Below are 72,089 nucleotides of genomic sequence, written 5' to 3' on the forward strand. Positions count from 1 at the left end.
TTGGACTGTGAGGAAAGCTGAGTGCCAAAGAATTGATGCTTTTGAACTGTGGTGTTGGAGAAGACTCTTGAGAGTCCTTTGGACTGCAAGGAGATCCAACCAGTCCATTCTGAAGGAGATCAGCCCTGGGATTTCTTTGGAAGGAATGATGCTAAAGCTGAAACTCCAGTACTTTGGCCACCTCATGCGAAGAGTTGACTCACTGGAAAAGACTCTGATGCTGGGAAGGATTGGGGGCAGGAGAGAAGGGAACGACAGAGGGTGAGATGGCTGGATGGCATCACTAACTCGATGAACATGAATCTGAATGAACTCTGGGAGTTGGTGATGGATAGTGAGGCCTGGCATGGTGCGATTCATGGGGTCGCAAAGAGTCAGACATGACTGAGTGACTGAACTGAACTGAACTGAATATCCTAAGACCTGGCCTTTGTTAAGTCCTTCAACAGGTTTTGTGTCTGCTTACAGCAAACACACCAAAGTTCTCACTTTAATTTTGTAGAATCTTGATGTCTGGTTAGCCTAAATGTATTGAGTCAATGTAAAACCACAATTCACAGGAAACATATTTCACATCAAGTACCCAGACAGCTTATTAACTTCCTGGATTAAGTGGTGTTATCATTTGACTGAGGGAACAACTGTCACTCTATCCCTTATTGACATGTGGTCACAGGAACAATTTCTGCCTAACAAGTACCTAGGCCTTTTCTTCTTTCCTAGCTACTAAACTCAAAGGTCAGTTTTCATTCCAATCCCAAAGAAAGACAGTGCCAAAGAATGTTCAAACTACCACAAAATTGTACTCATCTCACATACTAGCAAAGTAATGGTCAAAATTCTTCAAGCAAGTCTTTGACTGTGCATGAACCATGAACTTCCAAATGATCAAGCTGGTTTTAGAAAAGGCAGAGGAACCAGAGATCAAATTGAGAACATCCAGTGGATTATCAAAAAAGCAAGAGAATTCCAGAAAAATGCCTATTTCTGCTTTATTGACTATGCCAAAGATTTTGACTGTGTGGATCACCACAAACTGTGTAAAATTCTGAAAGAGATGGGAATACCAGACCATTTGACCTACCTCTTGAGAAATCTGTATGCAGTTCAGGAAGCAACAGTTAAAACTGGACATGGAACAACAGACTGGTTTCAAATAGGGAAAGGAGTACATCAAGGCTGTGTGTTGTTATCCTGTTTATTTAACTTATATGCAGAATACACAGTGAGAAATACTGGGCTGGAAGAAGCACAAGCTGGAATCAAGATTTCCAGGAGTGGATATGCAGTTGACACCACCCTTATGGCAGAACTAAAGAGCCTCTTGATGAAAGTGAAAGAGGAGAGTGAAAACATGTTGGCTTAAGTGTTGGCTTAAAGCTCAAAATTCAGAAAACTAAGATCATGGCATTCAGTCCCATCACTTCATGGCAAATAGATGGGGAAGCAGTGGCTGACGTTGCATTTTGGGGCTCCAAAATCACTGCAGATGGTGACTACAGCCATGAAATTCAAAGACTCTTACTCCTTGGCAGGAAAGTTATGAGCAACCTAGATACCATATTAAAAAGCAGAGACATTACTTTGCAAACAAAGGTCTGTCTAGTCAAGGCTATGGTTTTTCCAATAGTCCTGTATGGATGTGAAAGCTGGACTATAAAGAAAGCTGAGCACTGAAGAATTGATGCTTTTGAACTATGGTGTTGGAGAAGACTCTTGAGAGTTCCTTAGACTGCAAGGAGATCCAACCAGTCCATCCTAAAGGAGATCAGTCCTGAATATTCATTGAAAGGACTGATGCTGAAGCTGAAACCCCAATACTTTGGCCACCTGATGCAAAGAACTGACTCATTTGAAAAGACCCTGATGCCAGGAAAGATTGAAGACAAGAGGAGAATGGGACGATAGAGGATGAAATGGTTGGATGGCAACACTGACTCAATGGACATGAGTTTGAGTAAACTCCAGGAGTTGGTGATGTGACAGGGAGGTCTGGCATTCTGCAGTCTATGGGTTTACAAAGAGTCGTGCATGACTGGGTGACTGAACTTAACTGATCAGATCTTTTCTACCTCTTCTAAAGGCCTCTATGACAATGTCAATTCACCTCTGATTGCTCTGGTTTTCTCATCTGTGTCACCTGAAGATTTCCTGTTGTTATTTTTCCCCTATAATATACCTAGTGCTTCTTGCTGTCTTAAGTGCATTTTTTATCTGAGTCCACCATTTTCCATTCACTATATATTTTCCTAACACAATTTTTATTATAATGATTGCAAGTGTTTGGGGGCAATGGCTTAGATCAAAGTGAAAGTAAATTTTGCAGTGATAGGTTCAGTTCAGTTCAGTCGCTTCTTCGTGTCCGACTCTTTGTGACCCCAAGGACTGCAGCATGCGAATCCTCCCTGTCCATCACCAACCCCCAGAGTTTACCCAAACCCATGTCTACTGAGTTGGTGATGCCATCCAACCATCTCATCCTCTGTTGTCGCCTTTTCCTCCTGACCTCAATCTTTCCCAGCATCAGGTTCTTTGCAAATGAGTCAGCTCTTTGTATCAGGTGGCCAAAGAATTGGAGTTTAGCTTCAACATCAGTCCTTCCAGTGAACACCCAGGACTGATCTCCTTTAGGATGGACTGGTTGGATCTCCTTGCAGTCCAAGGGACTCTCAAGAGTCTTCTCCAACACCACAGTTCAAAAGCATCAATTCTTCAGTGCTCAGCCTTCACAGTCCAACTCTCACATCCATACATGACTACTGGAAAAACGATAGCCTTAACTAGATGGACCTTTGTTGGCAAAGTAATGTCTCTGCTTTTTAATAAGCTGTCTAAGTTGGTCATAACTTTCCTCCCAAGGAGTAGGCATCTATTAATTTCAAGGCTTCAGTCACCATCTGCAGTGATTTTGGAGCCCCCAAAAATAAAGCCAGCCACTGTTTCCATTGTTTCCCCATATACTTGCCATGAAGTGATGGGACCAGATGCCATGATCTTCATTTTTTGAATGTTGAGCTTTAAGCCAAATTTTCACTCTCCTCTTTCACTTTCACCAAGAGGCTCTTTAATTCTTCTTCACTTCCTGCCATAAGGGTGGTGTCATCTGCATATCTGAGGTTATTGCCATTTCTCCCGGCAATCTTGATTCTAGCTTGTGCTTCTTCCATCACAGCGTTTCTCATGATGTACTCTGCATGTAAGTTAAATAAGCAGAGTGACAGCATACAGCTTTGGTGTACTCCTTTTCTTATTTGGAACCAGTCTGTAAGTCCATGTCCAGGTCTAACTGTTGCTTCCTGATCTGCATACAGGTTTCTCAAGAGGCACATCAGGTGGTCTGGTATTCCCATCTTTTTCAGAATTTTACACAGTTTATTGTGATCCATGCAGTCAAAGGCGTTGGCATAGTCAATAAAGCAGAAATAGATGTTTTTCTGGAACTCTCTTGCTTTTTTGATGATCAAGCTGATGTTGCCAATTTGATCTCTGGTTCCTCTGCCTTTTCTAAAACCAGCTGAAGGTCTGGAAGTTCATGGTTCAAGTACTGATAAAGCCTGGCTTTGAGAATTTTGAGTATTACTTTACTAGTGTGTGAGATTAGTGCAACTGTGCAGTAGTTTGAGCATTCTTTGGCATTGCTTTTCTTTGGGATTGGATTGAAAACTAACCTTTTACAGTCTGTGGCTACTGCTGAGTTTTCCAAATTTGCTGACATATTGAGTGGAGCACTTTTACAGCATCATCTTTTAGGATTTGCTGAAGGAGATCAACCCCAGGATTTCTTTGGAAGGAATGATGCTAAAGCTGAAACTCCAGTACTTTGGCCACCTCATGCGAAGAGTTGACTCATTGGAAAAGACTCTAATGCTGGGAGGGATTGAGGGCAGGAGGAAAAGGGGACGACAGAGGATGAGATGGCTGGATGGCAGCACTGACTCGATGGAAGTGAGTCTGAGTGAACTCCGGGAGTTGGTGATGGACAGGGAGGCCTGGTGTGCTGCTATTCATGGGGTCGCAAAGAGTCGGATATGACTGAGTGACTGAACTGAACTGAACTGAACTGAACTGGAATTCTGTCACCTCCACTAGGTTTGTTTGTGGTGATGCTTTCTAAGGCCCACTTGACTTCATATTCCAGGATGTCTGGCTCTAGGTGAGTGATCATACCATCATGATTATCTGGATCATGAAGATCTTTTTTATACAGTTCTTCTGTGTATTCTAGCCACCTCTTCTTAATATACTCTGCTTCTGTTAGGTCCATACCATTTCTATCCTTTATTGAGCCCATCTTTGCATGAAATGTTTCCTTGGTATCTCTAATTTTCTTGAAGAGATCTCTAGTTTTTCTTATTCTATTGTGTTCCTCTATTTCTTTGCTTTGATCGCTGAGGAAGGTTTTCTTATCTCTCCTTGCTATTCCCTGGAATTCTGTTCCAGATGCTTACATCTTTCCTTTTCTCCTTTGCTCTTTGCTTCTCTTCTTTTCATAGCTATTTGTAAGCCATGCAATATCACGGTAATCCAAGTCTATGCTCCAGCCAGTAATGCTGAAGAAGCTTAAGTTGAATGCTTCTATGAAAACATACAAGACCTTTTAGAACTAACACTCCCAAAAGATGTCCTTTTCATTATAGGGGACTGAAATTCAAAAGTAAGAAATCAAGAAACGCCTGGAGTAACAGGCAAATTTGGCCTTGGGGTACAGAAATATGTAGCGCAAAGGTTAATAGAGTTTTGCCAAGTGAACGTACTGGTCATAACAAACACTCTCTTCCAACAACACAAGAGAAGACTCTACACATGGACCTCACCAGATGGCCAACACCTAAATCAGATTAATTATATTCTTTGTAGCCAAAGATGGAGAAGCTCTATACAGTCAGCAAAAACAAGACTGGGCACTGACTGTGGCTCAAATCATGAACTCCTTATTGCCAAATTCAGACTTCAATGGAAGAAAGTGGGGAAAACCACTAGACCAATCAGGTATGGCCTAAATCATATCCCTTGATTACACAGTGGAAGTGAGAAATAGATTTAAGGGACTAGATATGATAGACAGAGTGCTTGATGAACTATGGATGGAGGTTCATGACACTGTACAGGAGACAGGGATCAAGACCATCCCCAAGAAAAAGAAATGCAAATAGGCAGAACATAAGTATTATTCCTCAATATTAATTAAAGGTTAAATAATTTCTTAAAGTTACATCTTTTCATGCAATTCTCATTCAAGGCAATAAGTTTGTTATTTTCTGTGTCCTTTGATACTTAATAGAGAAAAAATAAAGGCATACGTTCCCAGGTTTTAGCCAAATTTCTTAACAGCCAATTTAATCATACTTTATCTGTTCTTTTATTTCCTGGACTTGAAATAATGCACTGCTTTGCTGGCAGCATGACAAATGACAGGATCAACTGGAACATGTATCCATTATTAAATTAACTCTAGTCAGTAATCAGCTTCTAAAAGCACTCTTGGGAGAATAAAAGTTGTAAAAGTTGACATGTAGTCCAAAAACCCCAAATAAATGTAAAAGACCTTCAAAAAAAGCTACTATTTTGGTCAATAACAGTTTAATAGGGTTGTTAGGAAGGGTGCTGTCCTCAAGTTTCTAGGCTGTTAGTAGACATCAAAGGCATTTTTGAAAGCCTTTTAATCTTTTTTCTGTACCTGCTATTTCAAAGAATCATATGGTTCATTCTCATGTCCTTGCACTATTTTTTTCCTAGCAGGGAATGTCCTTCAAAGATAATATGAGCCCCACCTCCATGAGATGGAGTAATAAGATGTATGTTTTTCTTTTTGTAGCACAGAGGAAAAGTTCAGATGAATTCAAGCATACATTGGTGGAAAGCTCTTCATATAATATCCAGAGCAGGAAATTACAAATAAGTGTAGTGAGGTTGCAGAAAGTCTACATGGGCATTTAGTAAGGTAATCTCAATTAAAGGAAAACACTTAGTAAAGGGCTTAGACACTTTCCATAGAGATTTTCAAGAGAGCAACAGTTTTGTATCAAGATTTGTGAATATGGTTTAAGATTTAAAATAATTATGTATAACAGAGTACAGTATATCTCCTATTGATAATGGAGAAAGGCTCAACAGGCAAATTTGAAATTGAGTTTTGGTTATCTTATATTAAGCATGTTGTTGTTCAGCTGCTGAGTTGTGTCCAACTCTGCAACCACATGGACTGTAGCACAGCAAGCTTCCTGTTCTTCACTGTCTCCTGGAGTTTGTTCAACTCTTGTCCTTGGAGTCAGTGATTCCATCCAACCATCTCGTCCTCTGTTTCCCCCTTCTAATTGCCCTTAATCTTTGCCAACATCAGTTTTTTTCCCAGTGAATCAGTTGTTTGCATCAGGTGGCAAAAGTATTGGAACTTCAGTTCTTTTAATGAATATTCAGTTCAGTTTAGTCACTCAGTTGTGTCCAACTCTTTGCCACCCCATGAATTCCAGCACACCAGGCATCCCTGTCCATCACCAACTCCTGGAGTTCACTCAAACTCATGTCCATTGAGTCAGTGATGCAATCCAGCCATCTCATCCTCTATCATCCCCTTCTCCTCCTGCCCCCAATCCTTCCCAGCATCAGAGTCTTTTCCAATGAGTCAACTCTTCGCATGAGGTGGCCAGAGTACTGGAGTTTCATCTTTAATATCATTCCTTCCAAAGAAATCCCAGGACTGATCTCCTTCAGAATGGACTGGTTGGATCTCTTTGCAGTCCAAGGGATTCTCAAGAGTCTTCTCCAACACCACAGTTCAAAAGCATCATTTCTTTGGTGCTCAGCTTTCTTCACAGTCCAACTCTCACATCCATACATGACCACTGGAAAAACTATAGCCTTGACTAGACGGACCTTTGTTGGCAAAGTAATGTCTCTGCTTCTCAATACGCTTTCTAGGTTGGTCATAACTTTCCTTCCAAGGAGTAAGCGTCTTTTAATTTCATGGTTGCAATCACCATCTGCAGTGATTTTGGAGCCCATAAAAATCAAGTCTGATACTGTTTCCACTGTTTCCCCACCTATGTTCCATGAAGTGATGGGACCAGATGCAATGTTAGTTTTCTGAATGTTGAGCTTTAAGCCAACTTTTTCACTCTCCACTTTCACTTTCCTCAAGAGGCTTTTTAGTTCCTCTTCACTTTCTGCCATAAGGGTGGTGTCATCTGCATATCTGAGGTTATTGATATTTCTCCTGGCAATCTTGATTCCACCTTGAACTTCTTCCAGCCCAGCGTTTCTCATGATGATTCCGTATATAAGTTAAATAAGCAGGGTGACAATATACAACCTTGACGTACTCCTAGATAGGTTTATACTTAAATTAAGTTAAAAATACTAACTCTATTACCCAGGAATTATTATTAGTTCCTCAAAACATGAAGAAGGAAAGAATGGTCTCCTATAGCTATAATATACAGTAATACAGTGGTAATAAAAATACATTAATATGCTGCACCTGCAGGCAAAATCTTGCCCATATTGATGGAGCTAACATGTTTGTGGACTGTGAAAGAGACAATTCCTTATGCATTCTTTCAGTGGCCAAATCTCAAGTTGGTTTTGCTAATAGTCTTGCTGTAAACTGAATATTTATGTCCCCTTAAAATTAACACATTACAGCTTACATACCAATATGATGGTGTTCAGAGGTAGAGCTTTTGGGGTGTTATTAAGTCATGAATGTGTGTTTGAGACTTGTGTCCTTATAAAATAGACCTCAAGAGTTTTATTCTCCCTCCCAGAATGTGAGGACATTCACAATTAAAAGATTTAAACAACTAAGATGTGTGTAAATGCTGGGATCTGGCAGAAATGCTATTGAGAACACAGGTACTCAACAAGAAATAGAGTTCAACATGAAATAGGAGGGAAGCAGTGATAAGTATAAATAAAACCTTTTCTTATTTATGCCACATTGCATTGTGATTCCTCATTAAACATAAACTTATGCTAGAAGGTGATATAGAAATCAGTATGTGATATAGAAATCATCAACATGTGATCCTAAATAGGTGTGGAATTCAAGGAAATAGAGTTTGTTTTATTTTATTACTTTAACTGGATATCACTACAAGCAAAATATGCTTCACTCTGCTATAAATGTGTCATTTAATGTATTAATATTCTTTCCTGCTTCAACAGTTAAAGTCATATTTCATGATCCTTTCTCTATTTCCTTTCCAAAATACTTGATATTACTGCAATACAATAAAGCAAGCAAACAAACAAACAAACTCAAGTGATGTATGGAATCAGTCTCAGCATTTTATTTTCATTACTTTTTTTTTTTTTCCCCCACCTGGGATATAAATAAAGACTTTAATGGATTTTTTTTTTTTTTTGGCTTTTGAATCAAAGGAAGGACTCAACTAGAAGGACTTTAGATTTTACTATAAAAAATCCAAAAGCCATTTAAAAGTCAGAGTTGGTCACTTGTTTATTTAGTCACTAAATAGATTTTTATTCATAAAGCAAATACACTCTACTAGAACCTGTGGTACTTTTAGTGAAGGAGAAGATGATGTCTAACAAATTACCACAAATTAGCAGCTTAAAACTGCACAAATTTATAATTTTCCTAGCCTAGGCTTCTACCAGCTGAGGTCAAGGTTTTGATCAGGGCTGTGTTTTTATCTGGAGCTCAGAGTCCTCTTCCAAATTCACTTCTTGTCTCCAGTATCAGCTCCTTGGAATTGTAAAACTGTGTTTTCCACCTTCTTGCTGGCTCTTGCTGAAGTCAGTCTTAGCTTTGAGACGCTGTCCTCGAGTCCTAACCACAAGACCCTCTCCTTCAGCACTATATGTATTAGTCACTCAGTCATGTCCAGCTCTTTGTGACCCCATGAACTGTAGCCCACCAGGCTTCTCCGGTCCATGGGATTTCCTACAAGAATATACTGGAGTAGGTTGCATTTTCCTTCTCCAGAGGATCTTCCTGACCCAGGGATCCAACCCTGGTGTCCTGCATTTCAGGCAGATTCTTTACTGTCTGAGCCACCAGGGAACCTCCTCTTGCAGTAGGACAGCTCACTTTGTCAAGGCCAACAAGAGAAACTCTTTCTTTTCAAATTTATCTCTACAGTCTGCTAAGAGAGTCTTATGTAATTCAACCTAATAGAGTGATTGCCCCATGTTCATAGGCCCCACTCACACCAGGAGGGAATTATACAAAATGTATATACCATGAGCCAGGAATCTTACAAGTCATCTCAGAAGTTCTATGAGGACACCAACTCTCAAAGGTCTTTTCCAGCAAGGAGAGAAGATGTATTTCCAAATAGCTACGATATGGAATTCAGCCCCTCTATTGATCTATCCTTCCTACATTTCAAATAGAACATCTGAATATTAGGATTAAATATTTAAAATCTATTACTATACAGTAAATGTATTATAGTAGAGTGGGAGTTGACATATCTAATTAGCATAGCACTTTTTCAAGCTGAAAATAAAAGAAATCCGGTGTACATTTTATATAGTTTGCAAATATGATGTATATAATTTGGAAAACTGTTTTTCTTATCTGACCTCTGTGAGTGTGCTGAGTTGCTTCAATGTGTCCAACTTATTGTGACACCGTGGACTGTAGCCTGCCAGGCTCCTCTGTCCATAGGATTCTCCAGGCAAGAATTCTGGAGTGGGTTGCCATGCCCTCCTCTAGGGGATCTTACGGACCCAGGGATCTAACCTTTGTCTCTTACATCTCCTGCATTGGCCAGCAGGTTCTTTAAAACTAGTGACACTTGGGGCGCTCATTTGACCCATTATGAACATTTTCTATTGTATTATTTTTTTCTGATAAGAATTTTATGAGAAATTTATTGCATTCATTGCTATACTTTTAATGACTCATAGGAATGCTTTAGGTTTGTATGTCATCACATTGATTTTTCCTATTAAACAAACAGTAAGCTTTTTCCACTCAAATGTTACCATTTTTGAACAATATGATTGATATTTTGTGTTTACGTATGCTACATATGAAATACAGTCTTATAATTTAAGTATTCACTAAGATATATTTTATTTTGTGGCTATTTATATGCATTGATAAATTGCTTCACAAAGTACAGTACCAATTAGAGCCCTAGTTTTTGTTTAAGAGAACTAATAGATTGTTATTCATTGCTTGAGAAAACTACACTGAAACCTATCTGATTTTGTAAACATTAAAAATGTTTGAATGCTAAATCCTGTAGAAGCATTGAAAGACATCTAGGAATTCATCAGTATAAATGTCTGAATTTTATAGATGAAGAAACTGAATTCTCTAGAGGTTTCTTTGAGGCTGTTCTGGGTCACATAGCTAATAATTGTCAGAAATGGATGAAAAACAGCTCTCATATCCAGCGCAATCCTTTTGGATTGTAGATGTGCTTCTTAAAACTTGGTGGCTTTCAGATCATTTCCTTGGGGACTGTGAAAGAACAAATTAAGAGGCCCACTTTTGTGGATTCTGAATCAATCTATTTTTATTCTGTAAAAGCACTCATTTGATTCTGACACAGGCTATTTGGGAGGCTATCATACTCAGCAAACTACTAACAAATCTGTTATATATATATAAATAAATTTTTTTTGATGACCCAGAGAGATGTTATGGGGAGGGAGGTGGGAGGGGGGTTCAAGTTTGGGAACACATGTACACCCGTGGTGGATTCATGTCAATGTAAGACAAAACCAATACAGTATTGTAAAGTAAAATAAAGTAAAAATAAAAATTTAAAAAAAAAAAGATAGAAGAGAAAAAATATGAAGATTTGGAGCCTGCCCTTGGTTTAAGCTGAGAGTTAACTTCAATGTTTCTGTTTTCCCTAATGAATCTGAGACAGACTCAATATACTTATTCATTGTTCTTGTCTTTAAAGGCAATACAATTTCTAGTTTTATGAGAAATTTATGAGAAATTTTATGAGAAATTTAAAGGTCACATGTCAGTTATAAAAAACTTCGGCACCATAAAAAGATATAAAGTGAAAAAAAAATCTTCCCTATCATTCCAAGGACACTTCCCAAAGATATCTTCAGGGAATGGTATATCCATTTTTTTTCTTCTAGGCAATTTTTTAAGTGTTTAAGCAGAAATCTATGAGTGAAATTTTTTTATGTGAATGTCAATGTATATTGATATTATATGAACTGTTTTGCAATTTCCTTTTTCCACTTAATATATCAGACCAGTATCACAGGTCTATATATATATTTTAAATGGTTGCATAGCTTCTTTGGCAACCCACTCCAGCGTTCTTGCCTGGAGAATCCCAGGGACGGGGGAGCCAGGTTGGCTGCTGTCTATGGGGTTGCACGGAGTTGGACACGACTGAAGCAACTTAGCAGCAGCAGCAGCAGCAGCAACATCTTATTACACAGCTACATCAACACTTTCTTAATCAATGCCCTACAACAACAGACTCAAGTATTTGTCCTACTTTTGTGCTATTACAAACAATGCTTTAGTGAACGTCACTTTGAACATGTACTGTTTTGCCTTTCTATGGCTATTTTTTTTTAAGGTAGACTGCCTATAGATCAAAATATATTTTCATTTAAAATTTCCATTAAAAAGCCATTTACTTTCAGTAGAATTTAAGACTGTATTTTTTTTCACCTTTACTAGTGCAGAATACTGTCAATCTCTTTAATATTTATCATTATAGTAGATAAAATGTAACAACATAGTAATAGATAATATATATGCAGTGCTTACTGTGGCTAAACATCTCATGAATGCTTAAGAAATTTAACTTAATTGATCCTGGAAACAATCTATGAATTGCTACTATCTTCATTCTTCACATGAGGAAATTGAGGCACAGAAAGGTTAAATGATGGGTCTGAGGCCACAAGACCAGCCAGGTTTTAGAGTTGAGATTTGTACATAGATTGTCTGATTGTGTAACACTAGAGTCCTTGTTTTTAAAAGGAGCACTCAATTACTTCAGCGTTTATAAATTTTAGGGTAATGTTTAATATTCTGTAAGTTTTAAAGGTTCAATAAGTATAAACTTATTCATCGAATTTTGTATTTAAAATTCTAGGTCATGCCCTTGCCCAGCAAACTCCTGTTATTGATGAGTTATTTGTAAAAAAGGAAATTAGAAAATATATTTCCATTGTATTATATCTTTTTTTCAGGTTATTTAAGCTAATTTTCTGCAATACACTCATTTTAATCTTATTTAATCAGTCTTTCTATTTAGGCATCTGGTTATGGCTTAGCATTATAAATATACTCATTTATATATTAAGTTAATATTTTCAGAATAATTTCTAATTTGATTATAAGTAGACATTAAAAGACATGTATATGTATTTTGATTTCTATCAAATTTATTTTGGTAATTCTTTTTAAATGTGTTACAAAAGGTTATTATGCCAAATATTAGTATTGTTATGGCCAAAAAGAGAATTTGATGTAAAGTGAGTAATATTTCAATAGCAATTTCAGTATAAATTTTATCTACTTTAATTTAACCATGTAAAGTATATTATTGGGAATAAAAATGTTAGAAGAAAATGTACAAACATTGTTATAACTTAGAGTGATAGAATCATGGACAGCTTTTACTTTTTTCTTTTCTCCCACAAACCATCTCTACTACTTTAAAATTCTCTTCATTTTTGTCAATTAATTTTGCACTGTAATATAGGGCCAGAAAAAAAAAAAGAGATTGTTTTCCTTAGCTTGTAGTAAATGCCATAGAAATATATGTACTTATTCTCTATTGCATGAATCTAAAATAACTAGTTTTTTATTAAAATGTCTGGGATATGGGGAATAGTGTCACCTCACTTTCTTGTTGCTTTTCTGTGCTCCCTTAAATTAAAAGTCTGGCCATGCATATGTTTTAAAGATGAAACATAATTTCCTGAGAAGGAAAACATAACTCATTAATGAATGAGAATTTAAGGTGATGTAAGAGCTGTATGTCAGACTGAGAATGCAGCAGATCTGGCTTCCAAGGTGAGTCCCAAGCAGATGGTGTGTAAAAACAGTGTGTCAGCCTTGACGTGAGCTGGTCCGTACCACGCATACAAGCGAAGGAGAGAACTTAGCAATGAAAAGGCACAGTGTGACTTTCCAGCATCACTGAATACCATGTTCAGGAAGACCATATTTATTGTGAAGTAGGAAGTGGCCTTCCCATTCTCAAAGCTGCAACTTTGTTCATAGTGAGGAGTATTGTTCTTAGAGATCATTCTTAAAGAATGTAAAGATCTTCAAATATTTGGTATGGCAGCATCGTTTAAAAATATTTTACACATTTACAAAAAGGCTTTCCTTTTTGCCTCCCTTTATTTTATAACTCCATTTTTGTAGGTTTAAGCAAGTTCTTCCTCATCTATAAAGCTCTGTGTGTGTTTATAGGTATATGTTCTACTCTACATTTTTTAGTGTTTTTTCTTATGTGGCCTTATTCATTTTTCCCTGTGGACCATTGACTCTTATTATTAAGTAGGATACCTATACCTATGTTATGATGAGAATAAAGATTAAAAAAAAATTTAGGGAAACAAAGCAAACCAAATATTAGCACAATCGCTGCCATTGTATTTTTCTATTTGAGTTTTTCACATTTGACTGGATAGTTAGAAGTTCTTTTATAATGAATATAAATTTCTTCGATCACTGGAAAGAACCATAAGACTTTGGATTCACCTGTTTTACAAGAAAAATGCTTGGACTATAGAAACCAAATCTCCTGGCTTTAAACTAATCCATGTCAACATGATAACAAATATTCTAGGACAGCAAAATAGCAACTGCTTATTTGGCCAAGACGGCGAAAAACATTGCAGATTTCAAATCCCTCACATATGTCTTCCTTCATTAAAATGTAGCTGCTTGGAGTCTTAAGTCCCCTGGTACTCTGTGCCTTAGTCATTTAAGTCAACTTGACATCTGCTCAGAATTAGTCACTGTGCCCACTTTGTCTAATGGGATTCACTCATGTGGAAAGTAAGCAGCACTCTTAGAATGAGAGCCTAATATTTTCCTGCCCAACCTACAGGGCAGAAATGCCTCTCAATCTCAGAATATACCATCTCCAAAGGCTTATGGAAATGTGCAAACCTACAAGTTAGATGAGTCAAATTGCAATTTTTCCACGAGTATGTCATATCTTGAAATATACTCCATAACAAACGTTTTTAAGAATTTTTTCTTCTCTTACCCAGTACAGAACAGTGTTAATCACTCAGTTGAGTCTGACTCTTTGCAACCCCAGGGACTGTAGCCCATCAGCCTCCTCCATCTATGGAATTCTCCAGGCAAGAATACTGGAGTGGGTAATCATTTCCTCTCTTACCCAAATTCACTGAAAATAGTGAGAAGTGGGAAAAAAAATCAGAAATAAGCAGAAACCATATAACAGACAAATGTTTCATAGCCAGATTAACTAAAGCAATCTTTTAGACTAGTTGAATAAACCACAGAGCATTTGACAGTCTGAGGCCTTTACCCTGATGGAATTATTCATTCCGATAGGTAGTAATATAGACTTTGGCTTAAATGTTTCCTTGCCAACAATGATTATCTCAGCTATTAGTCAATATTATTGTTTGCTTTTCTTTGAAGTTTGGACGTTATCATTTCTTATGGATTCTTCATTGAAAAGGCATAGAATGCAAACTTAGATGAAACCAAAAGACTATAGGATGGAGCAAAAGTTCTGAGAAATGAAGGAATCAATGGTAAATGACTGAGTATGCAAGATGCCTACTATGTGATAGGCAGCTTGTATATGATCCAACCCTAATATCCGGGAGATTGGAACACTTAATAATTAAAATCTTCTCAGTCTAAGATGCTACACATATCTATTTATAGTTGTAGTATGGCTAGTGAGACCAGAAGTTGCCCAAAAGGATCTCTTGGGTTCTGCAGATATTTCTCTCTGTCCTTATTGTGTAAAACCAGCTCTGCTATCCTCTGATACGGGTCAGTCATAAGCGACAATATGGCATTTTCTCTTCTCACCTCCTGGTTCTTGAACACAAGATGTTGAACATTTCCTGAGGGCAACCCTACCAATTTAGTGAGACTCTTGCTGTGTCCCCTAGCAAGAGTGTCCTCCCTTTGGAGGCCAGGACTTCTAAATCTTCAGAGATTAGAGTCACAGGCCTGAGAAAGACTAAATGTACCAGTAGGTCATTGGGAAGGATGGTCAGCATAGCCACTCCTGCTCCAACTCCTTGGTTCCTGACCCTACCTATTCTTACTGAAAAGAGAAAATCATCACACAATGCTCTTTAATTTGAAGTCACTCTGTCCTAAACTTTGGTGTCTCTTGCTTTCAAGATGATTCTTCCAGGCTGGCACTTCATTATTCTAAGAAACTGGGGTACATGAGCTGATCTTCTGTTCGCATGGTCATAGGATTTGTGCTACCCCTCCTTCTCTAGTCAAAGCCTGTGCTGTGTGGGATTCCATGTCTAGAGATCAGTCACTCTACGAGTCCCTGCATTATCGTGATGGCTGATGCTCTGCAGGCAGCAAAGGCGATTCCATACCAGGAAAAAAGTGTCTATATTTGTGAAGATAAATCACCAGTACCTTTAGGAGGGAAAAGATTGGCTGTATTCAATTGGATAGCAAGTTGCTGATTGGTTTTCTTGAAGAACAGCACCTTATCAGGGGTCCAGAGTTGGGTTCATTGCTGAAAATTTGCACACTCAGGAGCAGCAATATCTATTTTTGATAAACAGGGTTCCATCTGTTAAGTCTATGCATAACTTTTCTTTCTATTTCACTACTTTCACTCTGTTCATGTGATTATCTTGTCACTTATGGAGAGTCCTGTAATGGAATTTGGCTATTGTCATTGGCTGACCCATTTCTTCTTTGGTATGTCAATGTTTTTCTGTGAAGAATCCTGGGTTTTAATAACATATGATAGAAGCATCTTTACACTATGTGCTCATTCTCTTATGTCCATTCACAAACCTCTTCCACACATCTCCTTGTTTCTAATGCAACTTCCCTATTTTTTTTTCCAATTCATTGGCTACATGACTTTTTATTTCATGTAGGTTTTGAACAGCACTTTTCCTGGTTGCCTATCTCCTTCACCCTAAGGACATTGTGCTTTATCCATCATTTCCACCACTTCCCATTTCAAGGTCCCTTAGATGGTGATGGTAGTTGAGGCCATCTGAATTCTGTTGTTGGAATTCCTTTATTATTTTTGGGCTCCATCATTGCCATGGTCATTAATGAGCTTAGATCTATGTCTAGGATTATAGCTTCAGGAACTAGAGACACAGTTGCTTACTGGAATTTAATATTGAAAAATAATCACTTCAACTTTCTTTTTCTTTCATACACTAAATCATAGTTTTCCAGTAGTAAAAGAAAAGTGCATATCCTGTCATGTTTTCTACAAGTAAAATTATAAAGTCTTATGACTTGAAGAGTCCTCAGGAGACCTATTTTCTCTATTTTACTGCCAGGGGTTCTGTGGTTCGGAATCTTTTCCATGTAATGGCACACAAAGAAAGTGAAAATACTCTAAAGAGACTGAATATACTAGATGGAGAAGGCTGTTCACAACTTGATGTTACAGAATCACAGTTCTGATTACACAGGTCCTGCTCAGCTGCGCTGACAGGGAATCAGTAAGTGGATACATATAATCCACATGTCATGGCACTGCTGATTGAGAAACTATACCCAGCAAGACCATATCAGTCATTTCACAAATATCAGGTAACACATTTTAAGACTATCCCAACATTTTTTTTCCAGCTTTTAAACTCAAAAAGTTTTCCCTTAATTTTTTAAGTTTATTTATCTTAATCAAAGGATAATTGATTTACAACATTGTGTTGGTTTCTGCCATACATCAACATGAATCAATCCTAGGTATACCTATGTCTCCTCCCTCTTGAACATCCCTCCCACCTCCCATCCCATCCCACCCCACATCCCATCCCACCCATCTAGGTTGTCACAGAGGCCAGATTTGAGTTCCCTGAATCACACAGCAAATTCCCACCGGCTATCTATTTTACACATGGTAGTGTATATATGTATTTCCATGCTACTTTCTCCATTGTCCCCTCCCTCCCTCCCCCACCTGCCCATGTCCATAAGTCTGTTCTCTACATCTGTGTCTCCACTGCTGCCTTGAAAATAGGTTCATAAGTACCATCTTTCTAGTTTCCATATATATGAGTTAAAATACAATATTTGTTTTTCTCTTTCTGACTTACTTCACCCTGTATAACAGACTCTAAGTTCATGTACCTCATTAACGCTGACCCAAATGTGTTTCTTTTTACGGCTGAGTAATATTCCATTGGAAGGATTGATGCTGAAGCTGAAACTCCAATACTTTGGCCACCTCATATGAAGAGTTGACTTATTGGAAAAGACTGTGATGCTGGGAGGGTTTAGGGGCAGGAGGAGAAAGGGACGACAGAGGATGAAATGGCTGGATGGCATCACCGACATGATGGATGTGAGTTTGGATAAATTCGACGGACGTGAGTCTGAGTGAACTCCGGGAGTTGGTGATGGACAGGGAGGCTTGGCGTGCTGTGATTCATGGGATCGCAAAGAGTCAGACACGGCTGAGCGACTGAACTGAACTGAACTGAATTGAATATTCCAATGTATACATGTACCACAGTTTCTTAATCCATTCATCAGTTCATAGACAACTAGGTTTCTTCTATGTCCTAGCTATTGTAAAAAGTGCAGCAATGAACATTGGGGTACACATGTCTTTTTCAATTTTGGTTTCCTCAGGGTATATGCCCAGCCGTAGGATTGTATCCTGATATTATTAATTCAATAAGCATCTATGTAGTAGGCGTTTTCATACTCTGGACAGTGACAATGATGCTACAGTGAACCTATCTATGTCCAGTTGTCTGAATCTCCCTGATGACCTCATCTTTCTCGAGCTCCTGGGAAGGTTAGCAGTTTGCAGCTCATAGATGAGTCTATCTTCAGGGAATTGCCCTCAGCACGAGGGGGATACCTTACTCATAGTTAAGTCAGTCCTTCCCTAGGAGCAACTCAAATACAGTGTTCAATAAGGGAAGCAGCTAAGAAGCTATCGACTTGAGCCAGCTCTGAAGAGTCATCCTGGCTCCAGGGCTCTCTGCAGGATCAGCAGAGGGCTCTGTTACAACTTCAGCCTGGTTCAACATCTCCCTCTTCTTAGACTCACTCACCTCCCCAACAAAGCTTTAAGTGAGGAGGATCTCTGTTTCAGTGTCTGTTTCCATCTTAGGCTCATTTCCCAGGAAACAAAAATAAATAAGGCTTAGAGTGACCCCCAGGAAGCTTAGAATACAGAGGAGGAGTAGCGGGCAGAAATGCCAATATTATCAACATGAAGGATGCCATAGTGAATGTGTAAATAAGATATATTGAAGCTCAAGATTTGAGTGAGCAACACTACCTAATATATTGCAGGAAAGGTGACACTGAAGGCCTCTGGGAAGCAGAACAGTTTTATCCTCTGTGTCACTATTCTCATGGCCAGGTTATGAGATGTGTGCATGCTAACTGACTTCAGCTGGGTCTGACTCTTTGAGACCCTATGGATTGTAACTCAGATGACCATTATATGTACTACTGTGAGCAAGAATCCATTAGAAGAAATGGTGTAGGCCTCATAGTCAATGAAAGAGTCTGAAATGCAGTTCTTGGGTGCAGTCTCAAAAATGACAGAATGATCTCTGTTTGTTTCCAAGGTAAACCATTCAATATCACAGTAATCCAAGTCTGTGCCCCAACTAGGAATGCTGAAGAAGCTGAAGTTGAGCTGTTCTATGAAGTCCTACAAGACCTTCTAGAACTAACAACCAAAAAAAAAAAGGTGTCCTTTTCATCAAAGGGGACTGGAATGACAAAGTAGGAAGTCAAGAGATACCTGGGGTAACAGGCAAGTTTGGCCTTAGAGTACAAAATGAAACAGGTCAAAGGCTAACAGAGTTTTTCCAAGAGAATGCACTGGTCAGAGCAAATACCCTCTTCCAACAACACAAGATACAACTCTACACATTGAAAATCACCAGATGGTGAAGACTGAAATCAGATTGATTATATTATTTTCAGTCAAGGAAGGAAAAGCTCTATACAGTCAGCAAAAACACATCCAGGATCTAACTGTGGCTCAGATCATGAACTCCTTATTGCAAAATTCAGACTTAAATTGAAGAAAGTATGGAAAACCATTAAACCATTCAGGTATGACCTAAATCAAATCCCTTACAATTATACAGTGGAAGGGACAAATAGATTCAAGGGATTAGATCTGATAGAGAGTTCCTGAAGAACTTGGGACAGAGGTTCATGACATTTTACAGAAAGCAGTCATCAAGACCATCCCCAAGAAAAAGAAGTGCAAAAAGGCAGAATGGTTGTTTGATAAGGCCTTACAAATAGCTGAGAAAAGAAGAGAAGCTAAAGATGAAGAGAAAAGGAAAGATATACCCATCTGAATGTAGAGTTACAAAGAACAGCAAGGAGAGATAATAAAGCCTTCCTCAATGGTTTTGAAGTAACTTTGGGCAGCCTGTATATTGGAGCTCTCCTGTGTTGCTGGAGAATTTGCATGGTATGTCTTGCTCTGGAACTTGTTGGCCCTTGGTGGTGCTTGGTTTTAGTGTAGGTATGGAGGTGTTTGATGAGCTCCTGTCAATTAATGTTCCCTGGAGTCAAGAGTTCTCTGGTGTTCTCAGGGTTTGGACTTAAGCCTCCTGCTTCTGGTTTTCAGTCGTATTTTTACAGTAGTCTCAAGACTTCTCCTTCTATACAGCACCATTGATAAAACATCTAGGTTAAAGATGAAAAGTTTTTCCACAGTTCAATGCATGATACTGGATGCTTGGGACTGGTGCACTGAGATGACCCAGAGGGATGGTACGGGGAGGGAGGAGGGAGTGGGGTTCAGGTTGGGGAACACGTGTATACCTGTGGCGGATTCATGTTGATGTATGGCAAAACCAATACAATATTGTAAAGTAATTAGCCTCCAATTAAAATAAATTTATATTAAAAAAAGAGAAAGCTTCCCTCAGTGATCAATGCAAAGAAATAGAGGAAAACAATAGAATGGGAAAGACTAGAGATGTCTTCAAGAAGATTAGAGATAACAAGGGAAATTTTCATGAAAAGATGGGCACAATGAAGGACAGAAATGCTATGGGCCTAACAGAAACAGAAAATATTAAGAAGAGGTGGCAACAATACACAGAAGAACTATACAAAAAAGATCACCATAACCCAGATAACCATGATGGTGTGATCACTCACCTAGTGCCAGACATCCTGGAATGCAAAGTCAAGTGGGCCTTAGGAAGCATCACTATGATCAAAGCTAGTGGAGGTGATCAGATTCCAGTTGAGCCATTTCAAATCTTAAAAGATGATGCTGTTATAGTGCTACACTCAGAATGCCAGCAAATTTGGAAAACTCAGCAGTGGCCACAGGACTGGAAAAGGTCAGGTTTCATCCTAACCCCAAAGAAAGTCAATGCCAAAGAATGTTCAAACTACTACACAACTGCACTCATCTCACATACTAGCATGGAGAAGGCAATGGCACCCTACTCCAGTATTCTTGCCTGGAAAATCCCATGGACAGAGGAGCCTGGAAGGCTGCAGTCCATGGGGTCGCACAGAGTTGGACACGACTGAAATGACTTAGCAGCAGCAGCACACACTAGCAAAATAATGCTCAAAATTCTCCAAACCAGGCTTCAACAGTACATGAAGGTGGGTTTAGAGAAGGCAGAGGAGCCAGAGATCAAATTGTCAACATCCACTGGGTCATCAAAAAAGCAAAAGAGTTCCAGAAAAACATTTCCTTCTGCTTTATTGACTATGCCAATGCCTTTTACTATGTAGATCACAACAAACTGTGGAAATTCTTCAAGAGATGGGAATACCAGACCACCTGACCTGCTTCTTGAGAAATCTGTATGCAGGTCAAGAAGCAACAATTAGAACTGGACATGGAACAGACTGGTTTCAAATAGGGAAAAGATTACATCAAAGCTGTATATTATTACCCTGCTTACTTAACTTATATGCAGAGTACATCATGCAAAATGCCGGGATGGATGGAGCACCAACTGGAATCAAGATTTCCAGGAGAAATATCAATAACCACAGAAACATAGATGACATCACCCTTATGGCAGAAAGTGAAGAATAACTAAAGAGTCTCTTGATGAAAGTTAAAGAGGAGAGAGAAAACGTTGGCTTAAAACAGCATTCAGAAAACTAAGGTCATGGAATCTGGTCCCATCACTTCATGGCAAATAGATAAGTAAGCAGTGGAAACAATGTCAGACTTTCTTTCCTTGGGCTCCATAATCATTGCAGATTGTGACATTAGCCCTGAAATTAGAAGATGCTTACTCCTTGGAATAAAAGCTATGACCAACCTAGACAACATATTAAAAAGCAGAGACATTACAACACAGGTCCCTCTAGTCAAAGCTATGGTTTTTCCATTAGTCAGGTATGGATGTGAGAGTTGGACCATAAAGAAAGCTGAGCACCAAAGAATTGCTTTTGAACTGTGATGTGGAGAAGTCTCCTGAGAGACCCTTGGACTGCAAGGAGATCCAACCAGTCTATCCTAAAGGAAATCAGTCCTGAATATCCTTTGGAAGGACTGATGCTGAAGCTGAGACTCCAATGCTTTGGTTACCTGATGTGACAAACTGACTCAATGGGAAAATACTCTGATGCTCGGAAAGATCAAAGGAAGTAGGGTAAGGGCACGATGGAAGATGAGATTGTTGAATAGCTTCACCCACTCTATGGACATGAGTTTGAGCAAATCCCAGGAGTGGTGAAGGACAGGTAAGCCTGGCGTGCTGCAGTCTATTGGGTCGCAAAGAATCGGACATGGCTGAGAGACTGAACTAACTGAACTAGTGGATTGTAGCCTGCCAGGCTCCTTTGTCCACTAGATTCACCAGTCAAGAATACTGGAATAGACTTCCATTCCCTCCTCCAGGGGATTCTCCCAACCCAGGGATCAAATTAGTGTCTCTTATATCTCCTGCATAGGCTGGCAGGTTCTTTACTACTAGCACCATCTAGAACACCCAGGGTGTGACAATGCAAGCTAAAAAAATATTCAATGAATTGATGATGTAGGGATAGTCTAAAATTTATCATTTTATTATTTATCATTTAAGTCACATTATCAGTTTAAGGGAAAGTCTGATGATATGAGATGTTGGTGGTTAGTCTTAAATAATAAAGAAAGTGAAAGTGTTAGTTGCTTAGCTGTGTCAGACTCTTTACCACCCTGTTGACTGTAACCCACCAGGCTACTCAGTCCATGGGATTCTTCAGGCAAGAATACTGGAGTCGGTTGCCATTTCCTTCTCCAGGGATCTTCTTGACCCAGATATTGAACCTGATTGCAGGAAGATTGTTTACCATCTGAGCCACCAGGGAACTCCTAAATAATAAACAGGACTTCAGTAGACAGAAAGTGGTAAAAGCCCATTTCAGGCATTGAGTGCAACATATTTAAAACCCCATTTCGATGTATTTTCAGACAGATACTGTATTTTGGTATTACTCCATTGAGGAGATGAAACTGATGTGGGAGGTAAGGGCTAGACTGGCAATATTGGCCTATCATGTCAAGTTACACATCAAGAGATTTTTTTTAAATTATTTCCATCACAAAGTTTTAAAATATACATTAAATGAGTTGTAGTTTATGTAATTGTTTTCTGTAGTAACACAGAGTTCTCAGAAAAAATTGGCTTAAGTGAGTTTGAAATGCTTCCTTCTCAGTATCAGTTCAAGGTCAGTGGTACAGACTGGCAAGATGTCTGGCCTTTAGAGACACAGGTTCCTTCAGATTCTTGCTCTGCTTTCCCCTAATTTATATACTGGAAGCTAGGACACTGCCATGTCTGTGATATAATGTAGGAAAGAGGGAATAGAGGAAGAACAAAAATTTTAAAATGCTTCAAGGTTAAACCTGAAGTGGGCAGTCATTTTAAGAGGGTAACAGGCAAGAAGGCCAGGGGTCTCCAAACGGAGGAAATAGCTTGCAAATGTCAGACATTTTTATCTCTCTTAAGTGGCAGAAGGAAACAAACTATGGATATTTTTTCCTTATCTATACAAATTTAAAAGGAGGTTTCTCTTAAAATTCTGTGTTGCCATAGGGACACCTGGTTTCACCTGAAGTTAACCAATGCCTTTTTCTTATGGAAATGTTTATCTTAAGCTATGCTAATGTACTATGCATTTACCCCAAAACTCTGTCTTCAAGTTGGTTCCACCTTTTGGCTCAGAACCTACTTGATAAACCAGTATGTTATACTCAGATATTGTTCCTTCAATCTATGTAAATGAAACTATTTGTATGGTGATCTGCCCTTCTTCAAGATTCAAGTTAATCATTTTATGGCCCAAGATGAATCATTTGGTGCCAAGATTATCCCAAAATGCATCTTATGGGTGAGGGCCTGGTGCCATTCTGAGTTTTAAGACATTCCTTTCCTTCATTAACAGACTGCTGGTGACTATATAATATCCAGCTGAAGACTAGCAAGGGGGTATGCTTTATGCCCCCTTCTGATGCCTATGTCAGAAGTTTCTCTATCTCCTTTATACTTTAATAAAACTTTATTACACAAAAGCTCTGAGCGATCAAGCCTCGTCTCGGGCCCCGGATTGAATTCTTCTCCTCCAGGGGCCAAGAATCCCGGCGTCGTGATTCAACAACAACCTTTCAATTTCTGCTCACATGCGTTGTGACATTGAACCCAGGAACATGACATGTGTATTTGTAAGAGCTTATGGATGACTATGGCCCTAACCTACTAAGGTAGAGATAGAGGTGTTAAATTTTTAAAAAATAATGGAGAAAGAGGACAAAGTAGGTTCCATCATGGCTGCCAATGTTTTAAAACTTGTGGATTTCACATCTTAAGTGAGATTTCTAGCTTCTATTGAAAAGCATGTGTTAGTTTCTCAGTCATGTCTGACTGCGATCCCATGGACGATAGTCCCCCAAGATCCTCTGTTTGTGGAATTTTCCAGGCAAGAATACTGGAGTGGATTGCCATTCCCTTCTCCAGGGGATCTTCCTGACCCAGGGTTTGAACCTGTGTCCCCTGGATTGCAGGCAGATTCTTTATTGTCTGAGCCACCAGAGAAGTCCTATTGAAAAATAGGCCACATTTTTGTCCAGCATAAGCCGACTAGTTCTGGTAGATGTCATCAACCTCAGGGTATATAGTTCTTGGTTTAGCATGGGCATAAGCAAAGAACAAAGTAGATAAGTAAAGAAAATCTTTATACAGTTAAAAGACAATGCATAAAATTTTCTTATAAACCATATTATAACTGAAATTGCAATAAATGAATAAATAATTTTTAATAAAATTTTGTGAATTAAAAAAGACTAGCTTATCAAGCAGCGTTTTAAAATGTACTTATATATTAATTAAAGACACATAAAGTAAAAAAGGAATAGAAAATACATTTTTAAATCATGGAGCATTTATAGTAGTATTTTTAATCTCCCACCCCTCAATTATATATCTTTAGCAAGAATAAGCATTTGGAAATATAAGTTAAATTAGAAATACCATTGCTCAGAATGTGAAGATACAGTTTAAATTTTACTAGACATGTTGTTAAAACATTTAAACCATCTGTGTCATTTACTCTAGCAAATAATGATAGCACAGATTAAAAAAACTGTGCATGACTTTTACATCTACTCTACATAACATAGGAGAGAGCTGCAGGTACGGCTTGGCATTCTCCTTCACACAACTATGGTCTATAATCTGGCACCATGTTCACTTTAGTTTTGTATAAAGATATGGGCAAGAATCCCAACATAACTGACAGTTACAGAAATGCTGTCTTCAAGAGGAAGCCTTACAGTACTTAAGAACGTAATGCACAGGCCACTCAAGCATCAGTTGTTTTGTAAAGTATGAAACCGTGTGGGTTGATGCAGAAACTGTCCTGAATTTGATTAAGCTCACTCAGCATTGAACCAGTACCTTGTAACATCCTTGAGCAAACTTTTCACGTCCCCCAAGGAACAATTTGATTTAAAGTTGTCCACCTCACACAGGAATCTGAGGTCTATGCATCAACAGGTTTTAATAGCTCACTCTCAGCCCACCAAGCCCAAATTCAGTTGACCAAATTTGAATCATTTTTACAATAAACATCATTTCTTAGTGACAGTACTTATGTCCTACGTTTAGCTTAAACCATTAGGTTTCCAAGGAAACAATGCTAAGAGAAGTAATTCTGAGGTCATTCTTTCCACAGAAAAATAATTTAGACTTGCTGTTAACTCTTCTCTTCAAGCACCCATTTAACTATATATGTGTAGCTGTAGTTTTGACAAGACTTATGGTGTTAAAAATACTTTAGAAATGGAACCTATGACAGTCTGAGGAACCTGAATCTTGAATCATCTTATAATTCTGATGAGAAGAATGTTTTTTTAATTTTGTTTTTTAATTAATTAATTTATTTTAATTGGAGATTAATTACTTTACAATATTGTAGTGATTTTTGCCATACATTGACATGAATCAACCATGGGTATCCATGTTTCCCCCTTCCCAAATCCCCCTGCCACCTCCCTCCTCATCCCAACCCTCTGGGGTCGTCCCAGTGCACTGACTTTGAGTGCCCTGTTTCCTGCATCACACTTGGACTGGTCATCTGTTTTACATATGGTAACATACATGTTTCAATGCTATTCTCTCAAATCATCCCATCCTTGCCTTCTCCCACAGAGTCCAAAAGTTGTTCTTTATATCTGTGTCTCTTTTGCTGTCTCACATATAGGGTCATTGTTACCATCTTTCTAAATTCCATATATAAGTGTTAATACACTGTATTGGTATTTTTATTTCAGACTTACTTCATTCTGTAAAATAGGCTCCAGTTTCATCCAACTCATTAGAACTGATTCAAATGCACTCTTTTTAATAGCTGAATAATATTCCATTGTGTACATGAAGAATCTTGAAAATATTAGGATGCATCAGTCAATATTTTGGATTTTTATAAATAACTTCCTGTGTTCCTCATTACCTTATACTACTTGTGCAAAATCATCATCATAGACTTCTTTGTTTCATTGTGTTTGGTAGATAATAAGCATGATGTTATTTAGGACTAAGATCAGAGTGCATTTGATTCTTTACTGTTAGCAGTAAAGCCAAACCATTTTATTCTCTAACCCTCCTTCTACCATAATTGCATTGCCAGAGTGTGTGCATGTATGTGTGTGTGTACTTAGAAAATTAAGGTAATATTTAATCAAATAAAGAAGATTCAGGAGTTCTGAAGTTTAGTTTTAACTCTTGTTAGACTTAGAAGATGACTTCTGGCAAAATGGTATCCCTGCTTTAAGGTACTTCGGACTACTTTGGGGAAAATTGATTCACAGGCCAAGTTTCTGAGATGAGTGTGAGAACACTGATGAAGCAAGGAAAACAACCTGGAACATCCTCTATGTTGTTATACATAATTTTACCCTGAGTTAAATTCAATACTTTGTGTACTGGGAAGGTTAGAGAGGTAATTGTTGAGCGTGTTTGCAAGCCTGCACAAACATAGGCACACATGTTTCCACAATGTTCTGGTTTCTTTATTACATTTTCTAGTCTGTATGGGCAGGTGCTTTATGCTGAGGTCAGTGTCTCCCTTGCAAGGTTGCTGCAAAAGATTTTTAACAGAATCTGACATTTGGCAATGATTGCAGCGGGCTGTTTCATTTTAACTGCCTTTTGATATTCCAGGAGTCACTGCCCCCAGAAGAATCTGCTGCTAACATACATATCACTTTCAAAAACAGCACTTGAATGAAGGGGATAAGGTACCCTGTGGTGCTTGTATATCTGTGAACTCCTTCTTAAAGTGAGTCTAATAAAGGGGAAGATACACAAAGAGGATGAAATTAGATGAAGAAAAGAGACTAATGTTATAATAGTTTTCCTTCCCACAGTGCACCCAACCATTGAGACTTGCTTCACTTACTCTGTCAGCTTAATTTGGAAGGGGAGTCTTTCACTTTACTTGACTTTGGAATCAGTTGGGTTAAGCTAACTGCTGGAATATATCAACCACAAAATCAAATGGATTTATTTAGTCCTTGTTTGCATCAAGTCCCAACAGTGGTGAGAGAAGGCTTTGCTCCACACATTCATGCAGGGACCCATTCTGAATGTTACTATTCAGGAAAAAAAGGCCCCAGAGAGGAAAAGAGACCATGGATACAAGCACGGATGGTTTTTATGGGGGCTGATTCCTAGACCACATGCCTCTGTGGGTCTAAGGCACAGTCACCATGAATTGCAAGGGCTCTGGGAAATGTGCTCTAGTTTGTGCCCAGAAGAAAATGAAAATGTGTTTTGGCCAACACGGAAATTTCTGCTCCATTTTATGACATGCTTTCTTAAATTTCTTCTTCAGTTAATGGTTACTCCTTCAGAGTGTTGCCGGCTGCTTCTTTTGAAAACCTACTCTAAACATCAGTTATCTGGATGATACTTCTATTCTTCACTACAGCTTTTAATCATAGTTTTTTACAATTATTTATTTGTTTGGCTGCATCAGGTCTTAGTCACGGCACATAGGATCTTCCTTGCGTCATGTGGGATCTTTCATTCCCACCCATGGACTCTCTAGTTGCGGCACATGGCATCCAGAGAGTGCAGGCTCAGCCGTGGGCTGAGTTGCTCTGCAGCATGTGGGAACGCAGTTCCTGAGCAGAGACTGAACCTGCGCTCCTCGCATTGCAAGGCAGTCCCCCAAACACTGGACCATCAGGGAAGCCTCCTAAATATTTTTGAAATTTTCTTCTGAATCACACATCATGTCTTTCTTCTCTCCCTCCCCGCTTCCTTCCTGTCTCTTTTTCTTCCCTATTTTTTTTTTTAATTTTTTAATCTCTGTCTTACATATAGATGGTGATGTTTGTGCGTAGTTAGTCATGTCCAATTCTTTGTGACCGGATGAACTGTAGCCCGTCAGGCTCCTCTGTTCACTGGGTTCTCCAAGCAAGTATACTGGAGTGGGTTGCCGTTTCCTCCTACAGGGGATCTTCCTGACTTAGGGATTGAACTTGTGTGTCTTGTGTCTTTTTGCATTGGCGGGTAGATTCTTTACCACTGTGCCACCCGGGAAGCGTTACATGTAGAAGGCTTGCTCAAATATTTGATCATTTTTGTTTGTAAATTCGTGCTTAAGGACAAGTTACTAAAAGCCAGTTGGATTCTGTACATATGCATGGACCATCAACTGGGAGACTGTAAGAAACTTTGTCAGAAAACAAGCATAACTCTGTGTGTGTGTGTGTGTGTGTGTGTGTGCGCGCGCGCGTGATGAGCACAATGTTTGCATGCATGTGTATTAGTAAAGAGGGTTTTGCAGCTTTCTATTATCCTTGGAAAGAAATGGAGCCAATGGGGTAAGAATGGGGGTCTGATCATCCTATATCTAGACATTTTGTAAACCTCCTCTTTGAAGTATGGCATCTTTCCAACTACTTTAGCTGTAAGGGAAATTACTCTGGCCTTTTTAAGTTGAAGGAATTTAACACAGAAGACTTTTTGTCTAGAAAAATACATTGGGAAGATTGGAGAAGTAGTTCCAGGTAAGGTTCTCAAAAGTGATCCCTAGGAAAACACTCCAGAACCAGCCTATGAAAGGATGCACAATATGTTACTCTTAAGAAGGTGAGGAATCACGCATTTATCACTGTCCTTGTTGACCCCAGGACTAAACTCTCTAACAGCATCCTGGGATCAGGAAAACAGAGCCAGAGACTTTATTGCAATATCAAGAAGCAGGAATCAAGAGGCCACCTCAATGGTGATTCTAGAACCATCTGTACCTGCTGGGCTAACAATGGCATTCACACAGCCAGTGACTGGATATGGAAGCTAGTTAGCAGCCTTGGGAAATCACTAACTTCTTCTGCCTATGTGTGTCATCAGAGATGAAGAAGCAAGACAGCTTTGGCCTGTACAATGAACCTCAGCTGCAAGGAAGTCTAGCAAAGGTATTTTCTAGCTTCTCAACTTCTGAAATGCAAGATGGTATGCGTACTAACCAAATCCTCTCTAATCTGCGTAGCTTCCTAGTTAAACTTTTTTAGGACAGGCTGAGGAAGTGTTGTGAAGTTCTTAATTTTTTTTAATGGTACTTTAACAACTTAACAGTCACTAATTTTATCTTGGCCATACCGCATGGCTAGCAGGATCTTAGTTCCCCACTGTGCCCCTGCAATGGAATCACAGTGTATTAACTACTGGACCTCCAGGGAAGTCCCAGGATGTGAAGTTCTAGTTGCTCTTCTGTCCAGGAGAATTTCACCAGTCTTCCTATTTCATCTTACTGCCTCATTTGTAAATTTTTCAGTAAATGATTTTTGTGGTATTTTTCCTAGAGTTCTCTACACGAACAAATTGTTCTTATTGATGTCACTCTGCATATTTAACTTCTATGCAGAGTACATCATGAGAAACGCTGGGCTGGAAGAAACAGAAGCTGGAATCAAGATTGCCAGGAGAAATATCAGTAACCTCAGATATGCAGATAACACCACCCATATAGCAGAAAGTGAAGAGGAACTAAAAAGCCTCTTGATGAAAGTGAAAGAGGAGAGTGAAAAAGTTGGCTTAAAGTTCTACATTCAGAAAATGAAGATCATATCATCTGGTCCCATCACTTCATGGGAAATAGATGGGGAAACAGTGGAAACAGTGTCCGACTTTATTTTTCTGGGGTCCAAAATCACTGCAGATGGTGATGGCAGCCATAAAATTAAAAGATGTTTACTCCTTGGAAGGAAAGTTATGACCAATCTAGATACCATATTCAAAAGCAGAGACATTACTTTGCCGACTAAGGTCCATCTAGTCTAGGCTATGGTTTTTCCAGTAGTCATGTATGGATGTGAGAGTTGGACTGTGAAGAAGGCTGAGTGCCGAAGAATTGATGCTTTTGAACTGTGGTGTTGGTGAAGACTCTTGAGAGTCCCTTGGAGTGTAAGGAGATCCAACCAGTCCATTCTGAAGGAGATCAACCCTGGGATTTCTTTGGAAGGAATGATGCTAAAGCTGAAACTCCAGTACTTTGGCCACCTCATGCAAAGAGTTGACTCTTTGGAAAAGAATGTGATGCTGGGAGGGATTGAGGGCAGGAGGAAAAGGGGATGACCGAGGATGAGATGGCTGGATGACATCACTGACTTGACGGTTGTGAGTTTGAGTTAACTCCGGGAGATGGTGATGGACAGGCAGGCCTGGCATGCTGCGATTCATGGGGTCGCAAAGAGTCGGACACGACTGAGCGACTGAACTGACTGACTGACTGATTGACCTCAGCCTTATGGCACTTAGTATCCGGTTTCCCAGCCTCCTACCTCTTTCATGTGTTTTTTATCTTCCAGAAGTTATTGACCACACTTGCAGTTGCCATTTGCTGTTTATCTCTTGATAGTGTTGTCCTGGTAGAGAGAAAGAATTTTAATTACATTACCCTTATTTAGTGGGGCTTCAAAAGAAAACAGAGATAAATGTGCTCAACAAAATAAGTTTAATCTATAAAGTACAGTCAAATTTTTTTGCTATCTTTACTTTTTCTTAGGTGATCTATTTTTAGTCTACAGGTCATAAATATCATACACATAGCAATATCTCCCAAATTTATATCTTCACCCATGAGTTCACCACAGAATTTCTAATTCATATATCCCTCTGCTTACTCGGCATGCCCTCCTAAATATTTAAGAGATATAATGAATATAACTGTATAAAAATAGAATTATTTATTATGTTCTGTTCTTTCCTGTTTTATTTCCTAACATCTAAAAGATGTACAGCCAGACAGTTAAGGGGGCTTGGGTTCCAGCTCTTTTGATAAAACTTGCTAATTATTACAGTGTGAATCTTATTATTTCTCAATGGGAAAATATTCCTTGTGTTTCAGCTTAAGATACAGATTGTAGTGTTTAAAATTCCTCAAAGCCAATCTTTTCAAAAGACACACACCTTGAACATTTTGCTTTTGCATTTTTTACTCAAGATAAAAGAAGTATTCTCCATCTATAAAATAAGTCACAATTCTGCAGATAATTAACACCCTTTGGCCACCTCATAAGAAGAGTTGACTCATTGGAAAAGACCCTGATGCTGGGAGGGATTGGGGGCAGGAGGAGAAGGGGACGACAGAGGATGAGATGGCTGGATGGCATCACCGACTCGACGGACGTGAGCTTGAGTGAACTCCAAGAGTTGGTGGCACACAGGGAGCCCTGGCATGCTGTGATTCATGGGGTAGCAAAGAGTCAGACATGACTGAGCGACTAGACTGAACTGAACTGACAAATTATTATTTTGCATTTCATTTAAAATTTAATTTTATTTCATTTATTTTTATCTTCTAAATGCTCATTTCTCATTTATGTAACTGTTGAGTGTGTTCTGGTACATATATTTTTATGGAGTACAGTTGATTTACAGTGTTGTGTTGGTTTCATGTATACAGCAAAATGAAATCAGTTATGCATATACATATATCAACTCTTTTTCAGATTACTTTCCTATATAGATCATTAGAGTATTGAGTAAAGTTCCCTCTGCTATACAGTTCAGTTCAGTCGCTCAGTCATGTCTGACTATTTGTGATCCCATGGCCTCCCTGTCCATCACCAACTCCCGGAGTTCACTCAGACTCACGTCCATTGAGTCACTGATGCCATCCAGCCATTTCATTCTCTGTTGTCCCCTTCTCCTCCTGCCCCCAATCCCGCCCAGCATCACAGTCTTTTCCAATTAGTCAACTCTTTGCATGAGGCGGCCAAAATACTGGAGCTTCAGCTTTAGCATCATTCCTTCCAAAGAAATCCCATGGCTGATCTCCTTCAGAATGGACTGGTTGGATCTCCTTGCAGTCTAAGGGACTCTCAAGAGTCTTCTCCAACACCACAGTTCAAAAGCATCAATTCTTTGGCGCTCAGCCTTCTTCACAGTCCAACTTTCACATCCATACATGACTAGTGGAAAAACCATAGCCTTGACTAGACGAACCTTAGCAAAGTAATGTCTCTGCTTTTGAATATGCTATCTAAGTTGGTCATAACTTTTCTTCCAAGGAGTAAGCGTCTTTTAATTTCATGGCTGCAGTCACCATTTGTAGTGATTTTGCAGCCTATAAAAATAAAGTCTGCCACTGTTTCCACTGTTTCCCCATCTATTTCCCATGAAGTGATGGGACCAGATGCCATGATCTTCATTTTCTGAATGTTGAGCTTTAAGCCAACTTTTTCACTCTCCTCTTTCACTTTCATCAAGAGGCTTTTTAGTTCCTCTTCACTTTCTGCTATATGGGTGGTGTCATCTGCATATCTGAGGTTATTGATATTTCTCCTGGCAATCTTGATTCCAGCTTCTGTTTCTTCCAGCCCAGCGTTTCTCATGATGTACTCTGCATAGAAGTTAAATAAGCAGGATGACAATATACAGCCTTGATGCACTTCTTTTCCTATTTGGAACCAGTCTGTTGTTCCATGCCCAGTTCTAACTGTAGTTTCCTGACCTGCATACAGATTTCTCAAGAGGCAGGTCAGGTGGTCTGGTATTCCCATCTCTCTCAGAGTTTTCCACAGTTTATTGTGATCCACACAGTCAAAGGCTTTGGCATAGTCAGTAAAGAGGAAGTAGATGTTTTTTCTGGAACTCTCTTGCTTTTCCCATGATCCAGCAGATGTTGGCAGTTTGATCTCTGGTTCCTCTGCCTTTTCTAAAACAAGCTTGAACATCAGGAAGTTCATAGTTCACGTATTGCTGAAGCCTGGCTTGGAGAAATTTGAGCCTTACTTTACTAGCATGTGAGATGAGTGCAATTGTGCAGTAGTCTGAGCATTCTTTGGCATTGCCTTTCTTTGGGATTGGAATGAAAACTGAGCTTTTCCAGTCCTGTGGCCACTGCTGAGTTTTCCAAATTTGTTGGCATATTTTTTTTTTAATCTTTAATTCTTACATGCGTTCCCAAACATGAACCCCCCTCCCACCTCCCTCCCCACAACATCTCTCTGGGTCATCCCCATGCACCAGCCCCAAACATGCTGCACCCTACGTCAGACATGGACTGGCGATTCAATTCTTTTGTTGGCATATTGAGTGTAGCACTTTCACAGCATCATCTTTCAGGATTTGAAATAGCTCAACTAGAATTCCATCATCTCCACTAGCCTTGTTCATAGTGATGCTTTCTAAGGCCCACTTGCCTTCACATTCCAGGATGTCTGGCTCTAGATGAGTGATCACACCATCGTGATTATCCGTGTCGTGAAGATCTTTTTTGTACAGTTCTTCTGTGTCTTCTGCCACCTCTTCTTAACATCTTCTGCTTCTGTTAGGTCCATACAATTTCTGTCCTTTATTGCACCCATTTTGCATGAAATGTTTCCTTGGTATCTCTAATTTTCTTCAAGAGATCTCTAGTCTTTCCCATTCTGTTCTTTTCCTCTATTTCTTTGCATTGATCACTGAAGAAGGCTTTCTTATCTCTTCTTGCTATTCTTTGGAACTCTGCATTCAGATGCTTATATCTTTCCTTTTCTCCTTTGCTTTTCCCCTCTCTTCTTTTCACAGCTATTTGTAAGGCCTCCCCAGACAGCCATTGTGCTTTTTTGCATTTCTTTTCCATGGGGATGGTCTTGATCCCTGTCTCCTGTACAATGTCACGAACCTCATTCCATAGTTCATCAGGCACTCTTTCTGTCAGATCTAGTCCCTTAAATCTATTTTTCACTTCCACTGTATAATCATAAGAGATTTGATTTAGGTCATACCTGAATGGTCTAGCAGTTTTCCCTAATTTCTTCAATTTAAGTCTGAATTTGGTAATAAGGAGTTCATGATCTGAGCCACAGTCAGCTGTAGGTTCTAATTAGTTTTCTATTTTATATATAGTGGTGTGTATATCTCAATCCCAATAAAAACAGTGGTTAGATGTCACATAATAGGTGGCAGTGCCTTAAGCATATGCTTATTGTCAGCCCGCTTCCATTCTTGTCAAGGGGAGTGTTAACCTTCTCCTTTCACACAACAATAAATCTAATTTTAAAACAAGTTTGTTTTTATCTTCTGTTCAATGTTACAGAATGATCCTTAGATTTATAGTGAGGGTGTGTTTTATTGCTCTAATTTATTTTGGTCCTGATATCCATGGGAATGAAACTTTGGGTTACAAGCCTCAAGTAAATATTGCATAAATATTTTTTATTACATAAATTAACACCATCAATAAACAATATTCTCATTTTAAAAATGTGCTTGAAGTCAGAAATAATCTAAAAACTCTATATTTTAGAGGTTAGGAAAGCACAGGCTGGAATCAAGATTGCCGGGAGATATATCAATAACCTCAGATATGCAGATGACACAGCCCTTTGGCAGAAATTGAAGAGGAACTAAAAAGCTTCTTGATGAAAGTGAAAGAGGAGAGTGAAAAAGCTGGCTTAAAGCTCAACATTCAGAAAACGAAGAATATGGCATCCGGTCCCATCACTTCATGGCAAATAGATGGGAAAGAGTGGAAACAGTGGCAGACTTTATTTTTTTGAGCTCCAAAATCACTGCAGATGGTTATTGCAGCCATCAAATTAAAAGACTCCTACTCCTTGGGAGGAAAGTTATGACCAACCTAGATAGCATATTCAAAAGCAGAGACATTACTTTAGCAACTAAGGTCTGTCTAGTCAAGGCTATGGTTTTTCCAGTAGTCATGTATGGATGTGAAAGTTGGACTGTGAAGAAGGCTGAGCACCAAAGAATTGATGCTTTTGAACTGTGGTGTTGGAGAAGACTCTTGAGAGTCCCTTAGACTGCAAGGAGATCCAACCAGTCCATTCTGAAGGAGATCAGTCCTGGGATTTCTTTGTAAGGAATGATGCTAAAGCTGAAGCTCCAGTACTTTGGCCACCTCATGCGAAGAGTTGACTCATCGGAAAAGACTGTGATGCTGGGCGGGATTGGGGGCAGGAGGAGAAGGGGACAACAGAGGATGAGATGGCTGGATGGCATCAGTGACTCAATGGACGTGAGTCTGAGTGAACTCCGGGAGTTGGTGATAGACAGGGAGGCCTGGTGTGCTGCTATTTATGGGGTCACAAATAGTCGGACACGACTGAGTGAGTGAACTGAACTGAACTGAAGCTTTTAATTAAGTTATAAATTTAATAATGTGAATATAATATATTGGGTATATCAAGAAACATATTGTCATATTTTGAAAAGAATATTTCAACTAAGTGATAGAATTACCTTCATGGTAAGGGTTCTACATAAGTAAGTTTGGCTAGAATTTCTTCATGATGTTAAAAAACAACATAAGAAATGCTAAAATATTATAGAAAGAAAAGTAAAATGAGTAGTCAAGATTTTAACATATTTAAAATTTTATCTGAAAAATATGGCGATCTGTTTCAAATGGTGTCTTTTTAATGGAGCCACATTGTTTCCTCTAAAATTCTAATTAAAATTTTTCTGCAGACAAAATTTTAAAACTATAGAAAATAAAGACTGGCAAAACACCTACTGGTAAAATCTTGGATGATTCAACAGTATTTATAAGACAAACAGATATAGATTGAAAATAATCTTCCAAGACTTGAGCACAAAGTGCACTTTGAGTCTACCTGAAAAAGTAGGAGGATGTTGAATACCTTCTTTACCATATAGTATCAGGCTTAAAAATACAGAGTGAGCACTTGCCTGTGTTTTTCACCTATGAAAATAATTTTAAATCCAGGCAAAGAATAAGAGACACTTTAGATAATTAAGGGAAGAATCAGGTAAACTGCTACTTTATTCTGGGAGTACAGTTCCTTGATAAAAGGCAGGCATGTGACTTCAGGGAAATCTTCGATAGCAATGCATGCTAGAAAATTATAGTTTTCATTTACTATATATATACCCAGAGGACTGGGGTGTCATCCCATTGGAAATGAGGCTCAATAGAGATGACTGTCAGAAGTTCCATTAACACAGGATCTTTGTTTTCTTCACTGCTTCAACTCAGTGACTCAAACAGTACCTGGTACATAGTAGTTGCTGGTTATATAGATATAGAGAATGACAGGCAATGTTATTTTCAGCTTCATCCTACTGTATCTTAAAGTAAATCTGAAGGATATGAGACAAACCATGCAATAATCATCATCATCATTACAAGCATCATACTTAGTATAATTACCTAATATTCCTAGAGCTCATGCCTATGTTTTCCTCTAGGAGTTTTATGGTTTCTGGTCTTACATTTAGATCTTTAATTCATTTTGAGTTTATTTTTATGTGTGGTGCTGGAAAGTGTTCTATTTTCATTCTTTTACATGTGGTTGACCAGTTTTCCCAGCACCACTTGTTAAAGAAATGGTCTTTTCTCCATTGTATATTCTTGCTTCCTTTGTCAAAACACTCTGTGACATAAATCACAGCAGGACCCTCTATGACCCACCTCCAAGAGTGGAAATAAAAGCAAAAATAAACAAATGGGACCTAATTAACTTAAAAGTTTTTGCATAATGAAGGAAACTATAAGCAAGGTGAAAAGACAGCCTTCTGAATGGGAGAAAATAATTACAAATGAAGCAACTGACAAAGCAATCTCAAAAATATACAAGCAACTCCTACATCTCAATTTCAGCAAAATAAGTGACCCAATCAAAAAATGGGCCAAAGAACTAAACAGACATTTCTCCAAAGAAGATATACAAATAGCTAACAAACACATGAAAAGATGCTCAACATCACTCATTATCAGAGAAATGCAAATCAAAACCACAATGAGATACCATTTCACGCCAGTCAGAATGGCTGCTATTCAAAAGTCTACAAGCAATAAATGCTGGAGAGGGTGTGGAGAAAAGAGGAGCCTCTTACACTGTTGATGGGAATGCAAACTAGTACGGCCACTATGAAGAACAGTGTGGAGATTCCTTAAAAAACTGGAAATAGAACTGCCTTATGACCCAGCAATCCCACTGCTGGGCATACACACCGAGGAAACCAGAATTGAAAGAGACACGTGTATCCCAATGTTCATCACAGCACTATTTATAATAGCCAGGACATGGAAGCAACCTAGATGTCCATCAGCAGATGAATGGATAAGAAAGCTGTGGTACATATACACAATGGAATATTACTCAGCCATTAAAAAGAATGCATTTGAATCAGTTCTAATGAAGTGGATGAAACTGGAGCCTATTATACAGAGTGAAGTAAGTCAGAAAGAAAAACACCAATATAGTATACTAACGCATATATATGGAATTTAGAAAGATGGTAACAATGACCCTGTATGCTAGACAGCAAAAGAGACACAGATATAAAGAACATACCGTTGGACTCTGTGGGAGAAGGCAAGGGTGGGGTGATTTGAGAGAATAGTATTGAAACATGTATATTATCATATGTGAAATAGATCACCAGTCCAGGTTTGATGCATGAGGCAGGATGCTCAGGGCTGGTGCATTAGGATGACCCAGAGGGATGGGATGGGGAGGGAGGTGGGAGGTAGGGTCTGGATGGGGAACACATGTACACCCATGGGTGATTCATGTCAATGTATAGCAAGAAACCACCATAATATTGTAAAGTAATTAGCCTCCAATTAAATTAAGAAAATTTAAAAAAAAATTCCTAGAGCTCTGTGGAGAAGGAAATGGCAACCCACCCCAGTGTTCTTGCCTAGAGAATTCCAGGGATGGGGGAGCCTGGTGGGCTGCCATCTTTGGGATCACACAGAGTCGGACACGACTGAAGCAACTTAGCAGCAGCAGCAGCAGCAGCAGCAGCAGCAGAGCTCTGTAGTTAGTGCTAGACACTCTGCTGACATTATTTTTTTAATGTTTTTTTGTTGTGGTGGTAAAAATCAAATGATATAAAACTCTATTTTAGCCATATTTAACTGTGCAGTTCAATGGCACTAAGGATATTCACATTGCTCAACTCTTGCCGTCATCCATCTCCCAAATTTTTACTTTCCTTAACTGAAACCATCTCCCCATTAAATACTAAATCCCCATTCCTTCTCTACCTCCTCACCCCAACCCCTGGCATCTACCAATGTACTCTTTGAATCTATGAATTTGACTATTCTAGGTACCTTGTACAGCATTTTGCTAACATTATGTTATTCATATGACAACTCTGAAGAATAGGCAATAACATTATCCTTATTTGAAACAAACTTGACAGACGTTGCTAGAAATAGCAGATTTAGAGCTTAAACTCAGGCATTGGCTCCATGACCTAAGCTCTTATTTGGGCTAAAAACAAAGAAATCATCCGATGGCAGATACTGCTCTTTGAATTTTTTTCTCCTCACTTACAGTGTAATAAAACCCCCAAGCTTTCTTTTGGTATATGGTTGCCAGAAATAAAGTGACCTTTTGACTGGCTCTGTTAAAGGTGAGTATGGTCATATGAATATGTTCTATCTGATACAATGAAGTGGAAGTGACATGTACAGTATTTGAAACCTTAAGGGAAGAGACCACAGAAAATATTCTCTACTCCTCCCTTCTTCCTAGTAGTAGCTCTCTAGTTCCACTTTGCAGCAGCAGGTAGGTGCCTTCTCTGGTTAATAATTTCTTTCCCCTTATGCAAGTCTCCCAAAGAGAGAGACAAAGTGTATTGTCTTTCTACCCAAGACTATTGTTTTGTAACTAAGAGATGTAGCTTCTTTGGGAAAAACAAACAAAACAAAAGAAAATACAAACATGGGATTAGAAAGGTTTGAGACTTCCCTGGTAGCTCAATGGTAAAGAATCCACCTAAAATATAGGAGCTGCAGGAAATGGAGGTTTGATCCCTGGGTTGGAAGATACCCTGGAGGAAGTCAAGGCAACCCACCCCGGTAGTCTTGCCTGGACAATCCCATGGACAGAGGAACTTGGTGGGCTATAGTCTATAGGTTTGCAAAGAGTCAGATATGACTGAAGTGACTTAGTACACAGGCAAGAGAAGGGTTCAGGAGCCAGTATATATGAAATCAGCTTTTAGGAGTAAAAACACTTGGCTATGCTTTGTTGTACCTGAAACCAAGCAAACACATCAAAATCTTCTAATGGGGCATTATTGTTAGAAAAAAAAAATCACAAAATTTGTGAAAATTCAACCTTTTTTTATAATTTTACTTTATTTTACTTTAGAATACTATATTGGTTTTCCCATACATCAACATGAATCCGCCACGGGTGTACATGAATTCCCAATCCTGAACCCTCCTCCCAACTCCCTCCCCATTCCATCTCTCTGGGTCATCCCAGTGCACCAGCCCCAAGCATCCTGTATCCTGCATCGAACCTAGACTGGCGATTCTTTTCTTACATGATATTATACATGTTTCAATGCCATTCTCCCAAATCATCCCACCCTCTCCCTCTCTCACAGAGTCCAAAAGTCTGTTCTATACATGTGTCTCTTTTGCTGTCTCGCATGCAGAGTTATAGTTACCATCATTCTAATTTCCATATATATGTGTTAGTATACTGTATTGGTGTTTTTCTTTCTGGCTTATTTCACTCTGTATTATAGGCTCCAGTTTCATCCACATCATTAGAACTGATTCAAATAAGGGCTCCCAAATCTGCACCATCTGTAGCTCTGAAAACTCTAAGGTCATGTTCAGGTGGGGCCTTGGAGGCTATCGGACAGGGGACAACCTCCCAAGAACAGAGACTGTGACTACAGAAAACAAAGGAGTTTTCCCCAGAAAGTTGAATCAAGGGCTGTCAGTTGAACAAGCTTAAGAACTTACTGTACCACCAACTGCTAATTGCTTATTATTTGGAAAATTCTATGATTATTACTCTTATGTTTTCCACAGTTGTATAAATAACTAGCACATCAAAAGTCAAATCCTAGCTTGATTAAAAGAAATGAACATCCTTAGGCATCCTGGACTTGAAGTTGGGTACAGCAATTGGAGACAACTTTGGAATTGCTTATTTGGGAGTGAAAACGATGGTTCTTCCCAAGTTTCTATGTATTATTCTTCACTAATAGGATCTTTGAATATAAATTAGGCACAAGATTAGCTAGCATAAAGCTGGTATTTTCTAACACCTTGAGGCTAACTGTTGCAATGTGACAGTGTTCTGGTCATGGCCAATGTCATATGAGTAGAGTTAGTGTATATATCATATGACAAAGGCAGGGTCCCAATGTCATCTTTTTCTGTTGGGTTTAGTTACAATGTGATAGTTGAAACTAACATGGCCATCCTGGACTGTGAAGTAGAAATCTGGTGTGGAGAATCCTAGGTTCCTGATGATATTGAAGCCAGCATACCTGTCTTAGAATGCCTATGTTACATAACAGAGGTAAACTTCTGTCTTCTTTAAGCCTATAAAAACTACTTTTATTTGGAGTTAAAAAAATTCTTTCCAAACTTTATCTTACCAGTTCATGTTGAAGGACAGTTTAATGAAATAGACTCATCTTGATAAACCTGGGAAAATGTGAAGTCAATAATTAGGAGATAAATAAAGAGAAAAATATGTGAGTAGCTTTTTATACTAAGAAATAAAGTAATTTACTATTTTAAAAATACTATATACTAAATGATGAGAGGGACTTCTTTTTGGGAATACACCTAGATATGCTGTCAGAGGCAGAAAGATTCATCTTCCTAAATACATACCTGAGGTGATGTGAAAGAAAAGAAATCATTCAGAAGTGATAAACTTTAACTCCACTGGGGCAAAGAGAACCTTAGGGTTATTATGACACATTTGCTCATTCCTGTTGGAACCACTGAGAGTCCATATTCACAGTGGGCTGATTAAAAAAAAAAAAAAACAACTCTACAATGGGCAATAGTGTGATCTATAATTATCTTGGCCTTTATAGAGTAGAAAAAATTTCATTTGAAAGCCTATTAAAAAAAGCTTACTCTTACTTGAATTTGGGACAAGAAAAAGTCTTGTAGCAAGAAAATGTCTGCGGCCAGAAAAAGTCCAACTTAAAACATACATTTTAATTGTCCCCATGTTTAAGTGCTTTTCCTGGTAAAGGGAATAGCAGCCTATTCCAGTATCCTTGCCTGGAGAATTCCATGCACAGAGGAACCTGGTGGACTATAGTCCATGAGATCACAAAGAGTCAGACGTGACTGACACTTTCACTTTTTTTAAAGTGCTATTAGGATATCAGCACAAGAAAATTAAAGTCTTCTTTAGGGGGTGTATTTTAATTGCAGACACCTAAAAATTCCTTTAAATAAGGTGGCAAGAGACATTAACAATCAAAAGTCTTTAAATACACAAGAGAAAAAATGATCATTAAAACTAGCAAAATACACTATCACAAATAAGAATGATTTTTTGTTGTTAAAATAAATTATGAAAAAAATAAAATAAAAACTATGATGAAAAATAAGTATCTATCAATGTGATCAGATATATTTGATTAAAATCAAATAAAACTTTAAGAAATTAATGTAAGAACTAACTTTAAATCATCCAGTGGATGGGATAAGCCAAAGAGAAGGAAGTAAGGACTTCCCTGGTGGCCCAGTGATTAAGAATCTATCTGCCAATGCAGGAGACACAGTTTCGATCCTTGGTCCAGGAAGATTCCACGTGCCCTGAACCAATTAAGCCCATGCACCACAACAGCTGAAGCTCTAGGGCCTATGCTCCTCAGGAAGAGAGGTCAAAGAGATGAGAAGCCCACACACTGCAAGAAAGAGAAGCCCACTTTTGCCACAACTAGAGAAAGCCTGTGCACAGCAATGAAGGCCCTGAATAAGTAGATAAATAAGTCGAGGAGAGAGTAAACTGGATGACACATCTGAAAAAAAGAAAACCGAAGATAGGAGATAGAGACAAGAGATGAGAAATGTGAAGGAGACTAAAACTAGGAAAGGAAACTGAGAAAGAAATATTTTCATATAAAATGCAAAACATACATATAAAACATATACAAAAGCAAAAATAAGAGGATAGGGAGAATGGAAGAAGTGGAATTTTGAAAATACAAAACAGCTGACACTGTTCCAGTATTGATGAGAGACATAGGTCCTCAGTTTCAGAAAGCTTGATGGTTTGCAAGCAGGCATAACAAACACAGATCTATACCCAGAGATATAATGATAAAACTCAGAAGATAAATAAAACCAAAGAGGAGATTCCAAAAGTCACCAAAATGAAGAACCGAATGCCTGCAAAGAAAGGGCAATCAGGTGATAATTTCTTGTTAAAAAACAAGAATAATAAAGGCAATAACCAAGGCAGCCAGAAGACAACGGGAAATAACTGAATTATGAGAGAAAACTGTCCCCCACATAGAACCTGTGCAGAAGCACACTATCTTTCAGAAACTAACACTTTTTGTATAAAAGCTTATTATTAAAAGATCCTTTCTGAAAACCTTGTAAAGTTTTGCTTTAAAAGGAGAAATTTTTTAAAGAAGGAAAGTATGGTATGAAAATTGGTGAGGAAATAAAATGCTATTTTTTGTGTAAATCTAAAAAAAAAAGTGATGGTTTCAGTTTTTGATGAAACAGTTTCTTAAAATTAGTAGAGCCACACTAATAAAGTTTAGAAATAGATTAACATTCAAGAGTTAAATCACAGTTTTTAAATACATAAAGCTATAGAATGGTCTTTCAACCCTACCAAAAAATCCTATCAAAAAAAAGTTTAGCAAGTATAAATAAGAATGAGAAATCCAGGGTATAAAAAAGTAGTCTATATGTACTTAAATCATTTAAACTAGAAATGAGATAAACTAACTCATAAATATTACTGTAAAGAAAAGGCAAATGTAAAATTCTTCAAAATTATATGAATAACACACTATGAATAAAATATTACAAAGTAACAGGTGGGATGAAAGCAATAGGGATTATGGAAAAACTTGATATTTACCTAATCTGTTGGGTTAGGTAAAGCATGGTTTACATTTGACTCTAAACTATAAAAGCTTCAAATGATAACTACTTCTGGAAATGTAATTATTAATAAAGCAGAAAACACCCTGTAAATACATTCTAGAGACAGATGATGAAAGCTAAAAATTATATCACAGGAAAATTATAAAGTAATAGAAGGAAAATAATAAAATGAAAAAAAAAACCAGAATGCAATAAATAAAATATACCTAACATATTGCTTATAAGAATTGGCTACTATATGAAGAATTCTTTAGTACTGATGCTCTTTAATTCGTTTACCCCACAATTATTTGCTAATTTAAGTTTTTTGTTTTTTTTACAAAATCAAGGAAAATTGCTGTGACCTAAAAAAGAGGAGAATTATTAAAACATTTATATTTTATATATCAATTATAGAATCTGAATAATTAATAAAATGTTTGATATTAATGCTTATAATATAATATATACATATACGTATGTTGTTGTTCAGTCACTAAGTCATGTCCAACTCTTTGGCGATGCTATGGACTATAGACTGCCAGGCTCCTCTGTCCGTGGGATTTCCCAGGCAAGAATGCTGGAGTGGATTGCCATTGCCTTTTCCAGGTTCCCTTCCTGACCCAGGGATTGAACCAAGTCTCCTGCATTGGCATGCGGCCTCTTTACCATTGCGCAACTAGGGAAGACCACAAGTTTCTATTGTTGTTGTTCAGTCACTAAGTCATATTAGACTCTTTGAGACTCTATGGATTGCAGCACACCAGGCTTCCCTGTCCTGCACCATCTCCCAGAGTTTGCTCAAACTCATGTCAGTTGAGTCAGTGATGCCATCCACCGATCTCATCCTCTGTCGCCCCATCCTCATTTGCCCTCAGTCTTTCCCAGCATGAGGGTCTTTTCCAATGAGTCGGCTCTTCACATCAGGTAGCCAAAGTATTGGAGATTCAGCCTCAACCTCAGTCCTTCCAATGAATATTCAGGGTTGATTTCCTTAGGTTTAATCTCCCTGCAATCTAAGGGACTCTCAAGAGTCTTCTGCAACACCACAGTTCGAAAGAATCAATTCCTCAGCGCTCAGCCTTCTTTGTGGTCCAACTCTGGCATCCATACATAACTACTGAAAAAAACATATCTTTGACTATACAGACCTTTATTTGCAAAGTGATGTCTCTGCTTTTTAATATGATGTCTAGATTTGTCATTGCTTTTCTTCTAAGGAGTAAGCATTTTTAAATTTTGTGACTACAGTCACTGTCCACAGTGATTTTAGAGCCTAAGAAAGTAAAATCTGTCATTGTTTCCACTTTCTCCCCTTCTATTTGCTGTGAAGTGATGGTATTCTTCTGTCCCCTGGGTTTTATTCTATTGGAGTAAAGGTTCCTCATAGTTCATTGGTCGTAGTGTGATGTGAATGTTAGTCTGTCATCTTAACAAGAGGGTGTGACTTTCCCTCTTTTTCTCCCTTTCCTGGCTTCTTACTCTGTTAACACATTTAGTGGCTGCCTCCTTTTTTCAGCTCATCCATTAACAAAACCAAACATTAAAACAAAAGATTAAAGCATTTAGATGACTTTCACCAGTTGAATTATCAGGCGATTAAAGTATTTTAGATAGACAGAATTTTGGTGATCATGGCTTGAATCCTTTTAGCCACATCATTTTAAAATACCATGTCTCCTTAGTGAAAAGTAACATATGTCACATTCAGAGAAGTTGGTATATATGTGTAATATTGTAGGTTGCAATTCTATCCACCTCATAGGCTAAAGAAGAGGGTTATAAATTGAGTCACTAGAGTAGCTACAACAGCTGTTACTTGCCATTTATTAAATTTGTTTAATAAACCATGTTTTAATAAACATTAGGTTATACAACTGTTGTGCAACAATAGAATACAATGTAGAGCTAACTAAGGTTTTTATTGTACATATATATTTTAACATTTGACTTTCAATATGTAAAAACATCTGTCAGTTTCTGTCTAATAAAACTCATAATACTGATGCCAAAATTTTATTCAGTTTCCTATAGTTAGATGGTGATATATTTCATCAAATATTTTTATGCAGATGGCCTGATATATGAGATTGTTTTTACAACAGTGTGAAAGTAGCATTTTAAATACAAAATGTTGTTGGTTGGGAATTGGAATGTAAGATAGAATCTAGGATTATTTTTCAACTACAAAAGAAAAATATAATAATAAAATCAGAGTACAGCCACAAAGGAAACTCAATTTTTAACTATGTAGGGCAAATTCTTTTCAATTTCCCTCTAGTAACATAAAAGAGCTGTAGCATGAACTGTTACCAGAATGCTTGCTGAGATTTTTCTTTTCTAATGAACTCTTTTGATTCACATTGCCACACATGGTGGGAAAAAGAAGTTGGATTAAGAACGATTTCCAGCTTTCTGCTCCTATTTCTTTATAGATATCTGCTTACATTCCTGGCTTTGGGTCTCAAGATATGATACTAGATTTACTTTGAAAATAAAATAGTACCAGCACTTCCACATTTCTGAGGAGTACTCTCATAGCACATAGACCCCTGATACTGTTTTGTCCATGTAAGTCATTCAGTGTCCTAGGCGACGGCCTTTAAAAAACCCTAACACCCTGATTAACTGTTAACTGTAGTTAAATATTTGACAAAAGGTAATCATCAAATTTATATCTTTGCATCTTATATCATTGCTTATTTGATGTTTAGGATTTGTCCACTTAATTTTACAAGAAATATTTTTAAATATGCAAGTAATTTTATGAAAAAAATATGTTTTTGAAGACAAAATTACTGAGATTTTGTCTCAGTAATTACAAAATTACATCTGTCTATTGAATTTCAGGGCTTCCCTGGGGGCTCAGTCGATAAAGAATCTGCCTGCAATGCAGGGGACCTGGGTTTGATCTCTGAGTCAGGAAGATCTCCTGGAGAAGGAAATGGGAACCAACTCCAATATTCTTGCCTGGGAAATCCCATGGACAGAGGAGCCTGATGGGCTACAGTCCATGGGGTCACAGAGTTAGAAACTACTGAATGACTAAACCACCACCACCACCACCATTGAATTTCATGTTGAGTTGATTTAATTCAGAAATAATTTATGAATTAGCCAGCTGTTTTGATTTAAATATTTTTCTAAGTAGTTCGTTTACATACCATAAAATTTTTAGTTATAAACTTAAATTTTGTCTCACTCAAGGAAATTTACAACGAAATAAGGAGTTCCCTGGTGGTCCAGAGGTTAGGACTCCGTGCTTCTGTTGCAAGAGGCATGGGACTTCCCTGGTGGCTCAGTATCTGCCTACAATGAGGGCAGACCCGGGTTCGATCTCTGGGTCAGGAAGATCCCCTGGAGAAGGAAATGGCAACCCACTCCAGTACTCTTGCCTGGAAAATCCCATGGACTGAGAAGCCTGGTAGGTTACAGTCTGTGGGGTCACAAAGAGTCAGACACGACTGAGTGACTTCACTTTCACTTTCAGTTGGGGAACAAAAGAGACATGTGCCCACATGCCTCCTGGGCACAACTGCCAAAAATAAATAAATAAATAAAAAGAATGAGATCAATACTTAAAAATTTATGATTGCTTCTTTACCTTCAACTAGAGCCTTTCTCAGTTAAATAAATGGTAAAATGATCTTCAACTTGAGATAATAATAAATACTCTAATAGAAATAACAGTCATTTCTAACTATTTTTATTTAATGTCAACCAAATATTACTGGTGCTTATTATTAATATTGGATAACAAAATCTGCACACACTAGAAAAAAACTCTTCCTATTTTTAATATATTTGCATAATCTCTGGTTAGTTGGTTCTTAAAACTCCAAGAGGAAAATTCATATTTAGGCTCAATATTATATTGTTGTCTAGTCACTAAGTCCTCTTCAACTCTTTTGTGAACCCAGGGACTGTAGCACACCAAGCTCCTCTGTCCATGGGATTTCCCAAGCAAGAATATTGAAGTGGATTGACCTTTCCTCCTCCAGGGGATCTTCCTGACCTGGGGATTGAACCTGTATCTCCTACATTGGCAGGCAGATTCTTTACAGAATCATCAGGGAGGCTCAAACATATCATCCACTCCTTTGTACCACCTATGTTCTAGAAGATAAAACATAGAAAAAGACTCCAGTTTAAAAACTTATATTTATTCTATAAGCTCATTATGTGTAGGGAAAAGAAGATCTTTTTTTTTTCCTTCTTGTCAATATTATTGGATTTTTCTCTAGTTGGTGTACATATAAAATAATATATCTACATATATATATATATTTAATTTGTGGTTCTCTTTGTTTTTGTATTTTTGTTCTCAGCAAATTATGCCTGGTCAGCTAGTTTAGACTAATTGCTATAGTTCTTACTTTAAATGTTGCACATTATCACTCAGTGATTTTATGACTGCAGCAATGCATCAAGAGCACAATCCCACCCTTTCAAACATTCTGACTACTTTGGAACAATAAAAACAATAAAAGCATCAAAAATGGCAATGACAATGATATCTAATATCTATTGTTTAAAAATCTGCGAAGTCTTCAATTAGCTAAATATGAATCATGTTTTACTGAGGTATTTTGTTGTAGGTTTACTACATTGCAGAAACTAGCTAGGAATTTGAAATTTAGGAAATCTTTCAAACCTTATAGCAATGCCATGAGGAAAATACTATCATTATCAATCTTCAGTTGTTTCTGCTCTGGTTGTTGAACCTCTCTGCAACCCTTGACAAGGTCAGAAGAGACCAGCTAGTCACCAAGAAAGAAAAGCATTTTCAGTCCTTGTCAACCTGGACTATCCATTTGCTTCCTCCTTCCCCTCCAGCCCTCTCTCCCCTCTTGTATCTTCTCTCATTTCCTCTCTCTCTTTCTCATTTTTCCCCTTCATCTTTATCTTTCTTGCTGGAAAGTGAGTCTAAGCCTTTATGCCTTTCTAAAATACAAGAGTAGCAAAATTAACACAAAAGTTAAGGTTTTCTTCTTATAGTTTAATGTCAGGGAATACTTCATTTGGTAACATGGAATGGAGCCTTTCTGTCCTTTGTCTTCTCTCAGCATTTTTGTCTTTTTCTTTTAGAATGAGCAAATTTCAATTCTAGGACAGATTATACCATTAGTTGTGGATTGTTTTTTTCATTTAATATTGTTTCAGTCTACATTTATGAGAACAGTACTGGTCCCTGTTGACTGGAGGGGCCACAGTACAAACCCAATAATATTGTTTCCCCCACAGGCCTTACAAATTTTGTTCAGCTCTTCCTCTGAACTGAGATAAATTTTGAGAAGAAAGGAGCATCTAATGAAACACATTAACCTAGACTAAGGGATTTAAGAAACTCATTGTTTTTGAACTGGTACCTAGTGAAGGAATTGAGAGGAGCTTTCCATACAGCAGAGGAAAATATTTGCATTTTCTATACATGCAGCCTCTCATTTAAAGTATATATTTATATAACATTTCTGCTCTCACAGGTTGCAAGCTAGTTCTTTAAAAATAGTGAGAATATATGTGAAGCATATCATCAGTTCTATTCGTACCCCATCTCAAATTACAACCCCTAAAATTCTAGCTACTCAACTGTAAAGATTAAACACAAAGATGCATGCATGCACATAGACCCACAAATAAAACAATGGAAGAAGAAATGTAAACCAACTAGAGAAGATTCCAATAATACTGACAAGAAGAAAAAAATGATCCTTTTTTTTCCTTCACTTAATGAGCTTATAGAATAAACATAAGTTTTTCAACTGGAGTCTTTTTATATGTTTTATCTTCTAAGGAAGAAGAAAAAGATTAACTGAATTATCAGCTTATGCTGAAAAACAATTTATTGCTTGTTATGTTCTGAATTATATTGTTTTATATTAAGAAGCATGGTACATTAGGAAGAAGTGTTGAATTACCTAATTGAGACTAAAATTCCTCTGCAAGAGAAATAGGTATGATAGATTTCTCTATAGCTATCCATTGTTAAATTACAAGGTATGTTTGTCATTTATCACTCATATTCTATCTTTGTAGCTTTTTCTCTTACATGTTCTCTCCATCATATTCTATACTTTTAAATCTGAGACATCAAAATCACCAACAATTTTTGCCTTTTGGGAAAATAGGCTCATGAGCATATTATAAAAGAGAGGTTATAGTTTCCATTACTTAATCTTAGTTTCCTACTTCGGAAATGCAAAAATGGAATAGGTTGTTTTCCCCCAACCCAAACCAGCACAACCTCTCAGTGAAACAAAGCCTTGTTAATGTTGACGGATGAGTGGGTAAGCAGACTGTATTTATAAAAGTACCTCTAGTAATCAGTGGGCAAACCGGTTTCATACTGGGACTAAAGCCAACACATGTATCTCTTTATTATGCTCTTTAAATGTTTGACAAGCGAAGTACTGTTATGTCATGAGAGAGATGGTTCTTGTCATATTTACAAATTGGCTGAGTTGAGAAAGCACTTCCAGAAGGTTTTAATTCTATCAAGATCCCACTATAAATTCAAGACCCAGACTACCCAGCTTGTCTCTCTGCTTCTCTGTTTTGTTGTCATTGATTGGTTTCTGTTTTTATGAAGGCCAAAACACCCCAGTCCAAAATATAATATACTCTTGGAAAAAATACTACAAGGTAGTCTTACAAAACAGTTTGTATATTACCCTTAGGAACCATAATAACAACAACATTTAATCTTTAATGGCCTTTAATAGCATACATGCGAGTTTAAGTAAATGATTTATATGCGGGGATGTAAAAATAAAGAAAACATATGTACTTAAAGAAAAGTTAAATTTTGAAACAAAGAAAACATAGGTAAATTTTGAAGAGAAGTAGAGAATTTTGGGAGTAAAGAATATGCCTTAGACAAAAGGCAGATCTGCATTCAAATTTTTTTTTTCCACTAAAGACTTGATGATTCAGACAATTTTTTTAAAAAAAAATTGTGTTTAAACAGATTAATAATACCGACTTCTAAATGTTCTGTAGTAGACAAGATTAAATGAGCATTCAGTTCAGTTCAGTTCAATCGCTCAGTCGTATCCGACTTTTTGCGACCCCATGAATTGCAGCATGCCAGGCCTCCCCGTTCATCACCATCTCCTGGAGTTCACTCAGACTCATGTCCATCGAGCCCGTGATGCCACCCAGCCATTTCATCCTCTGTCGTCCCCTTCTCCTCCTGCCCCCAATCCCTCCCAGCATCAGAGTCTTTTCCAATGAGTCAACTCTTCACATGAGGTGGCCAAAGTACTGGAGCTTCAGCTTTAGCATCATTCCTTCCAAAGTAATCCCAGGGCTGATCTCCTTCAGAATGGACTGGTTGGATCTCCTTGCAGTCCAAGGGACTTCTCAAGTCTTCTCCAACACCACAGTTCAAAAGCATCAATTCTTCACACTCAACCTTCTTCACAGTCCAACTCTCACATCCATACATGACCACAGGAAAAACCATAGCCTTGACTAGGCAGACCTTAGTCGGCAAAGTAATTTCTCTGCTTTTCAGCATGCTATCTAGGTTGGTCATAACTTTTCTTCCAAGGAGTAAGCGTCTTTCAATTTCATGGCTGCAATCACCATCTGCAGTGATTTTGGAGCACTAAAAAATAAAGTCTGACACTGCTTCCACTATTTTCCCATCTATTTCCCATGAAGTGATGGGACCAGATGCCATTATCTTTGTTTTCTGAATGTTGAGCTTTAAGCCAACTTTTTCGCTTTTCTCTTTCACTTTCATCAAGAGGCTTTTTAGTTCCTCTTCACTTTCTGCCATAAGGGTGGTGTTATCTGCATATCTGAGGTTATTGATATTTCTCCCAGTAATCTTGATTCCAGCGTTTGTTTCTTCCAGCCCAGCGTTTCTCATGATGTACTCTGCATAGAAGTTAAATAAGCAGGGTGACAATATACAGCCTTGACGTACTCCTTTTCCTATTTGGAAACAGTCTGTTATTCCATGTCCAGTTCTAACTGTTGCTTCCTGACCTGCATACAGATTTCTCAAGAGGCAGGTTAGGTGGTCTGGTATTCCCATCTCTTTCAGAATTTTCCACAGTTTATTGTGATCCACACAGTCAAAGGCTTTGGCATAGTCAATAAAGCAGAAATAGATGTTTTTCTGGAACTCTCTTGCTTTTCCCATGATCCAACAGATGTTGGAAATTTGATCTCTGGGTCCTCTGACTTTTCTAAAACCAGCATGACATCAGGGTGTTCACGGTTCATGTATTGCTGAAGCCTGGCTTGGAGAATTTTGAGCATTACTTTACTAGCGTGTGAGATGAGTGCAATTGTGCTTTAGTTTGAGCATTCTTTGGCATTGCCTTTCTTTGGGATTGGAATGAAAACTGACCTTTTCCAGTCCTGTGGCCACTGCTGAGTTTTCCAAATGTGCTGGCATATTGAGTGCAGCACGTTCACAGCATCATCTTTCAGGATTTGAAATAGCTCAACTGGAATTCCATCACCTCCACTAGCTTTGTTCATAGTGATGCTTTCTAAGGCCCACTTGACTTCACTTTCCAAGATATCTGGCTCTAGATTAGTGATCACATCATCATGATTATCTCGGTCGTGAAGATCTTTTTTGTACAGTTCTTCTGTGTATTCTTGCCACCTCTTCTTAATATCTTCTGCTTCTGGCAGGTCCATACCATTTCTGTCCTTGATCGAGCCCGTCCTTGCATGAAATGTTCCCTTGGTATCTCTAATTTTCTTGAAGAGATCTCTAGTCTTTCCAATTCTGTTGTTTTCCTCTATTTCTTTGCATTGATTGCTGAAGAAGGCTTTCTTATCTCTTCTTGCTATTCTCTGGAACTCTGCATTCAGATGCTTATATCTTTCCTTTTCTCCTTTGCTTTTTGCTTCTCTTCTTTTCACAGCTATTTGTAAGGCCTCCCCAGACAGCCATTTTGCTTTTTTGCATTTCTTTTCCATGGGGATGGTCTTGATCCCTGTCTCCTGTACAATGTCACGAACCTCCATCCATAGTTCATCAGGCACTCTATCTATCAGATCTAGGCCCTTAAATCTATTTTTCACTTCCACTGTATAATCATAAGAGATTTGATTTAGGTCATACCTGAATGGTCTAGCAGTTTTCCCTACTTTCTTCAATTTGAGTCTGAATTTGGCAATAAGGAGTTCATGATCTGAGCCACAGTCAGCTCCTGGTCTTGTTTTTGTTGACTGTATAGAGCTTCTCCATCTTTGGCTGCATAGAATATAATCAATCTAATTTTGGTGTTGACAATCTGGTGATGTCCTTGTGTAGAGTCTTCTCTTGTATTGTTGGAAGAGGGTGTTTGCTATGACCAGTGCATTTTCTTGGAAAAACTCTATTAGTCTTTGTCCTGCTTCATTCCACATTCCATGGCCAAATTTGCTTGTTACTCCAGTGTTTCTTGACTTCCTACTTTTGCATTCCTGTCCCCTGTAATGAAAAGGACATCTTTTTGGGGTGTTAGTTCTAAAAGGTCTTGTAGATCTTCATAAAACCGTTCAACTTCAGCTTCTTCAGCGTTACTGGTTGGGGCATAGACTTGGATAACTGTGATATTGAATGGTTTGCCATGGAGACGAACAGAGATCATTCTGTCATTTTTGAGACTGCATCCAAGTACTGCATTTCAGACTCTTTTGTTGACCATGATGGCTACTCCATTTCTTCTGAGGGATTCCTGCCCGCAATAGAAGATATAATGGTCATCTGAGTTAAATTCACCAATTCCAGTCCATTTTAGTTCGCTGATTCCTAGAATGGTCATGTTTACCCTTGCCATCTCGTTTGACCACTTCCAATTTGCCTTGATTCAAGGACCCGACATTCCAGATTCCTATGCAATATTGCTCTTTACAGCACCGGATCTTGCTTCTATCACCAGTCACATGCACAACTGAGTATTGTTTTTGCTTTGGCTCCCTCCCTTCATTCTTTCTGGAGTTATTTCTCCACTGATCTCCAGTAGCATATTGGGCACCTAATGACCTGGGGAGTACCTCTTTTGGTATCCTATCATTTTGAATTTTCATAGTGTTCATGGGGTTCTCAAGGCAAGAATACTGAAGCAGCTTGCCATTCCCTTCTCCAGTGGACCAAGCTCTGTCAGACCTCTCCACCATGACCCGCCCATCTTGGGTCGTCCCAAAGGCATGGCTTGGTTTCATTGAGTTAGACAAGGCTGTGGTCCTAGTGTGATTAGATTGACTAGTTTTCTGTGAGTATGGTTTCAGTGTGTCTGCCTTCTGATGCCCTCTTGCAACACCTACCATCTTACTTGGGTTTTTCTTACCTTGGGCGTGGGGTATCTCTTCACGGCTGCTCCAGCAAAGCACAGCCACTGCTCCTTACCTTGGACGAGGGGTATCTCCTTACCATCGCCATTACACGTGGGATAACTCCTCTAGGCTCTCCTGTGCCTACACAGCCACTGCTCCTATGGTTGCTCCTCCTGGCCTCCGGCCCTGGCCTCGGGCTCGGGATGGCTCCTCAGGGTCACCGCCCCTGACCTCCAGCGCGAGATGGCTTTTCCCAGCCGCCCCTGACCTCGGACGTGGGGTATCTCCTCCCGGCTGCTGCCCCTGACCTCGGACACAGGGTAGCTCCTCTAGGCCATTCCTGTGCCTTCACAGCCTGGCACTCTAGGCCACTGCCCCTTACCTCAGACGTGGGGTAGCTCCTCTCAGCTGCGCTTAGTGCACCGCCTCTCGCATCGCCCGCCTGGGCTTAGTGCCCCAGCTCTTGCAGCCACCTCCGCTTAGTGTGCTGGCTCTGAATGTAGTATTTGTTTAAATTGTATCTTTGTATGTTGTCATTTTCCTTATTCTTCATGAAGCCATCCCAGATTTAAGGTATGGGTGTTGCCTCCAGGTTAATAATGACTAGCCTATCATGTCAAACAGCTTTCTGTCAAGTTGCATTTCCAGATTATATAAATATTAATACATTAAAAGGAATAAAGCAGTAAAAAGCAGATAACCACAGAACAAAGAACAGATCAAAACAATAATAGATTACCTTTTAAAAATTGATGCATAGTTGATTTACACTGTTGTGTTAGTTTTAGGTATACAGCAAAATGGATAGTGTATACATGTTAATCCCAAACTCCTCATTTATTCCTCCCCTCCCTTTTCTCCTTTGATAACCATAAATTCTTTTCTATGTCTGTGGGTCTATTCTTGTTGTGTAAATAAGTTCTTTTGTATCATTTCTTTAAGATTCCCCATATAAATTGTATTATATGATATTTGTCTTCATCTGGATTACTTCATTTAGTATAATATTCTCTATGTCCATCCATGTTGCTGCAAATAGCATTTTTCATTCTTTTTTGTGTCTGAGTACTATTCCAGTACACACACACACACACACACACACACACACACACACACACATCACATCATCTTTATTCATTTATCTATCTATAGACATTTAAGTTGCTTCCATGTTTTAGTTATTGTAAATAGTGCTGCAACAAACATTGGGGTGCAAGTATCTTTTCAAATTAGAGTTTTCTCTGAAGATATGCCCAGAAGTTAGATCATATGGTAAAGAATATGATGGATGGTCAAAACCAAATTTTTATTGAGTAGAGTCTGCCCTCATCAGAAGAAAATATACTACATCCATTCTATGGTCCTTGGACCAAAAAAGGAAATACAACTTACATTATTTTAATGATCTTCTCTCCAATATAATTTTTACTGTTATTGATAAAAGCATTGTAAAATAGCATTTAAGAGAGTTCTTAAATTCATTTTGGAAGTATATTTGACTAAGAGAAAATTAAGAATTAAACTCTTGGATAAATTGGGAAAAAAATTAACTCTATTCATTTCATGCCTATATCTGTTAGGGTCTGGTAAGTATCATACAATACATAACTTACTATAGGCTTGATATCTTACAGAATTATGGAAGAAGTATGGGAAATCAAGCTGTGAATGGGAGAGGTCAGTGGATAGGATGACAGGGGCAACTGCAGTAGTCTCTGAAGTGCTGTGATCTCTGTTTTTGCTGATAAGCACCCCTGAATTAAATTCAGCAAGGTGGGCCATTTTCAGGCAATGTTAAAGGAGAAAATCAGGAACAAACTGAGACCTGCAAAAATAAATTGCAATCTTCAGGGAAAATTGGAAACCCACAAGCATAATTCGGAACCTCTGTCTGACTCTTACTGCATCTAACCCCTACTACATAGGTGACCTGCAGGAGTTGCTGCCGTTCATGCTAAGGTTGCACTCACACACCTGGCCCAGAGCTCTGAGATGTGTAAAGAAGAACGATGGGGAATGAGGGCATGGCTCTTTCATGTCGCTGAGATGAGCCAGCCAGTCAACAACAATGTGTTGGATTTTGCCTACAGTATAAGGCTTACTGCTTCACTCCTGCCTTCCAAATCTCCTGCTTATTTCTCTTCTGCTAAGTCACTTCAGTCGTGTCCAACTCTGTGTGATCCCATAGATGGCAGCCCACCAGGCTCCTCCGTCCATGAGATTCCCCAGGCAAGAGTACTGGAGTGGGGTGCCACTGCCTTCTCCACTTCTCTTCTGGGCAAGACAAACCCAGAACCATAGAAGGAACAGAATTTGGAAAATGTAGCTTCAGCTTAGCAAAATTGACACAGTAAAAATCATATCAACACCTTAAAGATAAAGCCAGTAAATTCTGTTGATTTTACTGTAACAAATTGAGAAACTCAAACAAGAAAAGAGGCATTAATCATAAGAGCTGTACTTGAATAAATTTGATACACATTTCAGTTTCCTATTCTTTCTTTCTGGTCAGTCTATTTTCTCTTGTACTATACTCATGTCAGAGAATTCCATAAGAGACTTCCCTGGCAGTTCAGCGGTTAAGACTCTGCACTTCTGCTGCAGGAGTATAGGTTTGATCCCTGACTAGGGAATTAAGATCCCACATACTGTGTGGCCAAACTAAATAAATAAATAAATAAAGCGAGTTCCTCAAGACCTTCTGATAGTTCAGTTCCATTAACTATAATCTTTTTCATTCAAGGTTCAGAGTGAAACTCGGAGATGCTCCGAAGTTAGAATAACATGGGATGAATCTCAGAGCTCCACTTTCACATATATCACCTTAAGTAAGCTCATTGCTTCCAGATTCCTAATTTATAAAACAGAAGTATAGCATCCTTTGAATCTTTAAAATGTTATTTTATTTTTATTGTAAGTCATCACAGTTAAGCAAATATAATCGCTGCTTTTTGGTCCTGATGTTCCTGTTTCCTTCTTTATCTCTATGCTGGAAACTAGTTCATCCTTCCCATATCACAAATTTCAGGTCAGATCTTTTTATGTCTAACCAAACTACAAATTCTTGCGGAAAGAAACATGCTTTCATTATTTTATGTCTGACCTTACTTATCATGGAGGCAGGCAGAATGTTCCCTTAATAGAGATTCATGAAAGGATGAGTGAAACGAGCAGAAGTCTCTGTGGGAATCTGTCCTGGACTACATCAGTAAACGCATACATAGCTGCTTCCTGCTTTCATTTGTCCTTGCTTGCAGCTGTGCAATTATTTAAAAATCTTTTCCCAAAGTATCTGCGTTTATAAGGATCATTGGCTTCTTCCAATAGCATCATTACATTCTTGAGGTTTGAAGAGTATCTTCTAATTTTATTTTATTTTTCCATTTTGATTTCCTTTGATCCCAGTTGGTACGGAATGAATGGTTGGCACATTCTAGTCTTTGTCTTTTTATTTACTTCAAGTACTAATTGTGTGCAAATAAAGGGTTGATTTTCTAGGAGGATATTACCATGTTTTTAGCAATTATCTGAACTTTCTCCATTTTACAAACATTCCTTGGTATTTAAAGTTGTTATTTTATTCCAGCTCTTAGAAATAGATGAAGAAAAATGCTTTTCAAGTTTTGCTCAACTTGGTCATTGGTTTAGCAAAACTGAGCATCTAGGACGGAGAAGGCAATGGCACCCTACTCCAGTACTTTTGCCTGGAAAATTCCATAGACGGAGGAGCCTGGTGGGCTGCAGTCCATGGCGTCGCTGAGAGTCGGACACGACTGAGCGACTTCACTTTCCCTTTTCACTTTCATGCATTGGAGAAGGAAATGGCAACCCACTCCAGTGGTCTTGCCTGGAGAATCCCAGGGATGGTGGAGCCTGGTGGACTGCTGTCTCTGGGATCACACAGAATCGGACAAGACTATAGTGACTTAGCAGCAGCAGCAGCAGCAGCAGCAGCAGCAACAGCAACAGCAGCATCTAGGAAGACTATTAAGGATTTGTTTTCAATTCTAGAAAGAATCGCCAGTCCATATTCGATGCGTAATACTGGATGCTTGGGGCTGGTGCGCTGAGACGGCCCAGAGGGATGGTATGGGGAAGGAGAGGGGGTTCAGGATGGGGAACACGTGTATACCTGCGGCGGATTCATGTTGATGTATGGCAAAACCAATACAATGTTGTAAAGTAATTAACCTCCAATTAAAATAAATAAATTTATATTAAAGAAAAAAAGAAACAAATTTAAAAATATTCTATTATTTTAAATAATCCTTAAATTTTAGCAGTTAACAGTATTATCCCCTTGGTTATACAAATCCTCCCAATGCTAATTTCCCTCTTTTATTGGCTTATATAACCCACTTAGCATTTCAGTGTGTTCTCCATACTAATCTAAATTGGAAGAATTAGAAGGTAAAGCTGTGTGATAAACTTGACGAAGTCAAGGAAGTCTTGATTCATATTGATTTTATACCATTCACTTTTACACCACCTATTTCAGTAGCTGCAACTCTTTTAAATCCGGATTACAGAAACTACTCCTTGATTTTATTTAGCTTCTTTAGCACAGCTCCAGGGAAAAGTGTTGTCTTGTTCTTATTGGTAGTAATCTGGAAATTAAAAAAAGGAAATATTTGAAACTAAAGTGTTGTGTAAATTACTTAGTGATTAATCTAACACATGACATATACTTAAAATAAGTTTTTCTGCTGCTGAATATTGTAGAACAAAGAAAGAAAGTTTGCTTAAAATGGGATTTCAAAAGATACAAAATTATGTGGTTCATACCTTTTAACAGTAACAAAACCTGTAATTGAGAAAATATATCCCTGAAGATAGACTAAAGAATTTTTCTAGTGTGCTTGTGATCAGGGGCACTGAAATGAAATAGAGAATTTCAAACACGTGATATTTTCCAGTTTTAATTAAATTGACCTTAACAGTGCCAATGTCTCTATCTTTAAGTTAAGCAGAATTTAATAAGTATGTCTCTACAGTAATGACCTCTTACGAGAATACTTAAAACTTCTCATCTGCATCCTATGACTTATATGGCTTTATCTTTAGAGACACATTCTATTTCATTTGATTCATTTTCTCCCCTTTCTCAATTCTTATTCACCAAAAATCAAAAGTTTGGAGTCTCAGTGGTTATAGAAAAAAATATATTAATGTAAATGAATAAGGATATCTCTTAAGATCTTATTCTGACATTTCTCTGATCACCTTTCATTTAAAAATCACATTTGGGACTATCCTGGTGGTCAGTGGCTAAGACTCTGTACTTCCAATGTATGGGAACTAAGTTCAATCCCTGGTCAGGGTACTAGATCCCATATGCAGCAACTCTAGATCCCAAGTGATGCAATTAAGACCCAGCACAGCCAAATAAAGAAGTAAAATAAATAAATATATTTAAAATACATCCATCTAAGTCCACAGCTTGAATCAGGATCTCAGAGTGAGTGATTCTGCTTCCACAAAACCCGTTGAAAACATTTGCCGGTGATGATTGACTTTTCTACTCCCCTTAGCACCTGAGTGTTCTCGAGCTTTACTACTCTAAGAGAGTAATAAACATTAGTGATAGAATCATAGTGTCTTCTTTTTCCTGCTGCAAAGTCTCTCTCATTTTTCTCTAGGAGTCCCTGCAGATTGTCATACGCAGTTTTGGACAAGTTTACTCATGGTCATCGAGGCGTCCTAGGACCCTCCCACCAAACTACCTCACCACCTCTGTTGCCAGTGCCAGCTTCTCCATGAGAAGCCCAGCCATCTGTGCCCAGGCACTCCTGTTCAGACCTCAGGGAGCGCCACTGGCACTGTGGCTTCAAGGGTTTGTGACAGAGTAGTGGGGAAATTAGAACTCTAGTCAATCCATCTGCTGCTTATGCACCAAAAAACTATGCTGGTTCCTAGGTATTTAGACATCCATGGAGTCAGCTCCTTTTTTTTTTTTTTTTAAATTTAGTTTTAATTTTATGTTGGAGTACAATTGATTTACGTTTTGTTAGTTTCAGGTGTACAGAAAAGTGATTCAGTTATACATAAACATATATCCATTTTCTTCAAAATTCTTTTCTCACATAGGTTATTATAGCATATTGAGTAGAGTTCCCATTGCTATACAGTAGGGCCTGGTTGATTATTTCGTATATATAGTAGTGTGTATACATTGATCCCAAACTCCTAATTTATCCTTCTCCCTACGATGCAGTAGACATGGCAGAAGCTGCAGGTTCTACCCCTGGAGAAGGAAATGGTAACCCACTCCAATATTCTTGTCTAGGAAATCTCATGGACAAGGAAGTCTGGCAGACTACAGTCCATGGGATTGCAAGAGTCAGACACAACTTAGTGACTAAACAGTAACAGCAACAATCTTCATTATTTGTTTCCTTTTTTGGCATAGTTTGCTTTTTATTTTTTCAATTTTTTCTGTATCTTAAGGTAGAAGATTATACTACTGATTAGAGGTCTTTTTTCTTTCTTATGTAAATGATTACACATTTAAATATTTCTCTAAGTATTTCTTTAGCTGAATCCCATCAGTCTGGGTATGCTGTACCTTCATTCTTTATTCATCTCATTATATTTCCTATTTCCCCTTGTACTTTATTCTTTGATTCATTGGTTATTTAGGAGTGTGCTGTTTAGTATCAGTGTATTCATGTGTTTCAAAAATTTCTTTTAGTTAATTATTTCTGATTTCATTTTTTTGTAGTGTGAGCACATACTTTGTATGATTTCAACTTTTAAGTGTGTTGAAGATTGTTTCATGCCCTAACATATGGTCTATCCTGGAAAATGTTTAGGTGCAATTTAGAAGAAGGTATTCTGAGCAATTCATTGAAATCTCTTTCACCTTCTTTGTGATGTCTGTGGTATTAATGCTCGAAGGTTACAACCTTGGGCATACACACAATCATCCTGGGATGACTGGTTTTTGCATGACTGTCTTTGAGTATCTCTTTCCCTGATCTCTTTACGCTTTTTGCCTCTACAGGTGTTCCACTTAGTTTTACTCATTTCAGGCTGATTATTCTTTTGTTTTTGATGATGCCATGGGACATAGATTGTTCCATTGGTGGTGGTGGTTTAGTCGTGAAGTTATGTCCAACTCTTGCAACTCCATGGACTGTAGCCCTGCCAGGTTCCTTGGCCCATGGGATTTTCCAGGCAAGTATGAAGGAGTGGGTTGTCATTTCCTTCTCCAGGGGATCTTCCCAATCCAGGGGATTGAGCCCTCATCTCCAGCACTGCAAGTGGACCCTTTACTGACTGAACCACCAGGGAGGCCCAGATTCCTCCATAATCTGATCCTATTAGATTTAGACTTCTTTTAAGAATTGGCCTTTTGGGTTTATACTAATCCTAGAAGGGCTTATTCTGATTCTTTCTGGTAAACTATATGGACTAAGGTATAGCCTATTGCTCTTATTCTTTACTCCCAAAATCTCCATTGTTTTGGGAGTTCTGTTAGGCTTGAAGTTCACCACACTCTTTGTCAAATAAAGGCATTTTCCATGGGAGATCTCAGAGTTCTCTTCTATTATGGACTTCCTATTCCCCTGGGAAAAATTTTTGAATCTTTGTCTAGAGCTGGGGGAGGGAACAGTGGCCCCCTTGTCTTGGAATAATACCTCTGCTCTAGAATACAGTGGAAAATGGGAACAATAGCTATTGATATTTTTCCTGTTTGCTTGCCTCTCACAGAATAGAAGATTACCCCATGGGTAAACAGGAATGATAATTAGCAGACCCCCAGTATTCTCAGCCTGCCATTCCTGGGGATATATCTCTGCCTTGTGAATGTCAGCTAAGCAGTGGAAGGAAACCCCTATTTTCTTGGCAATACTTACTGAGAATTTAGCCTCCGCAGCTGGGAGTTTAGGGGGATGAGAAATCCTTGATACTCCTGGTGGCTGAGAAATGGAATATTTCCTGCCATATGAATAAACAAGGAGGTCACAAACATTAGCAATTCCAACCTTCCAAATGTGAATTTCTGAGCCCAGTGGGTGCTCAGGAAAAAAAAAAAACAAACAAACAAAACACAATATCTAAGGCAGCTATAGGCTGCCACCACGCCCAACTGTGAGCCAGGAACTAAGGATGTGAAAAATCAAATCTCAGGATGCTGGCCCCAGATAGCTGAAAGGCATATAAAAGGAATGAATTCAGTCAGCACAGATATTTGCATCTTCCCATACATAGAAAAGTGGTAAATTCCTTAACTTGAGATATGTGTTTTTCCTTAACTAACAATAGTTTTTGATGTTCATACTACCTTTTTGCCAACTTCTATATAACCTGACTCTTCCTTCCACTTCCTCAGGTTACTTAAAATGCTGTCTCTCAGGTTTGAAGACCTAAAAATTCCCACCATATAAAATATAACTCATGAACAACTTTTTGCAAAATTCAGACTTGAAGAAAGTAGGGAAAACCACTAGGCCATTCAGGTATGTCCTAAATCAAATCTCTTATGATTATACAGTGAAAGTGACAAATATATTCAAGGAATTAGATCTGATAGAGTGCTTGAAGAACTATGGGTGAAGGTTCGCCACACTGTAAAGGAGTCAGTGATCAAAAATATCCCCAAGAAAAAGACATGCAAAAAGGCAAAATGGTTTGTCTGAGGAGGCCTTACAAATAGCTGAGAAAAGAAAAGAAGCAAAAGGCAAAGGAGAAAAGGAAAAATATATCCATCTAAATGCAGAGTTCCAAAGAACAGCAAGAAGGGATAAGAAAGCTTTCTTAAGAGGACAATGCAAAGAAATAGAGGAAAACAGAAGAATAGGAAAGAATAGAGATCTCTTCAAGAAAATTAGATACCAAGGGAACATTTCATGCAAAGATGGGCACAATAAAGGACAGAAATGGTATGACCTAACAGAAGCAGAAGTTACTAAGAACAAGCAGAAAGAACACACAGGAGAACTATACAAAAAGACCGTAATGACCCAGATAAACATGATGGTGTGATCACTCATCTAGACCCAGACATCCTGGTGTGCATAGTCAAGTGGGCCTTAGGAAGCATCACTACAAACAAAACTAGTGGGGGTGATGAAATTCCAGCTGAGCTATTTCAAATCCTAGAAGATGATACTGCTAAAGTGCTGCACCCAATATGCCAGTAATTTTGGAAAACTCAGCAATGGCCACAGGACTAGAAAAAGTCAGTTTTCATTCCAATCCCAACAAAGGACAATGCCAAAGAATGTTCAAACTACTGCAAAATTGCACTTATTTCACATGCTAGTAAGGTAAGGCTCAAAATACTTCAAGCTAGGCTTCAACAGTCCTGGGGCATGGCAATCCACTCCAGTACTCTTGCCTGGAGAATCCCCATGGGCAGAGGAATCTGGCGGGCTATAGCACATGAGGTCACAAAGAGTTGGACACAACTGAGCAACTAAGCACAACACAGCACAAGCTTCAACAGTATGTGAACTGAGAACTTACAGATGTTCAAGCTGGATTTAGAAAAGTCAGAGGACCCAGAGATCAGATAGTAAACACCCACTGAATCGTAGAAAAAGGAAGAAAATTCCAGAAAAAAACATCTACTTCTGCTTCACCAACTATGCTAAAACCTGTGTCTTTGTGGATCACAACAAACTGTGGGAAATTCTTAAAGACATGGGTATACCAAACCACCTTTCCTGCCTCCTGAGAAACATGTATGCAGACCAAGAAACAACAGTTAGAACCAGACATGGAACAACTGACTGGTTCAAAATTAGGAAAGGAGTATGTCAAGGTTTTACCTTGTTACTCTGCTTATTTAACTTATTTACAGAGTACATGGTGAAAATTGCTGGGCTGGATGAAACACAAGCTGGAATGAAGAATGCTGAGAGAAATATCGATAACCTCAGATATGCAGATGACACCATTCTAATGTGAGAAAGTGAGGGGGAACTAATGTGCCTCTTGATGAAAGTGAAAGAGGGGGGTGAAAAAGCTGGCTTAAAACTCAACATTCAAAAACAAAGATCATGTTATCCAGTCCCATCACTTCATGGCAAATAGATGGGGAAACAATGGAAGCAGTGATAGGCTTTCTTTTCTTGGCCTCCAAATCACTGAGAATGGTGACAGCAACCATGAAATTGAAAGCTGCTCGCTTCTTGGAAGAAAAGCTATGACAAACCTACACAACATATTAAAAAGCATTATTTTGCCAACAAAGGTCCATCTTGTCACAATTGTTTTGCCAGGAATCACGCATAGATGTGAGATTTAGACAATAAAAAAGGCTGAGCGCTGAAGAATTGACGTTCGAACTCTGTTGCTGGAGAAGACTCTTGGGAGTCCCTTGGACTGCAAGGAAATCAAACCAGTCAATCCTAAAGGAAATCAACCCTGAATATTTATTGAAAGGACTGATGCTAAAGCCGAAGTTCCAATACTTGGACCACCTGATGAGAAATGCCGAGTCTTTACAAAAATCCCTGATTTGGGGAAAAATTGAAGGCAGGAGGAGAAGGGGATGACAGTGGACAAGTTGGTTGGATGGCATCAGCAACTCAATGAACATGAGTTTCAATAAACTCCAGTAGATAGTGAAGGACAGGGAAACCTTTCATGCTGCCATAGAGTGGCAAAGAGTTGGACACAACTGAGAGACTGAACAACAACAGCAAACAGTTAAAGTCAACATTTATCCGTGTTATCCATCCATTATCCAAGAAACGAGAGGAGAAAGAGCCATATTTCCTTGGCCACACCTGCTGCATAAGTGATGAGTGAGAGGGGAGAGGTTATTGCTCAAGTGCCATAGACTCTTGCTGCTCTTAATGAGATTAACAGAATTTTTTGAATAACTAAATCTTTTTTTTGCTATATGCCTTTAAGACAATTTCTAGAGACCTTAACCATTTAGGGGTGTTTTATGAAGACAAGTACATAGAACCCCTCATGTGGTCATTTTGGCCCAAAGAGTTTTCTTTACCAAGTTGGATGTAAAATGTAGTAGTAAGATCAAACACAACCAATATGGTTTTGTAGAAGAATAATTTGGGTGTGGTGCTTGCTCTTTGTCATATAAAGATTACTATATAGTTATGGGAATTGAAATAGTGTAGAAAGGATGTTGAGTGAACATGTAGATGGACTAGAGAGACCTAAAATACTTTCATTCATGTATAACATATTGGAAAACTGGCATCTCTTATCAGTAAAAAAAGGTTAGACTGCTCAATCAATGCTGCAGGACTTTTGAAAAAAATCATAAATCATGCTTTCTTTAAAATGTGCATTAGTTGTTTATAGTGGTCTATGTTCTATGAGTAGTTCCAGAGATACCTTGAGGATGAAGGAAATGAAGAAAGAAGGAGGAAGAGAACATATAAAGCCTGATCTCACAGAGTTATCTGAGAGTGGGAATTCATAAAATTATTTACTAATTCTTGGGACTTCCCCATTGATTCAGTGGTTAAGACTCCATCTTCCAATGCAGGTGGCATAGGTTCGATAACCTGGTAAGGGAACTAAGGTCCCACGTGTCACACTGCTCCACCAAATTTTTAAAAAATTATTTACTAACTTTTAAACGAGAATTACAAAATGTTCAGGTTTCACAGTTATTTGGGGCATTTTAACAAGTAACTTCCTTAATCTTGCAGTAATACTAGATAGAATCTGTCTTTTTCCTGTTCTTGGTTTTGCAAGTTGACTGTATTTTAGGACCCCTTGCATGTAGGTGTGGCCATTTGACTCTGTTATAAACAGTACATTATGAAGTGTCCCTCCATCATGGCTGGTGTGTAAAATCCCTTTCCCCCTTTCTGTCTCTTCCCTCTTCTGTATGATAGATGTAGACTGTGAGCATCACTAGAGGATGCAGACACAAGATGAGAGGAGCACAAGTCTCTATATGATCATATAGTGGAGCTCCTCTGACAGTCTTAACACTCCCCCAGAACTCAAAGAACAGCAAGATGTGCATTTTTGTTATTAAGTCACTGATATATTGAAGTCTGTTTGTTAGATCAACAATTCTAGTCCACAGGGTCTGTGTTATTAAGATTTAAGCATATTGTATCAGAAGAGAGTGTAAACTTAGATAGAGACAAAGGAGATATTATCCTGTAGAAAACAATATGGTTAAAGACAGAATACAAGATTGAGAAATGGCCCATAGACAGGAAAAGAATGTTCATGTGATCCATTGCATAATTAACTGTTCTGAAACTTAGAAACTTAAATCAATGATAATTTCACTCTATATTCTTATAGCTTAAGATTTTGAAGGTCTGGAATTCAGGGTCCATTTAAAAGTGCAATTCTTCTGCACCAGGTGCCACTGAGAGATTGTTGGTAGATGGGTGGGTCCAGACCTTCCAAGGTCATTTCCTTCATGTTGTGTGCATTGTTGGAAATCTATCCAGAAGGGTAGATTTAGCTGGGATTATGGATCAAGGGCCAGTATGTGATTTCTTTCTAGTGTCAGGGTAAACTAACTTCTTACAGTGCCCCACACCTCCCTGAAAGAGTGTTGTAAGAGACCTGGTTGAAATCTGCAAGACTTCATGTGATCTGGCCTCAGAAGCTCTAGCTCGAATTTAAGAGCATAAAAATTAGATTTAACCACTCACTGAAAAGTGTGGCAAATAATTCTCAGTCACCTTTCATCTAAAGCAGATCGGCTTTTTAAAATAATCTCGAAGGAACTAATTGATGAAAGTATGTCTGCTTTTTGAATCTCTGGGGAGAAAGTATTAATTTCTATTGATTCTGTAAGATAAGACTGTGAGATACTATTTTTCAGAATTTGGGGGGAAGACATGGGTTACACATGCTTGTTCAAGTCCTCTTATAAACAAACACCAAGACGGAATTGGATGTGCAAAAGATTTATTCGAGGAAAAACAAATGAAGGGGGGAAAGGACAGAAGTAGTAGCAGTAAGCAGGTAGAGTTTTTAGACCAAATGCAGGTCTGACAACTAATTATTGAAGGAGACAAGAGAGAAGGATGATTGAATAGGAGGAGTTGCAGACTGCAGTACAATTCTGAGAAATTCTCAACCAGTCTTGATGGCAAGTCCCACAGCAGAGTGCATATTTGAAAACTCCTTTGTCAGACAGGTTTCCCTGGTGGCTCAGAGGTTAAAGCATCTGCCTGCACATGCAGGAGACCTGGGTTCGATCCCTGGGTTGGGAAGATCCCCTGGAGAAGGAAATGGCAACCCACTCCAGTATTCTTGCCTGGAGAATCCCATGGACTAAGGAGCCTGGTGAACTACAGTCCACAGTGTTGCAAAGAGTCGGACACAACTGAGCAACTTCACTTTCACTTTCACTTTGTCAGACAGAAACAGTGCTGTCTTTTCTCTGCCATGCAAAATCGTTGTCTAGGGGCAGCCCAGGGAGAAATATATCCTGTAAGTGAATGTTGTGATGGATTCAAAATTTTGGCAGCTGGGGTCAGTAAACCAATACATTGCTCCCAGTGCATTTCTCTTGAAGGGAGATCTGAGCAACACACATCCATGACTGCTACATTAGGCATGAAAATAGTTGAGAGTGTGAAAAATTGTTGTTGTGGAGAACAAGAGTTGGCGCAATAAACATAATAATGGATTCTATGATTGATAAAGCTAGGTTTCATGTTCTTTATTTTTGAACACAATAGACTTTCTGGGAATTTCAGTAAAGGTTCAACATTAAACTCTTTATCCTTATTTTTCCCATCCTTTAGAGCTCTGTCTTTTCTAAATTATTACACCACCCATACAACTGAACTGATATAGAAATTTGAATGATTTTAAAGCACACATTCAGATTATTTTTTAAAGTACTTTCTAGTTTTATGGGCGAATCAAATTTATTCTACTAAAAATATTCATGCACATGTCCCTTAAACCAAATGACCACCAGGTGAGGATGTACCTACGAATGAAATTTTCCAGTCAGAAAATGCATATGATCAGGTTTGTGCGAGCAAGGAAAATATTTTCTAAAATATCATTCTATTTCCCAATCCCAGTGTCACAGTTTAAAACTTCCTATTATTCTACTTGTTTACTAATACTTAATGCTGTTATTTCTTTTGGCAGTTCTTGGGAATATAGTGTATAGTGGAATTTAATTATGTTTTAATATGCATTTTCCTGATTGCTATGAAGAAAAATAATTTTAATAGGATTTTATTGAAAACTTAGGTATCTCCCATTGTACAGCACTTGCAAATTTATCATTTTATCTATCTTTATCTTATTGAATTATAGGAATTCTTTATGTATTCTGGATGTGAGATCTCAGTCAGTTTTATATATTTCAAGTATAGTCTATGGTTTGTGACTTGCATTTTCAGATTTTTAATGATAACTTTTAATATATTAATCATAATTATTATATTTAACATTATAAATAATAATAAATTGATGATAAATGATGGTATATGCACAAAAGAGAATGCTATACAGCAAAAAATGAGTAATTAGTGGCTACTCACAAAAATGTATGATTTTAGAAACATACTGCATATAAGAGAAATTACCTATAAAAATAATATATTCTTTATGATTGGATTTATGACAAGTCCCAAATTAAGCAAAGCTAATCTCTGCTGTCAGAAGTTGAGTTTCTGATTGGACAGATGTATGAAAGAGGCTTCCAGGGCTCTGAACATTTTCTCATATTTGATGTCTGTTGCATTTGCATTATCATGTGCTTTGTCATTGTGTTGTGCAAGTGTGCTCTCTGTACTTATGTTTAAGGCACAGGATGTACACTATGGTTCATCTTTAAGAAAAGGTTAAAAATAGGAAATGTTAATTTCACCAAGAAAATATGACAATTATCAAGAAAAGAAAAGGCATTCTTAATGCATGAGGATTTCAAAGGAGTCTCAATGAAGCAAGATACAAAAAAAAAAAAACAAAACACAATACATTCAGAGAATTACTACATCAATCTCCAATGTTATTACCTGTGATGTTGCTGTAGAACAGTTTCATTTCCAATAGAATTTTTTCAGTTACATGTTAAAAAGTGAGATTCAAATTTAACTGAACAACAAAGAAATGTATTGTCTTATAAAAGAAGTCCAGGTTAGGTGAGCTCCAGGACATGCTGAACCCATGTACTATGGACTTTACGTTTGTGTTTCCCTAAATTTCATGTCTTTCCCTAAAATTCATATGTTGAAACCCTAATTACCTAATGTAATGGTATTTGGAGACATAGATATTTGGAGGTGATTAGGGCAGGAGATTGGAGCCCTCTTGATGGGGTTAGTGTCCTTATAGGAAAAGACACGAGAGAGCTTGTTTTCATTCTGTCTCTCTTTCTTTACCTTGGGAAGATACAACAGGAACACAGCTGTTTGCAAGTCAGGAAGAGGGCCCTCACCAGACTTGCAGCCTTCAGAACTCTGAGAAATAAATGTTTGTTATCAACTAGTCCATGGTATTCTGTTGTGTATGCTGTTGCTTCAGTCGTGATTGACTCTTTGCAACCCTATGGACTGTAGCCCATCAGGCTCCTCTTGTCCACGGGATTCTCCAGGCAAGAATACTGGAGTGGGTTGCCTTGCCCTCCTCCAGGGATCTTCCCCACCTAAAAATCTAGCCCACATCTTCTGCACTGTAGGCAGATTCTTTACCCACTGAGCCACCTGTGAAGCTTAGTATTTCGTTAGAGCAGCCCGAACTGACTGAGACATCCTGGTTCAATAATGGCTTCAGGGACCCAGATTTTCACAATCACTTTGCTTTGGTAGCTTATGTTATATTATCCTAATCTGGTTCATTTGTGTCCAAATATCTCATTTTGTCCCTGTAAGCCAAGGTTATAAAAGGGAGTCTCCCATAATGAATAAGAGCAAGGACATATTTCCTAGAAGCCCTCCAGAAGTTTCCCTTTGTTCTCATTAGCCAAAATTGTGACACTTAGAAGCATTTAAACCAATCACTGAAAAAGGGAATAGAACCATTATGATTGACTTAAATCAATCAAAACATTCTTGGACTTGAAGTAGGTATATCTAATGTGCATTGTAAGGCCAAAGGAGGTGAGAAACAGGGTTTCATTTAGAAAAAGACAGAGGTTTAAAAAAGAAAAGAGAAAAAATAGGTGGATGAAAAGTAGAAGGAAGGAAGGGAAAAGTAGGGGGAAGGTAAGATCATAGATACAGTACGTTATATATATTGTAAATTTCACATTCCAAGAAGACATAGACATTTTTTAAAAGAGAAAGATAGGGTAAATGCACCAATTGTATTTCTTACATTTGCTAAATTGGGGCAATAAATGTCATTATCAGACAGATTGTATGTAGATTATATCAAGGTATACTATGATATTGTAAAATATCTTCCAGAGATCTTCATCATGTTTTTTTGTTTGCATCTGCCTTATATGTACCGGGTTTTATTTTCCCTTTGAAAGATTACTCTATTTCCTAGCTATATTTTATTTATAAAATTTAAAATTCAACTTGAATATATTAAGTCACTATCTTGTTTTCTTTAAAATATTGGCTCTATTATCAACCATTACACAGATTTATGGCTGTTTTACTTTTTCAGAGTAAATATATTCTCATTTTTCACAGGGTGACAGGCAAATATTTTAAAGTTTCCATTATTTAGTGTCAGAAAATAAAATTACTGTATACTTTATTATAAAACATATAATATCAATGTCACTCAAATGTATTATAATTTTAATATACATCTTATAGTAGTTTTCTTGGCTTATATAAATTTAACTCTTTGAAAATATAAGCTAAAAGAATCAGTCTTGAGGATATTTAAGCATCAATAATGTATAACCATGTAGTGAAACAATACTAAATAATGTAATAAATAGCGAAAGGAATGTAGTAAATTTAGAAAAACATCAAACGTTCTTAATAGTAAAAAAATTGATGACTAAGAATTCTGTTATATATTAGTATTTTTTTCAACAGAATTATTATGCATTGCTTTTCTAATTGGTATCTAGAGTATATGAAGCACAGGGAATACAAAAATTAAAAGGAAATTAGTAATATTCTTAAGGAGCCTTATCTAACAGAAGAGCCAGCTGACCCCACTGCAGTACCGCAAAATACACACATTATTTAAGGGGAGCAAAGAGAGCACACAAAGAGGAGGCACTTAATTCTATTTTGAAGCTTAGGTAAAAGGTTTGACAAGGTTCATGGCTATTATGTTATCTCATGTTATGAGATAAGATTTTATAGGCATGGATAATAAATGCTGTAAATATCTTAAAGATGTAAAATTTATTTTCTTATTGCAACTACTTTTTTCATTATTTAAAATAACGTGTACTGCATTGCAAAAGTTCCTGAAATTCCTTCTAGTTAATACACATGCACATGTGTATTTTGATATCAGAGTTAAAAGTTTATAAAAACTACTTCCAAATTTTCTTAACATTGGCCAAAGATCCAAAATTTGATCATTTATGTAAAATAGTTCCATGTAACCTGTTTTATGTCTTAATAAAATCATACAGCAAAAGCCATATACTTTCATGCAATAATATAACAAGTAGATTAAACTAGCATTACTCATAATGAGATTACAAGGGAACTTCGTTTTGACTTCCATGTATCTTTAAAACAAATTGAGTAGAATTATTTTCCCAGTGTCTTTCATGAAAACTCAGGTGGTGTCAGGATTTTTGCAGTCAAACGTCATGTTTTTACTTTATAAATAAAGGCATCATCTCATTTCACAAATTAAATTGTCTGGCACCATTATACAATGAAAGCTTTGAAAGTGATTTTAAGTATATCTGCCTTCCACAGATAGGTACTGCAGGAAAGAATTATTTGATCAACTAATGTCTCCTCTTAACTTCTGGCTTCTTTCTTCACTTGTTTTTCCTCTCTAGCTTGTTAACTGTAGATTCTGAGAAAGGAGAGGGAAGGGAGAAATGAAAGAGGGACCAGGAAAATTATTACCTGCACAGATGTTTAATTGCTACCCTGAGCTTTCTTTTTAATTTACTTGCTTTTTAAAGGCATTCTGAAGCTCTGACATTCTCATATTTATTTTACAGCAGACCACCTTACTAAAATCTCTTACACATCTACCAGTGTAAACAAAAATTCTCTTGTCATTCCAAATTGGCGATAACATTCAGTTCACTTCAATTCAGATTAGTTGCTCAGTCATATCCAACTCTTTATGATCCCATGGACTGCAGTACGACAGGCTGTCCTGACCATGACCGACTCCTAGAGCCTACTCAAACTCATGTCTGTCCAGTCGGTGATGCCATCCAACCATCCCATCTTCTGTCATCAATTCTCCTCTTGGCTTCAATCTTTGCCAGGCTCAGGGTCTTTTCAAATGAGTAAGTACTTTGCATCAGGTAGCCAAAATGCCGAGCTTCAGCTTCAGCATCAGTCCTTCCAATGAATATTCAGGACTGATATTATTTAGGATGGGTTGGTTGGATCTCTTTGCAGTCCAAGTTACTCTCAAGATTCTTCTCCAATACCACAGTTGAAAAGCATCAATTCTTCTGTACTCAGCTTTCTTTATAGTCCAACTCTTACATCCATACATGACTACTGGAAAAACCAAAGCCTTGACTAGATGGACCTTTGTTGGCAAAGTACTGTCTCTGCTTTTTAATTTGCTGTCTAGGTTGGTGATAGCTTTTTTCCCAAGGAGTAAGCATCTTTTAATTTCCTGGCTGGTGTCACCATCTGCAGTGACTTTGGAGCCCCCAAAAAGAAAGTCTGTCCCTGTTTCCATTCTTTCCCCATCTATTTTCCATGAAATGATGGGACCAGATTCCATGATCTTAGTTTTCTGAATGTTAAGTTTTAAGCCAGCTTGTTCACTCTCTTCTTTCACT

Source organism: Capra hircus, chromosome 28, assembly GCF_001704415.2.
Source record: "Capra hircus breed San Clemente chromosome 28, ASM170441v1, whole genome shotgun sequence".
Lineage (NCBI taxonomy): Eukaryota > Metazoa > Chordata > Mammalia > Artiodactyla > Bovidae > Capra > Capra hircus.